The following is a 72089-nucleotide window of genomic DNA, read 5'->3' on the forward strand; positions in this document are numbered from 1 at the left end:
TCTGCACATGCTTTCTTGATCTGAAACAATCCAGTCCAGAATTTTCCCATTTGTATCTACCCTAAAAGCAAACTCCCCACGCTGGAGCCTGGCACAATCATTCTGAGAATAGAAAGGTAAAAGGGTAATTTTTTTCTCGCTGTCCTCCCTACACACAGAGATCCAAATGTACAGCTGGGATTTTGGTGCCCCTCAATGACAAGAAACACCCTAAGATGGGGACCTAATCTTCTCTGAGTTTTATTCTCAGTATGCCACTACACAGATGTCTATGCCACACGATGATTTATTTACTGGTTATACAATTTGTGAAGGCTGTGTATGAATACCATACATTTTTTTTATTTGCATTCCATTTTTTTTTTAAAAGGACAAACGTACACAAAAGCAGGGGGTCTAAAACCCCTTCCACTGTCATTACACTTTTATACAGTGCAGAATGAAACTTAAAATAGGTGTGCCACCGAACTGTACAGTCAGGCAAAAGGGGGTAGGGGGAGGAAATGACAAAAGCGTCCTTCATATTTATATTTATATATATATAATATATAATTATATATAAAACATAGAGAAAATTGCTTTGCCATGCTGCTGCTTTTGACATTTACGATGGTTATTTCACACAGTCCCTACGGCAAATATTGCCAACACATTAACCACTTTAATACTGATTGACCAAGGCTGCTGTTGTGTTTTATTAAAATGTTGAATAAATAAAAGCGTGAGCCTTGTTTATCGTTTCCATTTTTAACCTTTATTTCTCAAAGTGCTTTTTCTTTGTAATTTGGTACTTTACTATTTAAAATAGGGTTGGGTATGGTCAAAAAGAAGTGGGGGGGGGGTTTCTACAGGATCGTGTGATTGAGCACCCAGCCCAACATCCTCAGTTCTACTGTTGCATTTTCTGTGTCTTTGTGTATGTGTGTGATCCTGCTTTTCAAATCCCCATCAACACCTGAAGGTAGAGAAGGCTTTGGAAACTCAACGCACAATTACGATCTAGGAAAGAAGATATGGGAAGAGCACCATCTCAGCACTGACTCAGATGTCTGGAGAGTCTGCCATTGCCCTGAATCAGAGGTCAAATATACAATGAGCCATATGTATATTTCATGCTCAGTCCCTAAAATATAAGAAGAGAGGTTACAACTGGAAGCCAATTCTGGTTGCTGAATGAAGGACCCAGTGATGGACACCACATGAAAATGACTGTCGTTCACCATCGCAGTCTGCATTATTTGTGCTGCTTTCCTTTGTACAGCAGATCCCTGACCCTCAAATTTTAGAATCCATTTCCATTAATGATCATTTAAAAGTGTGGAGAAATTGGGGGTAGGATATGTTTTTAAAAAGCAGAGTTCATTTGAATCCTATTCCTTTTTTTTTTAAGCGGGAGTGGGGAGGAAACCACACAGACTGAAAAGTGGAATTTGGATTTTTTACCAGATCACTGTTCTGAATGTACTGAGACCCAAGATGAAAGGACAATTGAGTACTTAGTGTTTTGGCATTGTGCTTCACCTTCCCCTACAAAAAAAAAGCACACACAACGCATCTTTGCTCCTCTTCAAGGCTTCCTTGAGAACAGCATGTTCCTCTCTGTAGATGTTTTGAATATTCATATACCTCATGAGCAACTATCAGTCTAGCTTCTGGGGAGGTTCTTTGGCTCCTAAAGGGGCTTGTAGAAGGAAGTTCCACAGTTCTATACAGTTTTCACTTGGATCTTTGGGGATTGGCTGCCCCTCCAAGAAAGCTCACTCCCCAGCCCTACTGTCACATCACGCAAGGTTTGATGTCTTGGTATGTAACTTGCTGATGGTAGTAAGAGCCGCTACCTCCTGAATGCATGGAAGATGACGCCATGGCGTTGATGGAGAACACAAATTCTTTCCGGTCACACATGCTTGGAGATTGAGAATGGTACCGGATTCCTGAAAGAAAAGCAGAGAGCAGATTTAAGTGACTGGGAAGAAGACACAACACAGAGAGGAGGGGGGAAATATGTCACCCTGGAGATATGAAACTGAAGAATTAGAACCTAGATTATGCTTTGCTTCAGCATGAATAGAAACTGTGGTCTGTCTCCAGACCTACTCAGAGGAAACCCACTGGAATTCATTAAGAGGATAGGTCCATTCAGGTCAAAGGCTCTACTCTGAGTAGAACTTAGTTGGTGACATCCCGGTGGTCTTGCGTTCCACTACAGGTGTCAATCAACAAAGCTTGAGTGACTATGTTGATAGCAAGTTCATTCCTTTAGGGTTATTCTGCATGCATGTTAAGCTTTAAGGGTTACCCCTGTTGGTCGATTACAGCATTGGTTTTTACAGTAGGAACAGAAGTTACCCAAGCCATTTTACTGCCTGTGGCAAAGGACAAGACCATGGGTAGGCAAACTAAGGCCCAGGGGCCAGATCCGGCCCAATCACCTTCTAAATCTGGCCTGCGGACGGTCTGGGCATCAGCATGTTTTTACATGAGTAGAATGTGTCCTTTTATTTAAAATGCATCTCTGGGTTATTTATGAGTCATAGGAATTCGTTCATCCCCCCCCCCCAAAAAAAAATAGTCCTGCCCCCTCAAGGTCTGAGGGACAGTGGACCGGCCCCCTGCTGAAAAAGTTTGCTGACCCCTGGACAAGACTGTGCATTCGCCATGCTGTGCACAAAATCTGACTAGGCTGGTGGTTGAATCCTACCTCAGCACTGGCGATGGAGCAGAGTCCTCCTCTGCACCCTAGCTCCGTACGTTAGCTTAGAGGCTCCAGGGCAGACCATGTGGCACACATATCCTAGCCACTTTCCGCCCCCCAGAATTTGCTGCTGAGACTTTTTCTCTTTAGTCAAGAAAGCAGAGGCAGCTGCTTACCGGTAATTCTGCCTCATTGAAGGAATACATAAGGAACACAGGAAGCCTTCTTCTACTGAGTCAGACCATTGGTTCATCTTGCTCAGTACTGTCAACACTATCTGGCAGTGGCAGTGGTTTTGGGCAGGAGACTCTCAGCCCTACCTGGAAATGCTGGACACTGAAGCTGGGAGCATCTGTATGTGAGCCCGATGATCCATCACTGAGATGTGTGTGGCCCTTTCCCTGATGTAAGATGCCCAAAGAAGTCCAGCTCTGAGGCAGAGTAGCTGCCTCACATAGATCATGTCTGAGGTTCAGTTTTTTACATTTCCAACACAAAAGGGACATTATGTAAGAAAAATGGGATAGAATTCTCTTTTCTTTCTTTCTTTCTTTCTTTCTTTCTTTCTTTCTTTCTTTCTTTCTTTCTTTCTTTCTTTCTTTGTCTTTCCTCTTTTTCTTTTCTTTTTCTGCTTTCCTCCCTTTTTCCTTTTCCCCTTCTTTCCTCCCTTTTTCCTTTTCAGAACAGATTTTAGAGGCATTTCTTTTACTCCAGTGTACTATAAAAGGATACTTTGTATTGGATATGAACTTTTGTATACCTTTGGGCAAGGATCTATATTAACAGGAGACTGGAGAGCTACTACCAAGTATGATCAAGGATAATAAATGGGTAACAGAAGCTGTGCAACTTGCTATCCTCCACATACTGGGACTTACCGGGTACTTCACAGCCTCTATGTTGTGTTTTAGTTGCAAGCAGGGAGCAAAACCTGAAGATTTACTGAGCTTTCATTAGGCTGAAATTAGCTTGGGGGGGAGAAGCAGAGTGGGGAGAGGATGACGACTTCAGTAGGCCTGAGCTACGTAAGCCAGTGGTCTGACTCAGTAGAAGGGCAGATTCCAATGTGGCTGAGTTCCACTTCTGGCATGCGCGGGTGGAATTTTTGAACACATCTCCCCTTCATCCCTTGAACAGTAGAACCTCAAGCCATATCACAAACTGCTTCTGAAACTCTGTAGTAGTAGTTACAGCAACCTGCAACGGCAACCTGCCATACAGAAGCCAAGGGTGCTTCTCTTGGAGAAACACAATTCCACAGACTTACTGCTTGTCTACAGCTGGTTACACAATTCAAGTCTGGAGCCTCACCTTCTTCCACCTCAGTTTATGGTGACAATAGTCACCAGTCCACAAGATCTCCCCCTGGGAGGGGCTTCATCAACCCCTTGGAATCTGTTAGACCCAGCTAGGTGATGTTATGGACTCTGAACTCTGCTGTTCTTAATCAGAGGAAATTCCCACTTGATTGGAATGGGAATTTTGCCCATTCGCAAATAGCAGGATGGGATGGGACAGTCTGTTTCCTGGCTGGCCAAGGAAGGAGGACTGAGGGTTGGGCTTTTTTTTTCTTTTTGGTGCTTGTGTGTATAGATTTGGCTTTCTTGATAAAGCTGGAGGACTTGCTTTCATTCAAGCCAGAGGAAAAACAAGCCCTGGCTTTTAATTATTTCTAGGGTTAAATTACTACTGTACTCCAATGAAGACTTGCAATGAACATAAACAAAACCTATCAGGTTTTGGACCACAATCAGACATTTTATTAAAAGCAGATATTAACCTTGCTCCTTCTTCTGAAAAGGAATATACCTTTCTTCTACCCACCCATTCCTTTGCATAGCTGGTGATACAGGATCAGGGCAGGCCTTTGCAGTAACTTGTGGGGGGAATTATCTGTGGATCCACATCTGCTGATAGTATTTAAATATACTTATTTCATTGTAAAATCTAATCAGTCTGGAACATTGGTTCCTAATTAACAAATTTCATAGAACACTTCCTCACACAGTAACTGGATTACTCATATTTAGCGGTTAACAACTTGCAATGGATAGAATTAGCATTCCTCTCCCTTTCAGAATTGTAAACCCTTTCCGTTTTTAAAATAACAACCCTATCTCTACCCATCTATAGAGCAGTTACACCATATACAGACTGCACAATGGACTTATTTAAGTGATTTTTTAAAAAACACTTTTGCGCCTATATGACAATAGAATAATTTCTTAATTAATTGGTTGTCCTTTTCATGGTGATTTAACCAAGTAAAGAACTGACAAAAATTATTATAATTAGTAGTAGTAGTAGTAGTCATTTGCCTTTTTTAAATGTTGTTTTTTTGCATGCCTTTTGTGGCCATCCCCTCCCCCTCCCCCATTTAAAAAGTGATTATTTGGTTTCCAAACTCATGTAGCAGAAGTCAGAATGATACCCAGGATTTATAACTCCCTCATTTGTCCAGAATGTATTTTTTAAAAAATAAAATGCTCCTTGTCCCCTTTATGTTGCTAAAAAAAAAACAAGCAGGTTAAAGAAACAGTAGGAGACCTCAGTTTTTATATTTCGAAGGTGAGGTGATTGCTATTTTTTAAAAAAAGTAAACCCCCCACCCTTAGGCTGTAAAAAATAAGCTTGAATTTCCTCCCAACTTTCCATAATTTTTCTCTGTTCATCTCCATTATTTCCCAAGCGCCTTTTTGCTCCCCTCTATTGCTACTAGTTGTCCTTAACTCTACCTGATGCCCCGGACCAAACAGAGGTGAGAAGACCTGTCGGGTCAGTAGACCGCTCCATTTGAAGCAAGGAGGAGCGGCTGGAGTCGGAGTCAGAACCAGGGAGTCAGAAGACGGTGGCTCGCCGTGATAACGCCTCCCTATCTGATTGCCCAGCTGCTAAAACTAGAGGGGAGCTGTTAAAATACAAAGGATCCTACCCCCAACCGTAAAAAAAAATTCTCTCTTCTAACAGAAGCAACACCACAGGACCCCACCCGCAAAAAGGCCACAGGGAGGAGGAATTCTTTAAAAGTCTTTGGACTCTGCGCTTTCGCTAGCCGCGGCCTTTCGGCGCATCGGGCTAATTCTTCTTCCGAGCACAACCCTTCCACGTTTGTTTCGGCTATTTTATTTTTTAGGTCTCTGAATGCTTGCAAGCTTTTCTTTACACCTCCCCCCCACAAAAAAACCCCACCAACTTTTGTCTGCTGAAAATACATTTTCCCTCTTCTTCCTCTACGAACTGGAAAAAGAAAATCAAACTAACGCTTGTCTTCTCGCCTCTTAACACCCCTTATCTTTCCTCTCCAGTGACCAACAGAGACCTTGTCAATTTCCCCTTGCTGGGCTGGTCAGTTTCAAACCATTATTCCCTCCTCTTAGTATGATCCCTCATCATCCCAATGCTATTAAGACTTATTGGGTGAGTGGGGGGGGGTCTCCCCATCCCAATCACCATTTTCATGTTTTTTGCAAAATCGAAACTAATCACGCAGGTCCCTTTTTCTCTTACGGCCTCCGCTGCAAAGATGTCTCGCCCTCCTGGAACGCGAAAGAATCCGGCCAAGGTAAGCAATGTCGAGAATGCAGAGGGGCTGTTCGGAGCGGGGAGGGGGGTAATTTGGAGAGCAGACAGCGGGGTGGGGGAATAAAATAATAATAAACAAAACCGCCCTAACAAAGCTGGTTGAGGCAAAGAAAGATGTTTTGTCTACAAAGGAGAGTTCAAAAGGGCAACTGAAATTAGGCAGTCAGTAAAATACTGGCACAGGATTGACTCCTTTGCAGAGATCAGCTCTGGGAAAGAACGTTTGGGGAGCAATTTTAAGTAGAAGATTGTATAAAGAGAATCAAGAGGTGGAATATATTGGATGGTGATGATGGTTGTTGTTGTTATTATTATCATCATCATCATTTTTGGAAATCTGTGTCGTTTCATTGGGAGAAATTGACAGCGCAGTCCTATGTGCATCTTTCCAGGTAAGTGCGTGTAGGAATGCAGCTTTAAGTTCACACTTTGATCACTGGGATATTTTTAAGGGCTTGGTTTTGGCTTCTGCTAGACTAAAATTACTCCTTGTCACCACTGCTGTCGTTAATTGCTACAGTGGCACTCTGTTCGGTTTTGACTTGATGAGACCGGTCAGTATTAGAAGTGCTAATTAAATAGGATTACTATTAATAATTACTAAAGTCGTTGTTGCCTCAAAAGGAGGTGGTGGTGCTAAACCGGGTTAATCAATTGTTGGGGAGAAAAAACAAAACAAGTAGTAACAAGAGTTCTATAGCGTCTTAAAGGTTAACCAATTTTGTCCTCCATAAGCTTTCTGGGCTGCATCCCACGTCGCCAGATAGCTGCCACAATAAATAGTAATATTTCAGGTGCCACAGGACTCAGTATCGTTCCTGGTGTTTAATAATAATAATAATAACGGGGACGACAAGGAAATTAATTATACCATCATTTTTTAACTTCAGGACAATATTTTCGTATATGCGGTTAAGGCAATTGGCATTAAGATATATTGACACAACTTACTTACTGATGTTAATGCAACTATGAACAGGTTTTCTTTCAGCCACGTTTGAGGTAGGGACTATACTGGGATTAATTCTCTGAGGCCCCAGAAAATAAAACCGAACCTCAACCATATTTCACAAATCACGCTGTTTCTTGTTTTGAAATATGCTCTTTTCTATGAAGTAAAACCGGGTCGTGTTTATTAGGTAACCGCAGCGAGGAAATAAAAGTGACGCAATGACAAATCTGTGACGCCCCGTACAATTCCAGGGTTTGCGCACATATATTAACCGAAGCGTAGGTAGGTATTGCTGCAACTGTATTTAGACTACACTCCTACTAAAATCTATGGGAATTTCCCTATTTATTCCATAACTGGATCCCTAAAACGCGTTACATCTGTATGGCACCATATAAGAGCATTTTTTTTACTCAATCTGCAATGTGTCTTTAATGGATTTCACTGGCATCAAACCATCCATATATAATAGTTTCTAAGCTTCTACATATACAATCATTGATAAGGCCCATGGAATATTATCCGTAATGTTATTCGGAATAGTATCAATAGGGCCGAAGCAGATTTAATTATTCCTAACGCACCTACTTAATGGGTAGCCTTAGATTTCCCTTAGAGAACGGGGGGCGCGCGAAGGTGGAGTGGATAGGAGGGAAACCTCATCAATCCCACAAACTTCAAGTCAACTGACTAAACGGAGACAAAAAATATAAAAAGGCTCCCACAATATTTATGTACATTGCTTCAAAATACATCATCTTCTCGCATTCTTGAGAACACCGGATCTGTATTTATGGGTGCGATTTTCAGAGGGCTAAAAAACTTTTGGAGCTGCCCTCTCCCACAATACCCTCTGATCTCACATAAATCTCACGCGCACCCTTACTTCACTTTGGAACAACCTCTACAGCTCCTAAAGCGTATCTTTCCCCTCACAGCAGAGGGACTGACTTCTGATGTCCCTGATCCGCTTGGGTTCATCCCGTCACCTGGATAACTTATCACCTAACCATACAGTCAGGATTTCCCCACATTTTCAAAGCGTACCAGCATTCGTTTAATAGGAAATGGGGCCGAATTGTTTCCAGGCTTATTCCGGGGGGGGTATTTTTGGTCAGGTGTCACATATTTTAGCCTACATAAAAGTGAACACGGAACTTGTTTGTTACGGATCCTTAAGAAACCTATTGTTCCGTTGCTTGTAACTGGGTGCTCAGAGGTGGGTTCCCAGGCACCCATTATACATTTGAGATTTCCTCTGGGTTTGCAGCGCTGGCCGCCTGCCCTTCTCTCTTTAGCTTTACAGCTCCTGGCTTCGGCTGTTCCCATAACCCCGAACAAAACCTTTAGCCTCTGGTTCTGCGCTAAGCGCTCCCCAAATTCTGGGCATGTTTCCTTCCCTGTTCCAGTTTACGCGCGGCCTGATCGCCGCTCTCTCTCGCGATCTCCAGCCCCCCCCCGCGCCCCCGGCGCTCAGGGACGCCCATCCCCACACCAGCCCGGCCTTACCTTGTAGTTCTGCCGTGTTGTGACTGTTTTGGTGCAAGTAAGGTTGCTCCAGGGAGTGCGTGGACAAGCCCGACGAGAGCGGGTTCCCTGCCGGATTGCAAGGCGACAGAGGCTGCTGTTTGATGTAGGAAGCTCCGCTGTTCAAACCCGGCGCTGCGGAGGGGGCCCAAGCGGACGGCGCCGTGCTGGAATAGACGGAGTGGGGCTCCATCACGCCACCTCCGGGGAGCAGGGGCGAGGCGGGCACCGAGCCGTCGTGGTGACCGTAGTCCCCTCCGGCGGAGCCTCCTCCACCTCCACCTCCACAGCTCCCCATATAGGAATGGTGCGCTCCGTTGGAGGACAAGTGGGGTACGGAGTGGCCGGCCAGTCCCATGCCGTCGACGTTCATCATGCCCAGGGCGCCGCCGTCTAGGGGGAGGCTGTTGGGCGGGCAAGAGGGCCCCTGGAAGCCGTAGCTGTCCGGGAGGTGGTTGAAATTCAAGTTCATCATGCTGTACATGGGCTTGAGGGCCTGGCATTTCCGCCTGAAGCCGCGGGGCCTCCGTCGGAAGGAGCCTTCTTCGAACATGAACTCGCTGGCCGGGTCGATGGTCCAGTAGTGGCCCTTGCCCGGCCGGCCCAGCCCTTTGGGCAGCTTAATGAAGCATTCGTTGAGCGAGAGGTTGTGGCGCACCGAGTTCTTCCAGCCCTGGTACGAGCCGCGGAAGAACGGGAAGCGGCTCTGCAGGAACTGGTAGATCTCGCTCAAAGTCAGGCGCTTGGATGGCGAGCTCTGGATGGCCATGACAATCAAGGCGATGTAGGAGTAAGGCGGCTTCTCCGGCCGTCGGATGCCCGCGTTGGACTTCTTCGCTTTGGTGCCGCCGCTGCCTCCTCCTCCGCTGCCGCCTCCGCCGCTGCTGCTACTGCTGGGGGTCGAGGAGGTGGTGGACGACGCCGATTCCATGACTGTTCCCAGCTGCTGCTGCTGCTGCGCCTTGTCGGAGGCTGTCGACATCGGAAAAGCCTCGGCCTCGGCAGGAGGAGGAGGGGGTCGAGAGGAAGGAGCGCGCAGCAGTCCTGCGGTCATCGACGGCTCCCGTTCGCCGCCCCCTCCCTAAAGGACTGGCTCCTGGGCGGAACAGGGAGGGGGTCTGAGCTCCCCCGTCCCGCTCCCAGGTCTTTCTCTCTCCTGCGCCCTTGCTTTTCCTCCAGAGAGTTGCGTAAAAGCGCTGCGAGCCGGAATGCAGAAGAAACGGAGCCGATCCCAGTCGCCTTCTCTTTCAGTCCAAGCTAAGCTGCGGGCTCCTGTCCCTGACTAACAGGGAGTGGAGGTGGGGAGACAGAGCCAAGGCCGTGGGAGAGGGGAGACGAGGGGACAGCTGTCCGCTGGACCCTCGGACGCGAAGCAAAGCCTCCTCTACCTGGAAAAGGCGCGTCTCCAAACCCGCCGCCACCCGCCCCTCTTCCGCACGATCCAAGCCAGCAGAGAGGCTGTGTCCGAGCCTTCTGCTCCTAATCCGGCGTTCCAAGCGGGAAAAGACTTCCTCCTCCTCCTTCTCTTTTCCCTCCTCCTCTTCGCCCTTCCCCCTTCCCCCGTTTCTCAGGCTTCGCGGGAGGCGCGGGCTTTCTCCCCCCACCCTCCCCACCCCCTGCCTGACCAGCGTTTCCTCCCAGCTCTCCCCCACCCGCCACCCCACCCGGCCTCCCAGGCTTCTGCCAGCGAGGAGTTGCCGCTGCTGCTACTGCTGCTGCTGCTTCTCAGCCCGGTGAGTCGCGGGTTCTGCCCCCAACCGGAGCGGTTGCCTTTAACTTTTATCTCAAGTCAGCGGGCGCCTGGCGGCTCTTGACAGCACGACGTAAGAGGCAGGAGGAGTCCCCGCCTCCCCTTCCCTCCCCGGCCCGCCAGGCAAGTTGCTCCCCCTCCCTCCCTCCTCCTCCCCTCCTTCTTCCTAGTCTCTTTTCCGCGTCTTAGCTCAACATTGGTGGGCGCTGTAAGGGGCTTCGCTCCAACCAAACGGAGGGATTCAATGCTGCCACCATCACCCCTCTGCCGATCCCACCTTGTCCTGATGCAGAAGAAGGATCTCTCCCCCCCCCCCAATTTCTAGGCTCCACCCGAACCCGTATAATTCCTTCACACGCACACACGTGTTCACCACCTCCTCACTGGAGGACAGGGGGTTTTAATTGACCCTATGGGTTCACCCCTTCCTCATCACCCCAAACCCTAAATCTATGGTGTGAATATATTCGGAGTACTCTGTTGTGGGCATGCCGGTGTGGGTATTTAGGAGGGGATCCTAAATCCATTTACTTTACTTCGTTTGTGTGTGTGTGTATTTTAGGCCGGGATCCTTAGGCCGTCCCTCCTTTGGGAACGATCGGCGGGACTTACTCCCGAGGTGTAAACCAGACTCGGGTCCGTCCACCTAAGTAGTCCTGAGCGCACGGAATGAATGGAGCGCGTTGTGTTTAAATCGACGGGTACTACTTGGGTTTGAAGACTATCTGGGCGTTCCGTACATGATTCTGGATTAACTAGCTGCTAAATCGCTTCCCAAACTCTATTTCTCTGACACCCACATATAAACATCCCAACGATCCTCCGCTCTTTTTGGTTTCAACTGCTCTTACTTCTTCGTCCAAAGAAAATCTTTCTCTGTGTCCAGAGACTACTTTCTGCTTGTCCATTTCCAAACGTGTTGAAAGGCCACTTAGATCCTAACCTTCCGCTATTTTCACACACCCTCCCCTGCCTCATTTCTTTGCTACGCAAAACCAGTTGGTAATACTCGCGAGGAAGCGATTTCCCTGTGGCCTTGTTTTGCGGACAAAAAAAAGAGAAAGAAATTAAGAAGTCTGTGCGCGCGCGCAGAGGAATAAACACAAACATCCCTCCCTAACAGCGAGACGTTTGCTAGAAATTGACCAGTTAATTGAACGCATTAAAAAAAGGGACCAGCAGTTTTGTTTATACACAAATGAGACACACCAAAAATTAAAGTGATTCCCGGATCTCCCCTGCCACCAAGGGGATCTCTCTTGAAAGGCGGTAAGTTTGGAACTCACCCACTTTTAAAAATCAAGTTTCTGATTTCTTTGCGAGATAGACGCAGACAAGGGGCAGGATGTTTATATAGTGCAACGTAAACAAGTTCCCGGGCCTTTTTTAATAAAATGAAAACGTCCGGAGTTTCTTCCAGTGGCCCACAGCTTATATTGCTGATTGTTTAGGGCTTTTCTTCCACCCACCCCATACATTCCCATCCCAAATATTTTCTTCTGTAAAAAAAACAAAACAAAAACCGTACTGGACGCGTTGGTTATTACTTGATTCTATAGATTCTCAAAGACACTCGCAGAAAACGTGCTTCCTAAAAGCGTCCCCAAAAAACATTCCCAACCCACATTTAGAGAAGGGTGGGTGTCCACCGTCCCCTCCCTATCATTTTTTTTTTACTATCTTTTTTAAACTCTCCGGAGAATCTTTTCATCCGCTTCCCAGCCTGCCACTCACTCATCAAGGTAAGTCACTTCCAGATTTTGTCACCCTCTTTTCCAGGCGCGCGTGGTAAATTTAGCGCAATTAAGCTGTTAAAGGGGTCTAAGTGTGGGTGAGATTGGAGGTGAGGGGGGGCAGTTTAGCTTTCGCACTTAATCGCTGGAGTGGGGTGATGTGTGGAGAGAGGGGGGGAACAGATCTGCTATTTCTTTATTGAAAAGATGGTGAGGGCCTAGAGAAGCATTTGTTGTTTCAAAGCATTATTTAAAATACACTTATAATGCTCCTTATGGAGAGAGAATTCCTGGCTGGTGGCGGGGCACGCACCCCATTCACTTCCCTCTGTTACCCCGTTTCCTTTTAAAATGCTTTTTTTTAAAAAAATATTGTTGTCCCTTTTTCAAAAGAAAACTTGAGATCCCAATCTAAGATCCTTCTGGGAAGGGCGAATTGCAAGCAGACGTTAGCAGCCTATGGGGCGCCTCACACATCTGTGAGACCCAAGGAGAGCAATTTCACTTCAGAAACAGTTTCTATCCTGTTTTCACTCCCTGATAAAAGAAGACGTAGGGTGGCAAGCTTTGTGTGGTGTGAGAAGGAGAAGCTAAGAAAAAAATCCAGTCTTCGCAATTGCAACAGAAATGACTCCTGCCTGGAACACACAAGCGCGGATATCTCCAGATACAACGTGGGGGGTGGAAGGGAGAGGGAATGGTACATTTATGCCCCACCCAAGTCCCTTTGCAACTAGAAGACAGAACGTGATCACCAAAGTTCACCAGCAAATTTTCCTTTCGTAAACCTTATTGAAATGAATTGAGATGGTGGTGAAGGACAGTCAGTCTCATCAAAAGGGTGTGCTGGTTTAATGCTGCTTTCCTAAAGGCACTGACAACAGCTAGTGCGTCCCATCGAATTCCAGAGGTCTCTCGATAAAATGCTTTGGGGGTTTTAGGGTAGGGTTTAGGATAGGATGTGTTATAAAGAGGTGGATTATCGAGGGAGCCGATTTGCTAGGAAAGGGGTCGAGGAAAAATCGGTGCCCATGCTTGCCTGTCGACCGCATTATCCCAGAAACCAACGCAATGTGCAATACAATAAAATAGATTTTTTTAAAAAGAAAACCACACTGTAGAGATAAACTCAAAGGAGAAACACTGACTTCTTCTTGTCTGCAATGAGATCGCGCTGGCTCGAAGCCCCCCAGCAGCTTCTCCTCAGCTGCTTTGAGGATCCCCATGGCTAGGAGTGCGGTGCGCTTTTGCGCATTTATAGGGGGAAATGTTCGCACAGCGGTGAAAGGGGAAACGTTCGTGATTCAAATCAGGACGTTTATACAAAGCTGTCAAAACAGACATTTCCCCAGTTATCTTAAAAACCCCACAGACTGAACCTTGTTTGTTTGTTTGTTTGTTTGTTTGTTCGTTTGTTTAACCAGAGAAAGCCAAACTGCAGAGCAATCCTATGCAAGTTTACCTGGGAATAAACCCCGTTGAATACCGAGGCGGGGCCTTCAATAATAAGCAGGCACAGGTCTGCGCTGTTGGCACTGTACGCTTCTAGGGGCTGAGGCCTGCCGGCGTCTTTGCCTTATATTACATAAACGGAGGGCATGGAATTCACAGCAAAGCCAAACAGGACAATCATAACAATTAATTACTGTTTTAAAAACAGCATAGAATCCACCATGTGAAAACAGCCGACGTTGAACGTAGGGCCACGTTGAAAATCTATTTGGAAAGTTGGTCGTGACTAAGAAAAGCCCCCCTGATTTCTGTGGGAACTGACCTAAGTCCGGATTCAAATCTACAAACCCTTCCTTTTTGTAGCCTAGAGTTCCTTTCGCTCTTGCCCAGCAGACAAATCTCTGCTTTTATTCGCTTGGGCTATAATTAAAATTTCCTCTTCCATTCTTCCACCGGCTCAGCAACCGGCTGTGTTCCCTGTAATATCGCATTCCTAAATGCAGTCACTCGGTAGGGGGATCGGGACCTTGACTCCACCCGAACAATGAAGGCTTCTCTACCCTTTTACCCTGAAGGCAGTCCCCCCTCCCACGGCTTTTTCCGGGGTCAATGTGTTTAAAGGGCACAAGGAACTGAGCCGAAATAGTGCACGTGTGTGTGTGTGTGTAGTGCATATATATATAGTATATATATAATAGTGCATATAAAGAGAGATCTGTAGATATATATGCTTCCTCGTAACCGCAAGACGTCATTGTAAGAAGGAACTCCGCTTTCAGGTTGTCAGAGTGGAAATAATGGAGGGGACCCCAAATCTAGGCATATTTATTTGGCAGGGGCAACCCCCCCCCCCATAGAAAATCAACGGGGCTTACTCCGAAATTTAAAACAACAATGTTTATGGCCCAGTTTTAGGCCGCCTGCGATGCCATCTTTAATACGCTTCATTTAAAGGAAAAACACCCGCCTCGCCCACAAAAAAACACCTCATCCTTTTTTTTACAAACACGAGTGAGCACGATCCGACCACAGCTGAGCAACGGGAGAGTTCAAATGCGTTTTACAACTCTCTCCTCACTGAAACCATTGTAACGTCGACGTACTCCTCTTGTGCTGGGCCCTGTGTTGTTCTGAATGGAGAGGGAAATCTCTAGTCTTCTGGGACAGCAACCCCACCACCACCCTCCGCCAAACACACACACACACACACACACACACACACACAGTCCTTTATTTAGAAGTGGGTCCTATTGATCTAAGTGGAATATACTTCCAAGGAAGTATCCTTGGAATAATCACTCAAAGCCCCTTAAACTCCATCATCCAAGTTGGAAGTTGGCACCCTTTGTTTCAGTGCAATTTACTTCCAGGGAAGCGTGCTTATAATAACCATCCAGGACTTCAACACTTCAGGAGACACGAAGCCTCTCTCCAGGTGGCTGCAGGCTGCAAAGAGATAGCTCAATCTGTCACCCCAGAGAAGCTGCAACACTTGACTCTAAACTCTTTTTTTGTAGTCCTTGTTTATTTCGATGGTACGAAAACCAGGCCGATTCTTAACCACACCGAGTTGGAACTAAAATGCAGTTGCTTTAAGTGGATCTTGTAAAATCTAACTTGGCCGAGAAGGGCAGGAGAACTTAAGATACCTTTTGGATTGGAAACTCAGCGGGGCAGGCGCCCAACTCTTGTTTTTTTTATATCCTGTTTTTCACACAGTCTAGGCAGCAATCCTAAGCACACTTCCTAAAAAAGCATTCAGACAGACTTGCTTCTGAGTAGACAGCGCGATGAAAAGAGAGAGAGAGAGAGATTGAGAGAGAGAGATTGAGAGAGAGAGAGTATACACCCTCTTCCAAGGTAGAATGGATTAACCCTGTTAGAAAAGTGTTGAGAAAAGGTGCTGGTATTTTATGGACTAGATTTTCCATGCGTTATTTTAAATCCTATTTCAGAACATCACTCTCCTGTCTCCTCAAGAGTTGTCCCCAAATGCGCTCTTAAATTCAAGGGCCTTGCTTTTCCTCACAGTGATACAGAGGATGGTACCGTGTGTACCATTCGCCGCGGGCGCCCGGCGCTGTTTACAGAACGAAACCGGCTGAAACCCAAATACTCCGGCTTCACTCCTAGAGGTTCGAATCCGGAGCGGCGCGCTTTTCCTCCTGAGCTAGACCAACGGCCACCCTCCTCGTTTATTACAGCTTGCTGTCCTAAGGGCGCTCCTTGAAGAGGAAGCCCCATGGAAATCAATGGGACCTGCTTCTTAGCAAGCGGGCCTGTTTCAGACCGTCTCCTGGAGCCTGGGGAGAGATAGGAGGGTCACGAATGTAGGTGAAAACGCATAGATGTACACTTTCCTTTATTTTTCCAGATGTAGGGGAAGTAACCAGCTGGAGCAATTTTATTTTTGTATATTTATCCGTCGGCGCGGGATGTCTGCAAGATCTGCAGTGGCGCTTTTTCAAAAGAGATCTTCTAGCTCGTTGGAATGGATTTGCAAAAAGATCGATCCGAGGAGGGAGGAGAAAGCGGCAAAGATTTCTATATAATTATACACAGAGAGAAATATACGTTTATCTGCAGATAAACGTGTGGCCCAAGTGTTTGCAAGCGCTCTTCCTCGCTCCGCGATATTTTTTTTGTCCTAAAAAGAATCGAAGAATTATTTCCCCACCCCGCCTCCTCCTTTTCCCCCTGCAGGTATTTTCACTAGCTAATTGCTTAAGTGAAGGAGTCTTTGCTAGAAAGAAGACGTTGGGAGCGGGGAGGCGGAGGGTGGGGAGTGTAATCCGAGGCTGGAAATGTATCTGGCTAGTATTGTCAAAAGCAGATTTTGCAGGCAAAGGAAGGACGCGAGGGGGGTTGCTTCTTTGGAAAGGGGCCCGCATGTTTATCAAAGGTCAGACCACCCACGGGGAGGACGGAGTCAGACGCGCGTCCGCACTCGCTCCGGCCTCTCTGCCCTGGTTTTCATTAACACCAGGGAGCTGGTCCCGAACGAAAAAGACGCCTCCTCCCCCCCCCAACCCACCCCCTCAGTCTCCTCCTGGGTCCCTCTACTTACTCGTGCCCCCCCCCAACCCTCGCAAAGCGATCCCATAACCGTTTACACAAGGCCAAGGGAGGTGAGTGGCACGATCCGGCTTGACCAGTTTGCTTCATCTGGAGATTACGCGAGAGACAGATATAAAATCGTATATATGGTAACATGTTCCAACTTCAAGGTGTTGACAAGGAATTGCAGTCGAGCGAGGGGAGGTGGAAGGGAGCTGGATAGATTTTTGGCAGAGCTCTCCAGAAACGCAGCATCAAGCTTTCCAACGTGGGCAGAGGAGGAGGAGGGACCTTCTCACCACCTTCCTCGGTTGTTATGATCATCCACTCTCTGTGGTTTTACCCCGGCTTCATGAACAACTGCCTGGAAGAGTGAGAACTGTCTGCATGTTCTAAATCCATCCTTGCAGGTTCTCCCTCTTGCAATCCACTTTAGGTAATCCGGAGTAACCACCGCTGCTTGTTGCCACACTTTTTATTTATTTTTATTTCATTTAGATATCACCTTTGCCTGCAAGGAGCTCAAGGCGGTGTACGTTGTTTGCCCTTCCCCTTTTTATCCTCATAGCACCCCTGTGTGGTAGGTTAGACTGGCCCAGAGCTTCATGGCTGAGTGAGGATTTCAGCCATGGTCTTCAAGGTCCTATTCCAACACTCTTAACTTTCACACCAGTAGATGAATATTATGTAAGCCTGCTGGACCTGTGCACACGTTGAAACCACTTTCAGACCTACTCAACTATCATTCAGCTGTGAGGAGCATGGAAAGCTACTTCATACCGAGACTATTGGTCTGTCTGAACTCTGTACTGCCTACAGTGACCAGAAGCAGCTCTGCAGGATTTCAAACATGGGTCTCCTTCACCCTGCCTGGGGATTGAACCTGGGACCTTCTGCATGCAAAGCAGTGGCTCTACCACTGAGCCAAGTCCCTCCCCTCCCTCCAAGAGAGGGCAGCTGTTCCAGGATTATTTAGATGCAGCTCTCACTGATTTCAATGGGACCTGCTTCTGGGTAAATGTGCCTAGTTTAATGATAAGGTCTAGAATAGATCCGACTACTCTGAAAGAAACTAAGGCAAAGGATGTCTGCTTTACTGTGCATTCATGATTATTGGTGCCCGTGATGGTATCAGGGCTGTTATACATGATCCCCAGATGCTTTGGGATGGGCACACTGCTTTATTTCCATACATCTCCCATAACTCTCTGCTAAATTCCTGGAACTCTTCATACCACAATTTTTCACAGTGTATTTTTTTCTCCCTCATGCTTATTTTGCACTATTGTGCAGCAGTGCCCCTCTAGGGTGCAATAATGCTGCAACACTGGGGACACATTGCAGCACAACTCACAACGCAGAATGATGTGAGGGTCATCTTGTTCCTGGGGGTCATCTAGTCCGACCCCTTGCAATGCAGGCATCTCAGTGTGTTGCAGAATGCACCCACGGAAAGGACACCAGTCTAGAGGGGCCTTATGTCCCACAGCATTTTGCTAGCAGCGATGCGGAAATCATTCTATCAGTGACTTTAAGCCAGGTTCAGAGGCAGTGTACCTCTGAATACCAGCTGCTGTGGAGCAGTAAGAAAAGTCTATTACAGTGGTACCTCGGGTTAAGAACTTAATTCATTCCGAAGGTCTGTTTCTTAACCTGAAACTGTTCTTAACCTGAAGCACCACTTTAGCTAATGGGGCCTTCTGCTGCAGCCATGCCGCTGCTGTGCAATTTCTTTTCTCATCCTGAAGCAAAGTTCTTAACCCGAGGTACTATTTCTGGGTTAGCAGAGTCTGTAACCTGAAGCGTATGTAACCTGAAGCGTATGTAACCTGAGGTACCACTGTACTTGTGGGCTTTTCTGAGGAATTTACTGTCGGATGTGTTGGGCTGATGTGTCTGCTTGGGAAGGAGTAGATAGAAAAACCTCCAAGTTTCCAAAACTGTCCTTTAACTTGCGCTGATTTTCCCTTAAGTGCTAGACTGATACTCAGAAGAATTGCTGACCTCATTTCCTACTTCTATCTTCATCCTCACCTTGTGGGAGGAGACATCTTTGTACGTCTCTCCTGCTGACACAAGCATGTTTCAAGGCACCTCCACCTGACTTAGACAGAACCAATATATTTCTTACTAAGGATGTATTTCCTGCAATAAACATAGCTTTCTTGTTTTCCTAAACTCAGATCCTCTGTGTGTTTATATACAGGGTAGTGTGTGGTCCCAACCAAGGAAGGATTTCAGTACATACTTCAAGGTTCTGCTGATACAATTCCAAATGACATCAACTAGCTTGGGGTTTCCTAAACTTGGGTCGCCAGCTGTTTTTGGACTACAACTCCTATCATCCCTAGCTTGCAGGACCAGTGGTCAGGGATGATAGGACTTGTAGTTCAAAAACAGCTGGAGACCCAAGTATGGGAAACTCTGAACTAGCTGGCCTCTGCTGGAAGCAGGATGCTGGGCCACTGGTCTCATTCCAAAGAGCTCCACATGAAATGGTAGAGAGGAAAGGGACCTAGTCCAACCCTCTGCTCACTGCAGGACCTACAGTGCAGGATATGATGGCACATCAGTGTGCACTGAAATCCCTCCTCGTAGGAGGACACTTTACCCCAGATGTAATCTCACTGAGATTTAAATATGGAAAAAAGAAGCCTAATTTTGTTATTGGAAGTACATGTCGGACAGGGAAGATCCTACTTCCAGCAAAGTAAAAAATCCATACCTGCATCTTCATTTCTGCAAGAGAGAGATAAAGGGGGGGGAGGTGTCATCTCCCCAAGTGGGATGAAGGAAGAGGAGGAGGAAGAAGTGAGGTCAGCAACCCTGAGAGTTTCAGACTAACACTTGGAGAAAGGTCAGTGCAGGTTAGGTCAGAAGGACAGTCTAGGAAGCTTGGATGCTCCTCTCTCTATAAACTTTCTCCCCTTGCAAACCCACCAGCCTTAATAGAAGCTGAGTTGTATGCATTCCAAAACTTCATCCAACAGATGGCCCTGGCCCACCATGCTTCACAGTAGGCCATAGCTCAGTTGGCAGAGCATCTACTGTACATGCAGGTTCAATCCCTGGTAGGACTGACAGACCAGCCCACCTGAAACCCAGGAGAAGCCACTGTCAGTCCGTGTAGGCAATACTGAGCCAGACTGACCAGTAACTGGGGGGGGGGGAGCAGCTCCCAATATTCCTATTTACGGCTCTCTCTGTTCCCACAACAGTCCCCGTGGTGAAAGTTATTACCCTGTAATTTCCCCAAAGCCATCTTATTTGTTATGGAATCTCCCATATGCATCTCAGACCTTCCTTGAGTCTGTATCTCTTTGTAGACCACAATAGAGAGTGCATTTTGTTGTGGTTTTTTCTCTGATGAATGTGGAAGAAACTTCAATATCAGCACAGATCAATATAGGCAGCAAAATTTGATGATGAAAAATTGTCATTACTTTTGCAGGACCTTTTGCTGTTGTATATTCGTACTCTGCCCATTAATTTCATCTATATCTAATACCTGTATTACATGTTTTATCCCGTTAGCCCCTGCAGAATTAGTGAACTGTTTGTGAGAGCTTAAGCTTTGTCTGGTATAGGTTAATAAAAACCACCCTAGTCTTGTGGCACCCTAAAGATTAATAAATTTATTATGATATGTCTAGTGCCTAGTATTGCCTCTAACCCTAACATAGGTGAGGAAGCAGGGTGGGTAGCATGTTAACAGTGAAATTAAGCCACCATGAAATGCAATAATTGCAATACATTACTATTCGAGTAATGTATTGTACACTACTATTATTTAATTGCTTCTGTACATTATTTAAAACAACATTTCTGAATTACTTTTCATCATATGAGATTCCAGGGTTGTGCGCAGCATAGAAGGACAATTCAACAGGATACAAAACAAGTGAAATAAAGATAACACATCAGAGCTTAAATGTAGGCAAAATAAGCACAACAGCCATGATTGATTTATAAGGGGCAACATCTTAGCACTGGCAGGGCAGGAGACCTCTTGTCTCTATTCATGCCCAAACAGACAAAACCAAATGTGTGTTTCTGCATGCACATCACTGGAAAGGGGAGAGGGGAGCGTCTTCCTTACGAAATCACCCATCCCCCCCCCCCAAAAAAATCACCTCCCTTCTGCCCTCTTACATCCAATTTATTCTCCTTTCTTTCTCATCTCTCTTTACCGCCCCCCCCCCCCGTATTTATATCCCTGATTATGAGGTTATCATAACTGGAATGCTTTGCAGAGTTGCTGGCGGCGTCCCAAATCTCTGTTCCATTCAAAGGCAAAAGACAAGAGACGATGAGAGGGGGAGGGAGGGAGGAATTGCGACAGAAGTGGAGAATTGGAAGGGGCTGGGGAGAAGTTCCTCTGAAACACTTCTCCAAAAAGTGTCCCCCACCCACCCACGCAATCTGCGTGTGTGGCCCACGCTGCTTTATCTCGTTCCAGCTCCCGAGGCTTAGCCTGGAATCTTGCTTTGAGGAGGGGCGAGGGTCGTCCTGCCAGCAGCCCTTTCCAGAGCGTGTAAAACGGATCCACCGCCAACGTGGATCTTGGAAGATCTCTCTCAGTTGGTGATGGAGGGAGGCGGGGGTCAGATTTCTAGGATCTCACTGGACGGGATGAAAACACGCGACCCACCAGCCCTATCAAAGCTGCAATCCTTGTGGGTGGGGAAGGAACCACTCAGTTTCCTGGGAGGAAGCCCCATTGAACTTGTTGAAGGACGCAGGAGCGTATGAAACTGCCTTAGTTAGGCCATCTAACTCCGTATTGTCGACACTGACTGGCAGCGAGTCTTTCCAGGGCTTCAGACAGAAGACATTCCCAGCCCCGCCTGGAGATGCTGGGGATTGAACCCGGAACTTTTCCCGTGCAAAACACGTACTGTTCCACAGACGGAGTTACCGCCCTTACTTACAAATAGACACAGCTAAGATCGCGCTGTAAGCCGTTCAGGTTAAGGTCCGCTAAGAATATGGAAATAAAGTTAGCACATGCTTATTGGGGAGTACGCCTTGAGTTCAATGGAGCTTACTTCTGAGTAAACCTGCATAAAATAGGGGTTTGCCTGTCAATCGGCTTAGCTCCTGCTCCCCTCCCCGCCTCTCCTCGCTCCCCGCGCAAATCCTTGGACAGAGTTGGAAATAAGACCCAACAGATTACTTAAGTGATGGTTCGTGTGTCAGGCGCTGTACAGACAAAAATAAACAAGAGAGGCTGTCGCGGGTCTAACAGTCACTAAACGGCCTCCTGCAGCCAGCACAAATCTCTCTCCGGGAAGTGACAGCCCATGAAAAGTTTTGAGCGGGGTTTGAGCGAGATTTTGTGTTTGCAATGACCGATTAATCCGTCCGTAGCTTAGCAGCGTAGTTTTAGAGGATGAGATCTTACATTAGATGCCACCAGTTTGAGTCTTGCTGAGGGAAGAGATCGGTTTCTTTTCCGACCAGCATAGAAGAACACGAGTTTCACTGCGGGAAAATCAATCTAGGCAAACAGTGGCAGGGTCAGTGGAAATAGAACCGCACACGCATTGCCAAAGACTCAGCTCTTACGGATATCGATTTATTTTAAAAGAATGCAGTGCAGCGAATGGACTCACCTTACCGATTCTATGCTTTATATGCGTGGCAGGCCAACTCTGAGAAGAGAGCTTCGTAGAAAAAGGAATCTGTTTATGTATTGAGCCTCTGGGATTTTCTGAATTGTATTTCACTTGCTGTGACGCCTCTTTGAATGGGGCTCGTGGGCGGAAAAGGGAAGGATATGAATTACTTACTGAAGCTGCAATCCTATAGACCTGGGATCGAGTCTCAGCGACCTCAGCGGGTCACTATGAGTAGACCTGCATAGGATTGCGCTGTTGCAGGAAGAGTGTATAGAACGGCAGCACAATGCTATTCAGAAGGAAACCTGCCTGTTCGATTCTAACCGGCTTGCGCCCACGCAAGTGCGCATAGGATTGCAGCTTCACTTTTCATCCATTAGGCTATTCCTCTCAGGGCGCAGGCTTCCTTTCTTCAGTGTGTTCTGTTTCAGAGCAAGTCATCAGTGGATTCCCTTCTGAGTAGGAATGCACTGGGTCGCATTTTGCAATATTCTTGTATGTATATAGGATCGCAGCAGCCTTATTTATTGGCTTAACGTTCATAAAACAAATCCTATCAAGGCTGTATTCTCCATGGTGTTTGATGATCTATTTATACATTTTCCAGTTCCTATTATGTTTCCTTCTTCACTCTCGGTTCTTCCTAGACTTTCCCCGCATCTTAGAATAAGGCACCCCCCCCCCATTTTTTTTCTATTCTGCACTCGAACCCATAGAATTCCTTCACACAAACAAACACGTGTTCCTTCCACCAATCAATAGAGGACAAGGGATTTCAACTGATGCTCTGGATTCACCCCCTCGTCATCACCACAAACCCTAAATCTATGATGTGACGATATTTGGAGCAATCTGTTGTGCGTCCGTGTCTGTGTGGAGTTTTGTGAAGCGTGGGGGGGGGGGATCCTAAACCAATTTACTTTATTTTATACGTGCGTGGGGTATCAGAGAACACGTTTAAGATTGGAGGAATATTCATTAGTGTGAAACACACGTATTTTGTATGAAATGGGTTGTGGATTGGGCTGGTAGTTTAGCTTAAGCATAAATAAATGAAGAGACGTTAAGAGACAGGATTATCTCTATCTATCTATCATCTATCTATCTAACTATCGTCTATCATCTATCTATTCTGCACACCCCGAAAAAAGCAGCCCGTGTGCGTGAGTACACGTGAATGATTCATTACATCCGTGTGTATGTAGATTTAACTCCGAAATCCCCCAAAGTAAGCATACGGATATTTGCGTGAGGTCAACGGGCGCGTGCCTTGAGGTTTCAGTTTAAGGCAGCGGTGGGCAGTAGGTCTTCTCGCTAGAACCCTGTAAGAGGCGGATAGGAAGGGGAATCAGAAATCTGCTTCACTTTACCTCAGGAGAAAGGGACAGAAACACGTCTCACAAGTGTGGCCTGCAACTTGGAAGCAAACCTTTACGTCCCAACTCTCCTTTGATTGTCTAAGAGGAAACCGTCGGCTTCTTTCTTGTGTGTTGGAAATGATTTCAACAAGGATTTATATTTTTTATTTTATCTTCCGCGGTGTGCGCGTCTGAAGGCTTGGTCTAGGCGAGTTTAAAGAAGGATAGCAAGGCGCCGGCTAAATGGACATCCATTCAGGCAAAATAAGGACCGGCATTTATTTATTTATTTATTTATTTATTTATTTATTTATTTATTTATTTATTTATTTTAAAGTAAAGTTTGCAAATAAAACTGCACCTTCTAGTTCCGGAGTTATTTTGGAGGGATCGGATGGTTTGTTTTCTGCCTAGTGTCAGGTCATATCGGCCTCTTCTAATGAGAGAGTTGAAATGTATTTGCCTCAAGAGGTCGATTTTCAGCTGGTGTTGAAGAGAACAAAGGGAACCATTTCGTGTTCTGTCTGACAGCTAAATAAACTCCATCCTCCTCTCTCACACACCCCAGTCCTTTTCACTTTATAAAGCGTAACCCACCTTCGTTGCTTGGTTTCTGAACCGGGGCGGGAAACCTGATTGCACGCCATGAATCTGACAAAGTGGTCTGATTGCCACTGCTTACAACAAACACCTCGATCCTCGCCTTGCGCGTTTCTTCTCTGCATCTGTAGATTATAAGGGCATCCGGGTGTCCCCGCCCCCGCATCTCTGTTTGATGGGGGGAAAATATCACTAGTATACTTCAAACGCTGATACGATTATTTAAATAATATAGACCTTCAGGAAAAATACGTAAGGTATCTAAGGCATACTTTGTCCAGCAGCAGTTTCCTTTTTGTCGTTCCTGAAAATGGTAGGATTTAAGTGTAGATTGACAGAGGGGTTGTGTAATTCTCCTTCTTCATCAGCACCGTTAGGTATCCAGAGAATAAATTAAGCATAGTTTTACAGCAATGGCAGCATGGTAAGCTGTATGCGTGCGTAAAAAAAATATGCAAAATATACTAACTATATTGAGGATAGTAGAAGAAAATGGTTGGAAGAAGCTTGCAAAATATCCTTATAGAATATGGCTTGTTTGTAGACGCTCTGCTGTTTCACCAAGTCAGTTGTGCCAAATCTGTGAAGGCACCTGCTCTGGAAAAACAACCTGCGCCTTTTGGTGAAGAATACAGTTTTATTTTTATTTATGCTTTGAAAACTACAACAAAAGGGGGGCGTTGGATGAATAAAATAGAGGGGCGAGAAATATTTTTATGTACTTTCTGTTTAAACCATATTTTGGATCTCTGTTTTGGATCTTTGGAGCTTTGAAACCTACGGGTGTAATCTTCTGCATTATTTTAAAAGTCCCTCGCAATCATTGAGAATTATTCCCAGAGAAATTCACCCAAATCCAGGTGTTAAATGCATTTAAGGGGGTGGGGTGAGTTAGACGGTGCATACCCAAATATGGAGATTTATTTCCTTGAAGGAACGAAGTAACACCCTGTAATGTATAAAACGACCTGTGTTCGGGTATAATGATGTTCAGATCTTGCTCCTCCTTAGCTGACACCTAACGGTCTATCGAAACATTCTAAAGAAGTCTAAACATTCTATCTCCCGTGATATTGGTGGGCTGGCTACTAAAAGAAAAAAAGAATCGATTTCCAGATTTTTAAGTAGCAATACCATTTTCCAATGCTCAAAGTAATAATAAATTAATCCTTACAAAGTATCAGTTAATTCGCCAAATCACATATTAAATTGGATTTCTCGGGGCAACTCTTGTGGGTCAAGTGTCCGCCGCTGATAACACATTTTTTACTCGGTCATTAAAAAAATATCTATTTAATCTATTTAATCGGGTTCGTATTTTTCGTTAAAAGCTGCTCAAAAACGTCCTGAGTGCTGGGGCACTCTTAATTGTTAATAGGTTGCTCGTATTAGAGAGCAGCCATTAAACTGAGATTCTTCTCTCAACAAAAGTTAAGTGGAAACAAATTGGTAACAAATCAGCTGGACTTAACCTTCCACGTAAATATCTCTCTGGCTGAGAGGTCGAATCCCTTTCTTGCTGGTTCTTGGGGGGTGGGGGCAGGAGGGTACGGAAATGGTTTAGATTGCAAGCACGACTCCGTTAAGTCTATTTATTTCAATGGGCCTACTCTGAGCAAATCTTACTGGACTGCCGCCCACCCTTCTCGGGAATGAAAGCGAGAGGGCTCGATGGCTTAGCCAACTCTGAGACAAGCAAGTGCAAATTCACGAATCCAAAAATAATAATTATTCGGAGTCCATTAAGGCTCGAGATTCCGCCCCCCACTTCCTCGTCCTCCTTTCCTCCCCCGTTTTTCTTGCCACACGCAACTACAGAAAGGGCAAATCTGAAAATATTCGAGCCATGGGAGGGTGTTAATAAAACGTGTCACTTCGCTCTCCAAGTCTGTGTGTGGTGGTGGAGATTGGGGTGCGTGCGTGTGTTTAAGAAAACAAAGCTCTTTGCTTATCTTGAGAAAAAGAAAGAAGAACTTTGCACACTCTGCTTTCTCTAAAAAACCGATATAATACTGCGTTGCACAGGGAGATATGTGAATCTTCCTGATGTGAACCAAAACATCAGGCAAACTCTTACGGAACGTAGTAGTCAGGCAAAGAAGCGTTGATATATTCATGATGTTGCAGGTTGTGTTCATAACGGAACCGGTTGTGAACCTGCAACACAAAGGATTAATTCCAAGGTTGAGGGAAGTACCATGGACCAAGCCTGAGAGTTTCTAATTCCTGAGCTCACCTTGACCAATTCAACTCCACATCCATATATTGGGTAGAAGAGGGCTACCTGGCCGGCTCGTAACGCGTGCAGGAGACATCCTTTTCGTACTCTCAAGGCATATTGAAATGGGAACTGATCATTAGTGTTAAATGAATCTGAGTTTTCAAACCAGCAGAGGTTAAGCTCTTCCCCTAGTTTTGTGTATTCAGAAAGTTTGCGCATCCAGGCTGCAGTACAACATTTGCTTGGGAATAAATCCCATTGAGTATAGCAGGGCTTACTTCCAAGACCAAGTATCTGCTTTGCATGCAGAAAGTCCCAGATTCAATCCCTGGCATCTCCATGTAGGGATGGAAGAGACCCTTGTCTGAAACCCTGAAGAGTCGCTGCCAGTCAGTGTAGACAATACTGAGCTAGGTGGACCAATGGTCTGGCTCATTTTAAGGCAGCTCCCAAGTTCCTAAGCATGTGCAGTATTGCCCTGTGCTTTTCAGCTTCCTCGGGATCTTGGCAGGATGCAGTTACAACAACATGTTTATTGCAGAGACTAACAAACTAGAGATTTTTAATTCTTATCTCAAAGCGTTTCTCCAGCTGCTCTGATCAAAATGATGCTGTTTCCAAGGTGGCAGTTAAAGAGCTTTGAGGCTGCAGCTCATCGATGCTGGTACTGCCCTCCAGGTTGAGCCCAGGTTAATGTGCCCAGAGTGTACAACCAGAAGCTCTCCCTTTTTGCTAACTTTGCTGGACCTTTTGGCACATCTACAGCAATTACTGTTCCATAATTAGTTACTTTTTTATACACACACAAACGCTGCACGCACACATTTACCTTTGATACTAGCTGATAATAGATAGATAGATAGATAGATAGATATAGATAGATGATAGATAGATAGATAGATGATAGATAGATAGATAGATAGATAGATGATAGATAGATAGATAGATAGATGATAGATAGATGATAGATAGATAGATAGATAGATAGATATAGATAGATAGATAGATAGATAGATATAGATAGATGATAGATAGATGATAGATGATAGATAGATAGATAGAGATAGAGATAGAGATAGAGATAGAGATAGAGATAGAGATAGAGATAGAGATAGAGATAGAGATAGAGATAGAGATAGAGATAGAGATAGATAGATGATAGATAGATAGATATAGATAGATAGATAGATAGATAGATAGATAGATAGATAGATGATAGATAGATAGATGATAGAGATAGATAGAGATGATAGATGATAGATGATAGATAGATAGATAGATAGATAGATAGATAGATGATTGATAGATAGATAGATAGATAGATATAGATAGATGATAGATAGATAGATAGATAGATAGATAGATAGATAGATAGATAGATAGATAGATGATAGAGATAGATGATAGATAGATAGATAGATAGATAGATAGATAGATAGATAGATAGATAGATATAAAGATAGATAGATATACCGTAGATAGATAGATATAGGTAGGTAGGTAGGTAGGTAGGTAGGTAGATATCTGCTTCCTCTTTCTATTATGATATTAGTAACCAGGGAAATACGTTTGTCCTAGGTGAGTCTGATTGTTTACAAATCTTGTCTCTTTCTCTTCAACTTTGGTATCTTCTGTTCTTTAGCGAGTCTTCCCCTCACAAATAATGCGGCCAGCTACATTCCTTTCTTCCTTGAACAAGTAACCAACAAAGGCATTTTTGTTCTATAAAAACCTCGACGTGAAAAAACCTGGACCATTAACCTGATGTCCTCCCCAATTCAAATCATTCCACAGGTCTGGGTACAAACCTGTTCCCAGGTTTGGGGAAAGCCCCCCAATTTATTTCGCCTTGAAGTTATTTAAAACATGACAGCCAGGAGCCATAGCGAAGCCCCTTTGCATCCCATTGTTTTCAATGGGGACTTGAACACCTGCGCCGCTCCCTTCCTATTGAAGCCAATGGGGCTTAAAGCTGCGATCCTATATTCACCTCTTAGGGAGATTCAAGTCCCTTTTAACACACTGATATTTACTTCTGAGGACACATGGTTAGGATCGCGCTGTAAAACATGCGGAACGTGGTCTTGACCGTGCCCTGCGAGTATGTGTGTGAAGTAACGGGACGAAGAAAACCACACCGTTTAGGAGCAAAATATTGACAGATCTCTCATTTTAGAAACTGCAATTATATTAATGACTGGAGAGTTTCGTTCTTTTCAAGGGGAAAGGGAAGTTACTCTCTCGGTTTTCAGTGAAATGACAGGATTCTTCCATGTTTACCTTTATCCTGAAGTGGGGCGAGGTGGGGGCGAGGTAGAGAGACAAGCAAACCATATTAATAACCCGTGATATAAAACTGCTTCCCATAATCTCCCTCTTTCTCCTTGAATATTTTCTCGTTCTTTTTTTTCTTCCAAAAAGCTGAATTTATAATTTTATAGTTTTGGGTTGTTGTTGTTGTTGTTAGCAACCTCAAAGGCAGGTTCTACCAACCTTCTAGTTTCTCTGAGGAGGGCTTAATTTGTGCCAAACCTCTCCAAAGTTGATATCCAGAACGCTCGGGGCAATTCTTCTTCCAGAAACATGGGGTGAAATAATAGCAATCAAGAAAGGGGTCTTTGGCATGATAAAAGTCTGTAGTTTTATCAGGACAAGTTACTTGTTGTTTACTGTTGTAACAATTGCTTTCTCAGAATTTATCTTCTGTACCATGAAAAATAGATAAGTATTTTTTTAAAAAAGAAAGGGGTCTCTGAGTCTTGTGCAGCGTGTCTTCATAGAAAAACAGGAAGTTGCCTTTATCTAACTCAGTAGTATCTACACACTGGCTGGCAGGGGCTCTCTAGAGTCTTTTCCAGCGCTACATGGAGATGCCAAGGATTGTACCCAGGGAGCTTCTGCATGCAAAGCAGATGCGCCGCAACTGAACTTCGGCTTCTTCGCCTCACCAGGTTGACTTTATCTTGTCTCTAAGATGAAGGAGACGGACTTCTCAGAACAAGTGGACACCTCTCTTAGAAATGAGTAGGGTTGCAACTGAACTAAAGGCATTTTTGACAGTGAATCGTATACCTTTTAGTCGATTAATCGATAAAGTGAATGGCTAAGGCAATGTTTCCGAAGCATCCTTCTCTTTTTAGGTGATGCACATATCTGGCGTATCTGTCATATTCTCAAAAGAGGCATTGCCTCTTATGAGAGGAAGGTGGAAATGTCTCCATTTAGATAGTGCTTGCCACCATTAGTTCAGTATTTTTATTTAAACCAATATTTTTCTTTAAACGAACAAAAAAGTAATGCTCCAGTAATTGAGAACACGTTTTTAGTGGATTCTGCTTGGGACAACATTAGAGAACATACTATCTACTGCTGAAATGTTTAATCGATTAAACTAGCTGATCAATCGATTAAACATTGCAGCTATGGACGTTAAGGACTCATGTTATTTGCTGTTGTCTTAAGAAGAAAGAGAAATTGGGAAATACACGTGGGGGAGACAAGGAGAGAGACCGAGAGAGAACCGAGGTACAGGTATATTATCCAGTTCTGAGAATCCTGAATGAAACAGACAAGAAACGTTTTCCAGCTGAAGCTTATTTTTCTTGCATTCTGGATATTCTTATGCAAAGGGGAAAATACCTCTACATGTTAGAGGTGAAATATTATCTGACAGATGGGGGTGCTGAGCCTTCTGAAAACTAATATCTCCGGTCTGGAGAGGCCCTCGCTGGCGAGGAGGAATTTAAACAACTCCCACCCACAACCTAGTTAAGCCCAAACATGTAAATTCACACAACCCTATTGCACTGACGCGTCGTTAAATCTATGAGACTTCACATTCGGGTGCTACACGCATTCTGCTGACAACACGCAGCAGTGGTTTCATTTACTTCAGAACCATCTTTTGCCACAAAATCAGGGCTTTCCCTTGAATTCGTAGTCACTCCACTATCACCCTTGGTTCTGCAGTCACAATCATCACAAAGGCGGCTTAGAGCTCGCGCTTTCTCCGTGAACACCAAGGGAAGCTAAGAGGCAGACAGGCTGTCAAAAGACAACTTCCAAAGGTGGCAGATCCTGGTTAAATTACTTGCGTGTTCGCTTGCTTTAAGCTCAGCGGGACTGTTCTGGAGAAAAGGGAGTAAGGCAAACTGTGAGGACTCTGGTTAGGGGCACTTGCACGTTCCGGACAGAGCCTAGCACACGCTGGAACCAAAATAAATATGGATGAGGAGGAGGGCGGCGGCAGTATGTTGCGTTTAGGATTAAGTAGCGCGGGCAGAGGCGCGCTGGAGACGACAGACTTGGTGAAAAGCCCATTAAGATCTGCACCGATTAAGCGGTGAACGCTTGCAGATCCATTTCTGAATTTCCCCCCAGAAACAGAATCCGAAATGACAGGAAGGGCAAAACTAGCTTTTAAGAAAAGGGGGGGAAATCCATTTCTGTTTCCCATTTCTCCCACCCCACCTCAGTTCCTCCCTCTTCCCCCCTAAAGCAAACGAGAAGAGCTTTGTCAGTGCTTAAAGGAGCCATTCCAAAACCAATTAGAACCCCTTCGTCTCGTTTGTATGTATTGTTAAGGCATCTGGGGAGAGCGCGCGTCAGATCTGCCGCCCAACCATTGAGAACGCTGAAAAGGAGACTCGGACGAGGTTGGAAAACAAATACACGCGGCCAGTTATGAAGCCCAAGCCGGAGAGCCTGGCGGCGGCGGCAGAAATAGTAGAAGTTGGGGCGGGTGGGGGAAGTGTCGGAAGGCGGATTTCAGACAGCGGAACCGCGGGATTCCTGTCCTGAAACCCATCCCGGGGAATAATAGGCAAAATGCTAATTTCATTGATGCTTCTGCTGTGAAGAACGCCAGCAGTTACGCATAGAGCCTCTGCTGGCTTATTTACTTACGCGCAGCGCAGTTCTGTATAGAGCTACTCTGGAGTAAGCCCCCATGGATTACTTGATTCCCAAGTAAGTATGTGTAAGGGTCTTGCCTACTTTCTATCTTAAGAAAATAATGATAATATTCTGGCTTTCGTTACAATATCCGGAAGGTTTAAATGTATAATCCACAAATGTATAATCCCCTTTCGGGAAACGAGTTGAGAACAGAGGAAACGGCCTTCTTTCGAGCTGAATGACGGATCCTCCGTCTAGCACAGAACACTGACTGGCAGCAGAGATTCAAAAGGGTGAGAGAGTTGAACCTAAGAATTTCTGAATAGAAAGCGTGTATTTCACCTCTAAGCTGTCTCTCCCACAGCTCTGTGATAGGAAAACGAGACACAATGGATAGAGAGCGCCCAGTTTCATCGTCTGCAGAATTTGGGAACAGCCACAAACACCGTTGCGCTTCTCAGGGGTCGCACAACAACGCACAGATCTCTCCTGCGTGGAGTTGCTTTCTTTCTGGTTGGTTTGCTGTTGTTTGCGGAGTTCAGCATAGCCCCAAAGCCTGCGCTTATTTCCATCCTCATAGACGCGACACATTTAATGCACCTCCAAAACTCATTTAAAACACATTGCTCCCCCCCCCCCGGTAAATCATGGGAACTATAGTTTGATAAGGATGATCATTGGGACTGTAGCTCTGGGAGGGGAAAACTATAGTTTCCAGGATTATTTTGGGGAAGTAATGTTCTTTAAATCTTCGTTGGGTGTATGGTAAGGATATTCCAAAGAGATAAATTCAAGCTTACGCGTTTACGGCTCTGGAAGAGAGTATACTCAGGATTACTTAGTGCACGTTAGTTACTAAGAAAAAGAAGATTATTCCCGTGCTCATGGTGGTTAAATTGTATATTTCCCTGTCTTTTATTCAGTGGGCACCTATGGGTGAAGCGTGGTGTAGTGGCTAGAGTGTCGGACTAGGACCTGGGAGACCAGGGTTCAAATCCCCACTCAGCCATGAAGTTACTGCGTGATTTTGGGCCATTCCTTCACTCTCAGTCTAACCTACCTCACAGCATAGGAGCCAACTCCTAGGCGCCATGGGGTTAGAGGTCCTCCACAAAGGTGATGGGCATTCCCATTCAAATATTGTGTGTCATGTGATCGATTGATTATGCGGGGCGGGGCTTACCTGGGCCCCCACAATTTTTTATTCAAGTTGGCAGGGTTGTTGGGAGGATAAAATGAGGAGAACTAGCTTCTCTCTCTCTCTCTCTCTCTCTCTCTCTCTCTCTCTCTCTCTCTCTCTCTCTCTCTCTCTCTCTCTCTCTCAGCACTGGCTCGTGTTAGGAAACGAGGGAGTAGCAATTATTCCACAGCGATGACCTCGCGGAATGTAGAGACTTCATTCACAGATGCTCCAGAATCGCCCTGGTTGAAGCCTGCGTGGCTTCTCCAGAGCAAGTGGATTCAAAACCGTCCAGCTTCACATTTAACACTCTTTGACTAAACAGCCCAGCAAAGCCCAAGGGGGGAGAGAGAGGTCGCCTATTCAAGAGCTGTCAGCAAGAGATTAAAAGCCCCAGGATGGCGTTGAACCCGAGGCTTGAGTCAAGTGGTGGAAGGAGGGGCGTGCGGGGAGGGGGAGACTCTCAGCAATTCGGGCGGGGGTGGGAGGAGACTCAAGAGAAAGGGAGACAGAAAGGGGATCTTTACATCGGCCTGTCAGTATCCCTTTAGCCTAACTCCGAAGTGCAGATCCACATCGCACACATCGCACATTTAAAGCGCATCCAATGTACCTCGAAACAACATTACTTCACCCCAGGGAATTATGGGAGCCATAGTTTGTTAAGGGGGGCTGGAAATTGTAGCTCTGTGAGGGGGTAACTAAAGTTCAGGTGCTTTAAAGGTGCGCTGGATGTGTTTTAAAGGTATGGTGTGGAGACCTTCCTGTTCAAACAGGTCTTTGAAAACAAAGGTGCAGACGATGCTGATCCCTGGGCTGCTGTCAGGGCAAACAGTTTTCAAACTTCCGGCTGTCCTGGTGTATTTTAATTATTGTTTTTAATTATTTTGTTTTGATTAGTTTGTCTTGTATACTGTTGCTTTGGAATGTTGTAAGCTGCCTTGAATCCCAGCTTGGGAGAAAGGCAGGCTATAATACATTAAATAAAAATAAATAAATGTTTCTTGATACACACTCCATGGTCACAGCAACACACATTACATATATCATGTATATGCAGATTCATATGTGTCTATACCATCATAGCTCCACCCACCCCCAATAAAATAACACAGAAAGAGAGTTATGTATACATACTGTATACATACACATAATCTAGTTGTGGAACTGTTCTCATGTGCACACACATACCATGAGGACAGACAAAAGACAATGCTTCTGTACACAGTGCACGGTTAGTTTATGGAACTTCCTGCCGCAAGATGTGGCAATGTCCCATTTTTCCGTCGTCTTGAAAGCGGGATTAGACAGTGCAATGCCGAGGTAGGTGGGCCTCTGACCTGAAACAGCCGGTTGTGTTCTTGCACGTCACACGGCCTATTCTAGATGCATACAGGTCTTGTTTTTCCAGCCATCCAGTGATTAATAGATGACCAGAGGCCTTCTTGCCCTCTCTCCTAAAACATGAAGCTGGAAGGGTGGTGATGGCTGCCCAGTGAGACGCTTCTCTACTCATGATCAAAGGACGTCTCGTCTCCATCATGTGAGCAAAACCCGGACATTAAAAGAGATTCCGGGGAGAAGCTCTTTGGGCCAAATGTAGTCTTGCTCAGTTCCATTGACTGAGGACTCTCACCTGTCCTCCCCGCCTCCACTCCATCCTAAATATATGCACTAAGTATCTCACACTTTACATGTGAATTCTTGGGGAGCCCAGATTTTTTAGGGAAAGGGGGAAACTCTGCCAGAAGCCACTACGAGACCTAGAATTGTAGTGCAAACGTTGAGTGGCGATCCACAGTTCGGTTCCCTTCCTCTTTATAATCCCAAGCCTCCTTCCTTCCCAATTTGCCAATTTATATGCTGTTCGATTCCCAACTTCCTCTGTCCATCCATCGCTCCCTCCATCTATCTCTGTACTCCGCGCAATCACGAAGCCAAGCGGCGAAATGGTCTCTTTCTCTCTCTCTTCACTTGACTAGCTTGGTAGGTGGCCCTGTATATTTGGGTTAATGTCGTGTTTATGTTAATGAAAAAGGGGGGGATAAGATTACAAACAGACCACGGCATGCCCTGATTTCTGTCGCTGCTGGGTTCGTCTAAACTGTATATTTCCAGACTAATCAGTTTCGGAGAGCGAAAATGACTGTTGCCTCGAAGACCTCTCTCGCCGCCGCCCCGCACCCCCCCCCCCCCAAAACCGACATTTTCAATTAAAAAAACAACCAAGGGAATATTGATTGTGTTTCCTCTGGAGATAGTGTATATCTAATCTGTTGCTATAAAGAGGAAGAGACGCACAGGGATTTTTGGACTGTTTGATTTGTTGCTTTTTCCTCTTTCAGAAGAGAGAGAAGGCAGAAGCGGCTTGAGGATCGCAGTAAGGATGCCTGGATGAGACCATTGAGCTGAATCACACACCCTTTTGCCCTTTACACTACAATTCGATGCACACTTTTGTAGGAGTAGGTCCGGATTGTGCTATTAAAGACACACTCACGTCACTTGAGAAATTAAGCACGTGTCTGTCTCCCACTATAAACAGTGAGACCTCGATGTGTTTAACTTCGTCTATAGTTGGAAATGGCTCCTGATAGTTCTGTTAGACATTATTATTATTATTATTATTATTATTATTATTATTATTATTATTAACCACCATGATATTACACCCACTAAAATTAATGTACCTAAGTTGGCCATGTCCATTAAACCCAATGGGTCTACTCTGAGTAGAACCAGGATCTGCTACCACTTATTAAGATAATTACTATTATTATTACTATTCCATCTCGAAGACTCCTCTCTATTCAAATTGTATATTGATCACGTTTCCCGCCCGCCCCCATCCTTTCCACGCTGGCCCTTCAAATAAGAGTCGAAGCTGTCGATCATTTCAAGGCTTTCTTTTATCACTTAAAGAAAGTAGTGGCAACGTTTCCCTGAGGGGCAGGCGGGCTGTGGAGGACATTTATTGAAACTTCAGGATCCGGGGAAAGTCTTGGGGCACAAGCAACGGGGGTTTCCCCTGCCTCCCCCCACGCTAAGATGCGACTGGCTTTGGGGTGATCACTGGTGAGAACGCAAACATCTGAAACAATCCCGCGTCCCTATAGGGTACCGCTTCCAAATACAGTTGTATCCGTTTTCCCTAAGCCTCTTTAGATGTGCATCTCTAGGTACCAAAAATAGCACTGCGTTCTGTATTGTACAGCTTGGATTCTTGAACGAGTGAGAGGTGTATCAGTGTCTTTTGAGTGATTAAGGGGGAAAACGGGCAGGACCTCCCCCCCCCCCGCACATTGTAAATCCCCATTTACAAAGCCACGACAACCACAAACGTTATTAAGGCAAAAGATTTATGGCTGTGAATGAGAGAACATATGTAAAATCCAATGCTTTCTGCGCAGAGTAGACCCATAGAAAATAATGGGCAAGCCTAACTTAGGTCCACTCATTTCAACGGCTCTGCTCTGAATAGAAATTTGTTGAATACAACAGTTAGAGCGTTCTAAGGCAACATAGAAATATAATATTGGTTGATTCGTTTTCAGTGGGTTTTTATACACTTTAAAAAAGTATTTCAAAGAGAAAGTCCCTTTTAGGACAGAGAGGGGAATGTATGACTACTTTTAATAAATGATCAGTACTGGCATAGAAACAAAGCAATTAGTATTTTTCAGAAAGCCATCTATACAACCCTGTTCCTTTTTTCTTTCTTTTTTTCTTGTTAAAAAAATATTGACTTTAAAATACATTCCCCTGGAAAAGTCTTACCCATTTCATTTCAAAGTAATTTCTGTAAACAGCAAACAAATTGTTATTGCGTAACAATATATTCATTTTCAATCCATTATGATGTATAAACAACCATTTGGTATGAGTCACAGATCAGGCATGGGAAGAAACTCAGTAATAGGCGCGGGGGGCGGGGCGGGGAGCCACATACATGATCTCAGTCTTCCTTACAACCCCCCTGCAAGGTAGGTCAGTATTATTATGTCCATGTTGAAGAGGGAGCGCTGAAAGCGTGGCAGAGGCTGCAATCCTATGCTCTCTTTTCTAAGAATAATCTCCACTGAATTCAAGCAAGGACTAGGTTATTAATGAGGTCTGAGGTGAGGCTAGATTTGCCCAAGAAGCAGAAAGACGCCCGAAATCCTTCCCAAAGAAGACACGGAGCTCTTATTTGATGTATTCAATGAGGCTCACTTTCTAGAACACCTGCAATCCTATACTTATTTACCTGAGAGTAGATTTCACTTCTGAGCAGACATGTACAGGATTGCAACTATTCACTGTATTTAGGATTACAGCGTTACAGAGTAATCCTGCCAATGCCTAAATCCCATTCAGTTAAATAGGATTTGCTCCCCGGTAAGTGGGTAAAAGGGTTACTGTTTTTCACAGTAAATTGGATTTCAAGAAAAACGGTGGGCTTCTGTATCTTTAAAAAAAAAAACTATTTTAAATAAAAACATTTTATAACCTAGGCGCAGTGTACTGCGATTCTCTCATACCCTTCCGCATTCCAGATGTAGGGATATCAATTTAAATAAATAAGCAATTCTAATCCTGGAGAAGAATGAAAAGTATTTTGTTTCGCTTTAGCATAAGTGAAACGTATTGGTGGGGAGAGATATGGATAATTAAAAAAAAGAATGAGCGGGTTCTACTTTGGGTCGGAGCCAATATTAGTTTACTCGGAGTAGACCCCTTGAGATCAATAGACTAATTTAAGTCCATTCATTGGATTTGGAATTAAGTGCTAAATAGTGGTTTAGAAAGAAGGGCGGAAATACAGTTAGAACGAAAGAACCGGGACACCTCTGAGTCAGCGAAGAGACTTGTGGGATCTTAAAGATTCTACATTTTATTATGGCTTAGGTAGACTTAAGTCAATTTCAATAGAGGAAAGACCACCTCTGAATTTGTGTCCAGAACCAGACTCAAGCCCACAGACCTTTCCCCCCCAAATCCATTCCTCCTTCCCCCTCTCCAGCTTTCTTCGTTTCAGCAGATACATTTGAGGTGTGTGTGTGTGGGGGGGGGGAGTTGCTGTGGTTAAACAACTGGGAGTCCAAAATCCTTGGTGACCTCCTGCAAATAGCACAAGTAGTTCCCTCTGTACCTTCTTCTGCTCCTGCCCTTGTTCCTATTGAAGAAGACTAACGCAATATCCTCCTGCGGGGATTGCGCGGGTTGGGCTGCGCTCTTCAATGGAAATTGCGCAGGAGAACGACCCGCTGGATCGTGCCTTGAACGCTCTTCCTCGAAGCAGCCTATTACACCCTCCGACTGCAGAACCGGGAAGGTATTTCTCTTTAGAGAGGGGCGGCTTTGGAAGTCCCATTGCAGTGAATCGGAAACTGCTGCGCCAGAACGCAGCTCCATAGCGGAAGCTACCGCCGGGATCGTGCCCCTACTAGAGTCTCCCAGATCGCTCTGCATTTGCATCCCTTAATTCTCGATAACAGGAGTTTTATTTAGAGCACAACACCGTTTTTTGGGTGCTTCCAAGGTGTCCCTAGTGCCCAGTGAAATTATTTTAATTTCTAGAAAGGGGCGGCGAGATGTTGAGTCAACATTCGGGGTTTTGAGGCAAACCAGTCAAGTTCTCGCTTTGTCCCATCTAGAATCATCATCATCATCATCATCATCACCACCATCATCACCACCATCATCTTGCCTGCCCTGCACCATGAGGTCCCCTGGCGGGTTACAACGATGTAAAATACAGAATTGAAATCAGTTAAAACAAATTACAGTCGAGAGATTAGGATGGTTCCTAAATAGATATTTCAGATGTTTCCCCAAAGGAAAACAAGCAAACAAACAAATTAGCTAGTGTAGCTAGTGAAAAGAAAAACCCTGGCACTCCTCAATTATGTGCCCCCTGGTTAATTTAGAGCTCTCTATGGAGTGTTGTGTGTGTGGCATCCATCAGTACAGAACATCTTGTAAGAAATATGTTCAGGAAAGATAGGTGCAATTAACACACACCCACCCACACCCAATAAAATTCATTATACGAAATCCCAATCTCTGAACAGTAAAAGATTCCAGTGGTGCCAAGGGTGTTGCCAAGAGGTTTGGTTTCCTGGGAATGAAGGTAGGAGGAGAGTGTGGTGTCTTTAGGGTGTATGGTTTCATTTGCACAGGATGGAGGGACTCACAGCATTAACACCCCAATAGATCTTTCTTCTCCACTAGTCGCATCTTTGGATCCAGCACAGAGCAAATATATGTCTCTCTGAGGTGCAAATGGTGAGTGTGTTTGGGGGGTGTGGGGCTTGGGCATAGCCAGGATTGATGTTGGGGGGGGGGGCAGAACTGAGCTATCTGCAATGCAATTGGTCAGTTAGTTAAATTTATTTATTTACTTACTTGATTTAGGGGGGCAGCTGCCCCCTGCCCCTCCTTGGCTATGCCCATGGGGTGGGGGCTACTTTCTACCTTTAAGAAATGACATGCTCTTGTTACAAAAGAGGATTATACAGAATCGAGGAGGAGAGGTCTTCTAATGCCTAGTCAGCCATGCTAATCAAAGGTGTGTCATTTACTTGAAGGTGCTGGAGGAGGAGGTGGAGCAGTGGGAAAGACCCACTGACAACATGACCTGCAACTAATGGCAAAAGCAGAATTAGTTGGCTCTGCCTGTCATTGTCTCTAGCTCCAGTTTCTGCCGGTCTCCCTGTCTTCTGCCATCTCAGTCCTAAGGAGCACCAGCCACCATTAAGGCCACACACACATGTCTTCACCCCTAAAAACTCAAAGGATGCTCTGGTCTCCAGATATGAAAGCGACATGGCACGACCCATCAGCTGACAACCGTGGCCCACACAGCCTTGCTGAGGCTGATTCATCTCACCATTTGTCTGTCAGCACTTGGCTAATCCTTAAATAGCCTTCAGCAGGTGCTTCATGCTTCCGCCACCTCCTCCTGCCTCCCTCCTCTCCCCCACTTCTTTGCTCCCCTCTGCTTTTATCTGCTCTTTTAGATGGTGGTGACATTTTCTCCAGTTTGTCCAATTCCTGCCTGTTTTCCTTGGGGTGGTGGGTGAGGGTGGACGGGCAGCCAAGATATTGTTTAATCCAGATTGATCTGAGTTCATAAAACCAGAGCCAGAAGGGACCTTCCAAGGTCATCTAATACAACCCGCTGCTTTAGTTTAGTCTTACATGGTCTACATTTCTTGGTTTTGTCTCACTACAGAAGAGAGGCTGCTTCTGGAAATCTCAACGGGCTTGTATTTTCACCTGCCTTCCCCACCCGGTTGCCTGAGATCCTTATAAGGAGGAGAGCTGTATTTGGGGCAATGATTGCTACAGGGGAAAGACTGCCGGAACCATCAAGGGCAGGCTGTAGAATGGCAGAAGAGGTGGGGTGGTGGAGTTTGCAGTCAACACACTGCTTATCTTTGGAGTAGCAATGATTCATGCATAGGAAAGGAACCCCTTCCAAACTACTCAGATTGGGTATTGAACTGTGAGGTTATGTGGGGCTTGAAGGACAGCCAATCTTAACCTCCCCAGGTGAGGGATGGGGAAGGGTTTGAGGAAGGAGACCCAGGTGAAAGCTGGGCTCCCATACAGCAAGTTAATTTGGTGGGCATATGTGGAATGTCCTTTGGGAATAGTGACTCCACCAATTTTGGATGCTACCACTTTATTTCCATTGTGGATATTATTCTCGCAATTACGGTAGAATCATAGAATTGTAGAGCTGGAAGAGACCAAAGGCGTCATCTAGTCCAACCCCTTGCAATGCAAGAATCATTTGAACACATGACCCTGAAATTAGGAGCCTCATGCTCTGTTTAGCTTTATGTTAGCTTATTTATGTTGCTCTTGTATGGATTTATATTCTATATTTATTTGCATTATGATTATTTCTAATTGTTCTTCCTTTTTTAAACTTGCTATATTTATTTGTTGTTGTTTATCTGGTATGTTGTGAGCCACTTAGAGCACTATTGTAGCAGCATACAAATAAATAAATGGATAATGATGAATGTGACTTTTTCAAAGCAAAATGGGAATAATCGCAGCCCCAGGATGTGTGCTGAACCTACAAACGTAAGGGTAAATGCTCAAGGTGCCTGAACAGTTACAACTAATCTGTGTTAGGCAACCTTGAGTTTGCACTCTTGCTTAGCAACATAAGGAAGGAATGTCTTTGGTGGATCAGGCTGAGGTTGGGATAGGTCAGCATCCTTCAGTAGATTCCCAGAAACCAGCAAGCCTACAGGAAGATCAGTGATAGCCCTTCTCTCCACACCTGAATTTGTCTGTCTAGGGCACATGCTAGTGGCGGGCAGGGATGGAAGCAAAAGTGGGAGGAGCAAGAAATGAAAACTTTATCTTTGTGCAACAGGATTGTTTCTACATGCATCCACACATTGCTCCCGGCCTCCATCCAGACAAGCAAGAGCCACAGTCAGAGTTCAAGGACAGATTCCAGCCAGGCAAAAAACACTTGGAGTGCAATGCAGGGTCAGTGAGGGCCTGGGGAGAGTTCTGAGGGCCAGCTAGAGAGGCCTGGAGGGCCACACACACACATCTCTAGCCAGGGAAGGAAGAGGCATTCTTACAGTTCAGTGACACATTCCAGACAGGCAGAAACACTCAAGGAGGGTGCAGAGCAGGGCTGGTGAAGGGTGTGGCCTTGGAAGAAGGGTGTGTGGCCTGATCAGATAGTTGAGGGTCAAACACAGAGGTCTGGGAGTCTATTTAGCCCCTGGTATGTGTCCCTCAGCTGTGTACTAGAGAGCAATGTGAATTTATACTTTAAAATGAGTAAAGACTGATCTTCTCAGATACATTTCAGGAACAGTAAGTAGCCCTTTCTCATCAGAGCCCATAATGTTACCCTTTATGCTTTCCAAGAATATATGATATATAAGCAGAGAGAGAATTGATATTTATTTGCACTTAGACTGCGATGCACACTTTCCTGGACATAAATCCCATTGAACTCAATCACACTTATGAGAAGACATGCATTGGGCTGCAATATTTGTACTGCAATCTTAAAACAATTACACAAACATGAAACCCAAACTCATAAAATGCAAGTTTCCTTTAAGCATATAAATATCACATACCTCTCTTTTACAAACATCAATAAACATGTCACAGTTTTGATCAAAGATATCTCCGCTTTCTCCCTTTCCTCCTTTGTAGTTCATTATTTTTGGACCATTATTGTATATTCCTAAAATGAATTTGGCCATTCATTAATTGGTCATATTTTATTGTCTTTCCAATATCTGGAGCTTTGTTATTTATGCCTAGGAAACCACTTTTATTAATATTTTATTTTTATTTTTATTTGGGGTAGTGTGTGTGTGTGTGTGTGTGTACACCACAAATCAGGCTATGACACATCACAATAATTTAGAAGTTGGCTCACACACATTTAAAATAAATCTAAAATATACTAGAATGTGAGAGAGAAAATTCATTCAGAAATGTGAAAAGTATGATTAAGATTGACCTTCTGGGCAAATGAATCTGAGGATTCTAGTGGTAGATGCTAACATTCTATATATAATTAATTCCCAAATTCTGTGCCAGGGCCGTCCAGTGTGCATGATAAATGAAATTTAGAAATAATAATCGAAGGCTCCTATGTGCCCAAAGCACTTGACCTCAGAGGAAGTCGTCCATTAGGTCTCTGAATGACTCTTTGCTCTTGACTTGATTCCTTATATCTAGAAGAATGACAAATATAGAAACACAAGGTAGGCGTATTTCAGCAGGTGAGGTGAGGAGGGGAAACCAGTGAACCACAGGCCAGATCCTCATCCAGCCTGCAACTTCCCCTTCTGCCCTTTCCTCCAACATATCATTAAGTCTAAACAAAAAAACAAAACCCCACCCCACCTTCTGTTACATATTTCAAAACAAAGTCTCTTCAGGTATATGAGTGATTGCAACCCATATTTTGAGCATTGTACCTTAAAGATGGACTCTCCTCTGAAAGGCATCCACACCACAGTCAAGACCCAACTTTGGAAATCCATGCAACAAAAGCAATAAAGGCTTTCGGCATTGACTGTCTTAGTAAGCCCTGAAACAGAAAAAAAGTTCTCTCTACCTAAACATTGAACCCCAGGAACCACACGATAAACCTTAAGCAGTTTCATCCTGCAATTAAAGCCAGGGTCAAATATTTCTCTGGCTACGCTATCAGCGAGTCCTCCATTACAGTTCTTTATTTAGCCATAAAGTACCAGTTGTATTGAGTGGAAGATTAAAATTATTGTGTTGTGAGGACCGATCTTTCAAGCACTGTTATTTCATGCTGTAACGTTTGGCGCAGTTTTTAACAAAATCGGCCAAGCAAGCGTGTTAACTCTTCAGGCTGAATCATCAACTTCGTTTTCTTCTTGCTGTCACAAAGCCTTAAAACCAAGAGCAGCATAGTGAAATCACTTTATTGGTCTTCCAAAATTCTAAAAGGGAAAAAGAAGAGATTGTCAAAAGTAACCTTCTGAGTCAGAGAAGAGACTCTACTCTGTGAGTCTACCTGGGAAGGGAATTCCAAAGGTATCAAAGTGGGCTTTTACCACCTCTCTATAATAGAGGGACAGGGAGCAGAATCTTTCCAGCAGATCTTAAGACACGCAGACAAATATATGGGAAAAGACAGTCCTTTAGATTGTAAATTCCTTGATGACAGAGACCTATTTCTGTTATGTTACTTTGTGCAGACACATATATAGTATTTTATAGATACTGTACTATATTATATTATCATCACCATCAACAATGGTGGACTAGAACAAAGAGTAAAGCTGGGTTTGCAATTGTTCATTTTTGTGTCAGAATGGTCTCTGGTCAAGCAGATTTTTCAGATTATAAAAAGGCAGCCAAACATTGAAAAACTCTCATAAGAGTAGAATCCAATGGGATCATCCAGTGAAGGTTCAGATTCAGGACAGACAAAAGGAAGTTGTTCAAACACTGCATAGGCAACGTATGGTGTTTACTCCCACAAGAAGCAGGGATGACCACCAACTTGCATGTCTAAGAGGATAAGACAAATTCTTGGAGGATAAAGCCATCAGTGGCTAGTAGTCACAATGGTTATGTTCTCCCTCCACTGTCGGAGGCAGTATGCCTCTGGATAATGCTAGTTACTAGGAATTATGCACATTTTACCCTAGAATATGCATTTTTAAAAGACATGTCTTAGATGGAGAACTGCATTGCAAATTTCAGAGACGAACAAATTTGAAATGATGGGTGTGTTTCAGGAAGTGGAAATTAGGTAGGTTCACTCTTCAATGTGAACTTAAAAATTTCTCCCACATGTTTGTTTTTGGCAATTGCTGGTTATGATTTTAGAGTCAAAGCAAAATAAAATTAATGCATTGTTGCAAGGAAAATTGCAGGAACAAACACCCTCCCATTCTACCGCAACTCAGTTAACTGGACACCCCTATTTAGCAAGAGGAGACTAAATAATGCTCATAAATACATTCTCTACACTGTGGATCACTGTCGTTTAATTGAGCAAATCCTACTCTATTCATTTACATTGCTTTCAGTTTCATGGTTCATTAGCTATTTGAAGACTGACAGCATGCAGGATGTCATGTTGCTCTCAAGTATTGTCTCAACGTCATCACTAGAGGAATTGTCAATATTTATGATTACACATATTGTTAGTTGTAACAATTATGCAAAAAGTTGGTAAGTTTTTCAATGGTGCAACTTTTTTTTAAAGCATAGGTATTTCCCCTCCAAAGTTTAACAACAAAAAACAACAGAATGAAAAGGTGTATCACTTTAAGGAGAACAAATACTTAGTTTTGAAAAGCAAATGTATTGTGTGCAAGCCACCTTAGATGGCCTTGCTAGTGGGCATCTTCACATCTTGTGGCAATGGATCCCTTACAGCAATGATACATTGTGTGCAACTGTGTTGGCTTTTGTATGTCCTGAATTTGCTGCCAAGTGGTTTTGTGGGATGATTACAAGAGGAGCAGAACTGGTTCCCTCATTCCAGCTCCTTTGCACCATGCAGAATGTTAGAAATCCCCTAACATTTTCTCCTGAACATTCTGGTTGCCCTTTTCAGTATTATATATACTACACTGTGTAGCATGAAATGACAGTTTACAGTTTGGATTGTTATAATCACACTATGCACCACATCTTCCTTCCTATTCCAGAATAATGGCAGCTTTAGTACTTTATATGCCACTTGTTTCTAGTTCTCATGTTGCGGATAGACAGGTGACCATTTCTTCTACATTCACAAAATTCAGAGTGGATCTTGATTAGATTTCTAGTGTACAGAGGCCACAAAAAGTTTTCATTTCCCACAGCCTCAGCATCTTCCTAACAGATCTAGATTCCATCCCTAAGTCTGTGTCTGACTGTCCTCCCAAATGATCTATGCACCCCATTATTCTGTTGTTCCTTTCATCCCACTCTCTGGGAAATGCCAAATACTGTAAAGTGAGGGGGGGGGATTCTACCACTATTCACTGTATACAGCAAATAAATGGAAACAAAGCCCACATACATTGCACAATTTATTCTAGTCAAATAACTGCTGTTGTTTGATTACAGAATCTGTTGTGGGACCTTCAGTGCAGAATTCTGCATGCAAGCATGCTTATATTAGCTATGTATTCATTGCCAATTTATAATAACACCTAAGCACTTGTTCTTTTAACAATCCCAAAAGCCCAAATTTTCATAAGCTAGGGCTCACCACCCTGGCACCCATGTGTGCAGTGTCCCTCTTGAGGTCTTCTCTTGGTGCCCATAAAAGCCTCCTGACTACCACCTTTGGCAAGTGGTGAGAGTCATTGCCATCTTTTTTCTTGGAAAGTACATAGAGCCAAAGGAAGAAGTTGGAAGAGTGAGGTTCATTCCCATTTCCACTTCCAGCTTTATGTGTTTTTCAAGGGTCAGATTAATTCTGTTGGATCCAACTTAGAGCACTTGGCAAAGCAATATATGTGTGTTCTCTCTCTCTCTCTCTCTCTCTCTCTCTCTCTCTCTCTCTCTCTCTCAGCAGATCTGGGGGAGAGGAAAAATTGACCAGAGGGGATGGCATTCACATAACTTCCACAAAAATCCAAATATGCCCACTGGCCTAAAAAGGTTGGCACTCTCTATATAAGCCATTGGTCAGTCCCAGATTCTGCCTCTACAGGCCTGACAGTGTTCTCACTTCCCCTGTGTACACTTATCCAGCAGAGGTCAATCTGGTTTGAATTTGGTCTAAGCTGTCCATGTTACCAAGAAAATTCATATAATATAGTCTGTGGCCAGCTTGCTCTTTGATAATTTCTTCTTTCTCCTTTGTTTATCTCAAGTAACCAAGCTTTGTTCTAAGTAGGCCTCAAACCAAAAGGGAAAAGGAGGGGGAGGGGAGAGAGAGAGAGAGAGAGAGAGAGAGAGAGAGAGAGAGAGAGAGAGAGAGAGAGAGAGAGAGAGAGAAAGAAAAAGAAAAAGAAAAAGCTTTCTACTCTGATCTCTTCCTGACTTGTTGCAGATGTAATGAAATAAATCTTCTGGAAGAACAAACCTTCCCTTCCTCTCTCCCTGTTGCAAACCCGGGGAAAGAAAAATAAATTAAAGTCTCAGCTCACCAAGTCCTGGATGATCAATCCCATGTCCTCTTCTACAATCTTCCATTCACATGAAATGGCGTCAATGAGCCCTTTAGTAAGATGAGGCACAAACAGGGCTGGTCCTACCATTAGCATCTTGAGGAAGCTGCCTCAGGTGGCAGATGTTCAGTGTGTGTTTTAAGTGCTGTGTATGTCCCTTGGCCCATCAAGCTTGCATGCTGCCCTCAAGTGTGGTAGAGAATGCTGTTCCACAGCTAAGATCTCACAGCTTAGTCTAACTACCAGTCTGGTTGACTTCAGCAGACACAGAAGGAAGGGTTTCATCTTTTTCTGTGCCTCAGTCCAGGGCTGGCCCTGGGGACAAGCCCACCTGGAACTCCTCTTGCAATATCAACCCCATCTGGTTCCACAACAGCAGGTGTGAGAAACCTTTGGATCTCAAGATGTTGCTGAACTACAATTCCCATCAGCCCCAGCTGATGGACGGAAGTTGTAGTTCAGCAACTTGATGGATGGAAGTTGTAGTTCAGCAACATCTGGAGGACCAAAGGTCCTCCACATCTTCACAAGAGGAGCAGAATAATTGCTCTCCCATACACAGCACCATTTCTCTTTCAATGAGAATCATGCAGAAGTTGTCAGAAGTAGAAGTTGGTGGGATGGGGTGGGGTGGGGTGGGATGCCATGGCTCACCTGACCTCTGGCCAGTCGCACTGCTGCTTACTCAGAAAGGCAGCAGGGAGTGGAAGGCAAGGTAAGCACATTGCAAATGCATCACTGTGGAAACCTCCCTGTTCCAACATTTACCCCTCCCACTTTTACTCCAGGTAAGCAACAATAACAACCAGTGGTGCTGTCCACTGTTGTTTCCCAGTGGTGTAGTGGAGGGGGGGACATAGCAAAGTCTGGAACTTTTTTCAGAGCAAGAGCAATGATGTCATATTCCAGATCACCAGGGTGATTGACACAAGTTCCTTGCTCTGGCAGGTGAGTGAGATGATAATGAAGCTTTCAAGTTGTTTTGTGACAGTCTAGCACAGAAGATGCAAGAGTACCATGATTTAGCATAACCAAAGAAGTCTGTGCCATAGAACTAATGGCACCCCCTCACCCATCTGCTATGCAGGAGAACAATAGCCAGAGTTGTTGTGTTAGTTGAGCTGGAAGCTGGAGACACAGAGAGGTGTTTGCTCTGTGCTGGACTTTGGGGATTCCCTGTAAACCAAAAGGGGAAGCAAGAACGGTTGTGGTGTTATTGCTGTGAGCTGCTCCATCCTATGCTCCTGTTGTATACATACAAATAAATAAAATATCCTAAAGACGGCACACCCTCCTCTGACCTTCATTCAAAGGAAACCAAACCCTGTGTAAAGCACAGGTACTTCTGGAGTCTCTCACCGCTTGGAGATTGGAGTGGCGTGTATCAATATATAGACACACTGTCTGTCATGCCATTAAACCCTGCTTTTAATTCTGAAAGACTGGGGTGGAGGGAACTCCCTTTTTAAATAAGAATGTCTTTCAAAAATCCAAAGACGCTTTATTCAAAGTAGGAGCCTTCAAGGCATCTTATGCCATCTCTTTTTTGAGGGGGGTGAAGTGGGAATCAGATATTTAACAATGCAATCCTACGCATATCTAATAGGAAGTGAAGTTGCTGAGGAATCAGTGAAACGATTCTGCAAAACACACTTGAAACTTTAGGAATAATAATAATAAAAATTGTCCAGTAGCACCTTAGAGACCAACTAAGTTTGTTCTGGGTATAAGCTTTCGTGTGCATGCATGATACCTTTTCATGCATGCACACAAAAGCTTATACCCAGAACAAACTTAGTTGGTCTCTAAGGTGCTACTGGACATTTTAAAAAATTTTTTAATTTATTTCGTCTGTGTCAGACCAACACGGCTACCTACCTGAATCTTGAAACTTTAGGGTGAGTTAGTTTGCAGAACTGAATGAATGAGTCAGTTTCATGATTAAAAAAAGAAAAAATCAAATCATTTTTTCTCACTGTTGGGAGGCTGAGAGTTGCTCTTTACCTAATCCCTACTGTCCTATAATTTACCACAGCAAGGTGGAAGAAATTCTGCAAGTTAAGGAAACCTAGGAAAAGTTGCTTTGTTTGCACAATATATACCGGCCACACATTTCAGCTTTTTCTCAGCGCTGGGGATCACCTTGCATCGCATTGCAGACACCAAATCTGCAGCTTCGCCTGAATGGGAAGGATGTAGGTGGGTAAAAACCACTGTGGCAGGTTTCTTGCTACAGAAACTAAAATGAACAAGAGGTCTTTCTTGAAAGATTATAACCCAGGATCTGTCCATTGGTTGGCTATGGAATCAGCCTGAGGTCCTGCATTTCTTCAGAGCTGTGAAGGGGGAGAGGCGGAATGGCTGGGAAGAAGCTGGTCTGAAGCGCAAGGTCTGAGTTGCATGATCGTTTCAAATATGCCAAAGAAACCACTAAGAAATTGCTGTCTTCCTTCTCGAGTAGCACTAGGGCGGCTTGTTGACTCCCTAGTAAGTGATAGCTTGGCAAACTGAGAAGGGGACCATTGTAATCCCTGCCTCCTTACCACAAAGGAGCCCATTCACATGGGCTAATTTTGAAGGCAGGGCAAGTGTGGATCGGGATCAGGACTTCAACCGCAGTTTAGGAGACTAGCAGGCACTTTCCACAAGGGGAAAGACCTTCTGTGGGCTGGGGAGTATCCCCCCCCCCCACTGCATCTCAAATGAAATTGCCTAGTTGATTCTGAACAGGGGTATCTTTTCTGGAAACAGGACACTTAAGAATGCAGTGGAAATAGACTGGGGAAAGGAAGGCATCTTTTTGGGGGGGAGGCAAAGTCATCATAGCAAATGGCCAAGTCATAGAGAGTCTCCTACCATGTGAAGACCTGAGTTCATCAGCTCTCTTCTATGAACATGGCAAAATTGGCGTACACAACAGGATCTAAACACTGAGTCCATTTAGCCTGGTCCTCAGAGGTCTTTTCTTCCCTCTCAGCCCTGGAATGACACAGAACCTGAGAATTTCTACATGCAAACCTATGCTCTCCCCTTTTAGTTTGGTCTAGTGTGGAAAGGCAAGTAAAGGAGAATGTGGTCAAAGTGTATAACACCATGCATGGACTGGAGTGGAGAAAGTGGATAGAGAGATGGTTTTCTCCCTCTTATAATACTAGAATCTGGAGTCATCCAATGAAGCTGAAGGGGTAGAGGCTAAGGACAAACAAAATAAGAACTTCTTTACACAGTGTATAGTTAAGCTGTGGAATCTGCTGCCTCAAGATGTGAAGATGGTCACCAACTCTGACGGGATTAGACAAATCTATGAAAGATAAGGTTCTCAATACCAAATGCATCTGAATACCAGTTGCTAGGGGGCATGAGCAGGATAGGGTTATTTCACTCATGTTCTGCTTGTGGGCTTCCCGAAAAGTGTCTGGATGGCCGCTGTAGGGACCAGGATACTGAACTAGCTAGTCCTTTGGTCTGACCCAGCAGAGCTCTTCTTACGTTCTGTGTTTTCTTTTATCTATCATAGATCGACAGGAAATGAATTCCTTTGGATGAGCCTGAGCTGTCATATTCTTGTTCCATTGCAAGCAGGACTCGCTGTGGCTGATAGGCATTGACAGTGAGCCCTGCTTGCAGAACAACCAGGAGTTCACTTTATGGCATCAGGTGAAGGGCAGTGGGTTGGGGGGGAAAGCCTCATGGGCCAAATTGGGACTCACACCTGGTCTAGAATGACTTAGCTGCACCACTGGAGGAAGGCATTCCACCCCCTCGATCTCTTAGCTTGCCCCTTTCTCTTCTGATCCTTCCTGAAACTCCCTTTCAAAATGGCACCATCCTGTCTTCTCAAAATCCAGATTCTTTCTTTCTTTCTTTCTTTCTTTCTTTCTTTCTTTCTTTCTTTCTTTCTTTCTTTCTTTCTTTCTTTCTTTTTAATTCTCTGATTCATTCGGTCTTTGTGAAGCACCAGTGGGCACAGGCTGTGTGTGGGAAGAACGACTACATAATTGCTTCCCGCAGAATAGGGTTACGCCATGTAATTAAAATAGAAGACACTGCCAGTTTCAAAAATTTTAAGTGATTTCATCTGCCTTAGGGTCATTATGTCCCTCTAAGATGCCTACTCTTAAACGATGCTTCTATTTTCAGCGTGCAAAACGCTTCCCAGGAAAGGACAAAGCGGCCTTCTCATTGTTTTACGATCACCTGCTCCTCTGCTGGAATGCGAGGCCTGTGTTTCTGCAAAACATAGCCTCGGTCTGGGGATTTCTTATGGGTGTGGGCACTTTGACAGGCACATAGAAATCCAGTGAAGGTGTCCCATTTATATCAGTGCAATCCACACAAACAAATGTGTCAGGGGTCAGAAGCTGCCAGGGCCAGCGCCAGGAAGCATCCTTTGTTTCTGTGTGTAGTTGTCCCATGTGGTGGGCTGTCAGAATTGCAGCTTGGAGCGTCTTATTGAACAGTGAAGTATTCCCAGATTCTGAAATGGTCATACCCATCCAGACTGGCCATGACTGGGCCCTCTTGGTCAGGAAGAGGCTTTAAAGGCTTCTTACTTAGGCTGCAACTTTGCCTCAGCAACCAAGAGTCTTCCTGGCTCACCTCTGCTCCGACCCACTCCTAGCTCAACTTCAACTATTCCCTCAGGCTCAGCTCTGACACCAGGGTGGGAATCCCTCCTTAGGAACCTAAGAAAGCCCCTCTGTTTTCACAGTGGTCAACCTGATGCTTGTGCCACAACAGGAACTGAGTACTTTATTTTGCCCATCCATAATCTTCCAATCTGCAGTTTCATTGGCTGGCCCAAAGTTCTAGTACAGGCATAGGCAAACTCCGGCCCTCTAGATGTTTGGGACTACAATTCCCATCCCTAGCAAACAGGACCAGTGGTCAGGGATGATGGAAACTGTAGTCCCAAACAACTGGAGGGCTGGAGTTTGCCTATGTCTGTTCTAGTATTATCGGAGAGGAAGAAAAATGTCTCCTCATCCACTTTTTTCTGTGCAAAATGGATAAACAGGCATACCTGGTATTATGCAAGTTGACAAAATCACACTAGGTAGTTATTTGGGTTCCAACCTAAGAGCACCATGCTCCCATCAGAGCATATATGGGGCTCACTGTGTTTATCCTGCAAATACCTTCTCAATTAGGGGATGAAGAGCTTGTTGAAAATGCATCGTGTCCAGTTTATTTTTCACAGAGGAGTCTTGGCGTTAGAAAGAAAGGAGAAGGCATGTTTAGCAAATGGGGACAGCAGGGAACTAACTGGCAAAAAAGCCCAATCCTTTCTAAATTAGAGCGACAATTTCAGCATGGTGTTTACACACACCAGTAAAAATAAATGGCCTGAAACTGATTATGCCTTGTCTGTCACTTCTCATTCTGCAGAGGCGTGTGGCTTTGACTATTCAAAATAGGACGTGGAGAAAGTTGGGAGACTTCAGATCATTGCAGCTGTTTCAAAGGACGAAGGAACCCACATAAGAAATATAGAATGAAACTTTAATAAAGAGAGAGAATGAGGAAGAGGGGAAAGGAATTGTTCTGCATTCTGTTATTATTTTCCCCTTCTTCTCATCTTCCCAGGAACCCTGTGAGGTGGGTTAGGCTGAGAGTTGTTGATTGGCCCAGAGCTGAGCAGTCTGTCACCAGCAGTAGCTAACTACAACTCCCATTGGCACCAACCACTATGGTCAGTAGCAAGAGATTCACACCCAATGTCTGTCTAATCTGGTGTCTGGTCTAACGTCCCTGGAAAACTTGTAAGGTAACAGGGGCTTGACCCCAGTACCTGCTGCTGAGAATTATCCTACATCTGAAGAAGAAGGATCTCAAGAAACATGCATTGCTATTTAAAGGCTATTTATTGAAAAATGGATATTCTTTGTCTAATGGACTCTTGAAGCAGCATATAAAATGTTGGGATGGGCAGGTCTGCCAATTTTGATGTTTCTCATTTGCCTGCTTTAAGGTTGGTTTTCCATGCTTCCACATCAGATTTCCATTTAAAAAAAGAGAATGTCTTCATGAAAATTCACCAGCATTTTTGTGTGAATTTCTCCTCATACCCCCCCCCCCATTCAGCTTTGCCTAATGTACACATTTTTTGCAAAGCAGTTTCCCCTTATCTGATGCATTTTAATGCACACTTTAACCCACTGCTTGTATTTTTGTACACATGATTTGGCTGGAGAACTGCATTGCATAATTCAGAGAAGTGTGAACTGTGAAAGATGGCTGTGTTTCTGTTTGTGTATCATTTCAGAAAGTACTATGTAGCTTTGCCTTTAAATGTGAACTGAATCAAATTTCTCCCCCATCCCTAGTTACAAAGTCATCTTATAAGCAGCTGGGATAGAAAAAAATTCCAGGAGAGGAGGCAACAAAAGCTGCTGTCTCTCAACTGTGCCAATGAAGTGGCCCTAGCTCAGTGGTACAGCTTTGCATGCAGAAAGTGTCCCAGGTTCAATCCTGGCACCACCCGGTAGTGGTGGGAGAGACTTCTGCCTGAAATTCTGCAGAGCCACTGCCAGTGAGTGTAGACAGTACAGTACTGAGCTAGGCGAACCAAAGATCTGACTTGGTATGAGACAGTTTCCTATCTCCCTGTTTCGTCCCGTGCTGTGTCCTGAGGACTAGAAGCTTGATCTGTCATTTTGCATGTAAGCTTTAATTCTTAGCATCCTGGATTTTGAAGGCGCCCTGGCTGCCTGCAAATCCTGTGCATGTCTGGCTTTGGAAAATACGTCCGGAGAGTTCGAGTGGCTTCAGCCATGCCCTGTTTTGATCAAAATGGGCAACGTTACATCATGGCAAGTATGAGAGCATCACTGTCAAAACACTAATGAGTTTCAAATGCTATTTTGATGGTTTCCTTTGAAAGGAATACACAAAGCCCAACCAAATTAATTAAAGATCTCTGAGGCTTTGTAATCAGGGTAGCCACAAACGAGGGCAGAAAAACAACTTTCATGTGGGGGACTGCACCCACAGCTGAAGTGGCATTCCCATAAGGGAGGATTTATTTATTTATTACTTTTTTGAGAGAGAGAGCTTACCTCCCCCCACTTGCCAGGAGTTTGAGGCAGACTTCAGAAGGTGTCCCATTCTAGGAAGAAGTAGGTGGTCTGTGCTGGAACATAAATGCTTCCCTTAAAAGAATCACGTCAGTTAATCTCAAAGGTGGACTTCTAAAAATATGGGCAGATCCACACTGCCCATAACTTCCCCAAATGAATCCTGGGAAATGTGGTTTGCCAAGGGTGCTGGCAAATACTATAGTAGCTTTTTGAGGAGAAGCTACAGTCCCCATGATTCTTTAGGGGAAGTCTCGCGCTTCAAATGTGCACCGAATATTATTTAACTATAGAGTGTGGTTCTGTCCTATGCTTCAAAGTTCAGCTGGATTTTCACAAGGAAATATTTCATGAGCTGAGTTTCAGTGTGTCCAAATGTTCCCCAGAAGACAGGCCCCACAGACCTTGCCTTTTGGTCAGTAGTGGTCAGCAGGGAGGGTGTGTGTGCTTACTTGACCTCCTGCCACTGTCTTCTCTGTGGCTTATCAGGCAGGAAAGAGGGAGGGGAGAAGTCATTGTGGTGCAAAAACATTGAAGAAGAAGAAGAGGAGGTAAGAACCACCGACCTGCTAACCACGGCTTCGTTTTGCTCTTTCCCCCATTTTGTCCTGCCTGGAAGCTGATTTTGGCACTTACTTACTTACTTACTTACTTACTTACTTACTTACTTTATATCCCATCTTTCCTTCAAGGAGTTCGAGGTCTGGTTCCTGGGAACTTACAGTGCCTTTGTAATCACCTGTTTCCTTATCAATGTATAGACTGAGTGGGTATTGCAAGGCACAGAGCATGTACCTAGGCAGTACTGATTCCCATGTAGCATCGCGCCATCAGCTTCCAAATCAGCCCACAGTAAACTCCAAATTGGTTAATTTCATCAGATCTCCCAGAACAAGCTATCCACCTAATAGAACTCTCTACCTAATTAAATCAAGCTGACAACATATTTAATGCGCTTTAGGAGCCAACTTAAGACTTAGTTATTTCACCAAGCCTTCTTATGAAAATGATTTACTGTTTTTAGAACCTTATCAGATGACCTATTCTGTACTTCTGCTTCTTTAATGCATTTTGTTTTGACTTCGTTTTATCTTGCTTTGGTTTTGGGCACTGCTTATATTTGTGGTATAGAAATGAATAACAGTAACACACATTCCCAAAGTGCTGTGTGAGAAAGGAGGATTCCAGTTGTCCTTAACTGCCCATTGTCCTAACGTTTGTTGTCTCCTCCCAATAGCGGTTTCCATCAATCCACCAAGTTAGGAAGAGAAGAGAACTGGCATGTCAGTGTACAACCAAAGCATTCCTCAAGCAAACCATAAACTTGCATCCTTTCTGGAAACAAGCACGCTGCAACACTTCAAAGAAAACCAAATGTTCAAGTGTAAAGGGCTGGTGCTGTAGCTTTGTCAGTCAGAGGACAAAATTACTCATTCAACTATTAAAGCATTTAACAAGGCAATTTCAGCAGGCTCTTTCTCATTCAGGAGACTAAGCCCACAAATGTCTGTTTCCCAATGTAAAAACAAAAGTTTGTATGCCCTGGGGAGCTGCCATTAAAGTTGGGTGCTTTAAGCCTGCTCTCTTGTATATTTCTCCATAAAAGTTAGGTCTTGCTTTTAACCTCTGGTAGACAAATTTGTAGCAATAGGCTGTTGCAGGGCAAGAAAGGAACCTTTTTCTCCCCTGCCCCCTCCCCTTTTACCTACATCTGCTCCATATTTGCATTTCAGAAATTAGAGAATTCAGTTATGTGGAATTACATAGCAACTGGGCAGGGGCCGAGGTATGGAACTGATTCGGTCTTCAACCTAAATAAGAAGGTTTTTCAAGCTTTCTCCAGGAAATTGAGTGGAACACCCAAACTGACATTTCGTATTAAATATTATATTTGTATCGTTGCTCCTTCGAGCCCATTGGTCTCAAACATCTGGGATCCCTGTTTGTAAGTGCAGAAACTGAATACCTGCTCAGAATTAAGCTCATCAGAGCAAAGAAATTAAAATATTACTGGGTACACTCTGAGCCAGTCCAATTGTAAGGGAAGAGCTATTAGAATATGATTAGCCGAGCCATATTTGCCCTCCAATATGTCATACAGCATTAAGGCTGAGAAGACTTTGAAGCAAATCCCATTGGCAAACCCCACTGCTTCATCAGCAGCTCTGCACTGAGGAATGTGCTCTTTCGGATAGTGACCCAAGTCCTGGGGTGGAGTGGAGCATCTTTTGAATTCCTGTAGCAACTGGGAAGGGCCAATAGCTCCATAGCAGAGCATCTGCTTTGCATGCAGATGGTCCCCGTTTCAATTCCTGGCATCTCCAGGTAGGAAAGGGAATGCTCCTCTCTAAAAATGTGGAGAGGTGCTGCCAAACAGAGTCGACAGTACTGAGCCAGATGGGCCAATAGTCTGACTCCATAACTGAACCTGGCTGTTCTTGTTTCATCCCAGAATACGAGAGTTAATTCACCTGCAACGGCGGAGATCATTCAGTTTGTAACTTAAGGGTTAATTCTGGGCTGTTAGTAAAATCATTCCAGCTGGATCAGGCCAATGTCCCATCTAGTCCAGTATCCAGTTCTCACAATGGGAAACACACAAGCAGCACCCGAGCACACCAGCAGTCTCCCCTCCTGCAGTTCCCAGCAAATGATATTCAGAAGCATTGACTAGTAGTCACTGATAGCCTGCTCTGCCATGAATTGGTCTAATCCTGTTCTGAAGCCTTCTAAGTCAGTGGCCACCACTGCCTCCTGTGTGAAGAAGTAATTTCTTTTATCTGTTCTGACGCTTCCAACATTCAGCTTCATCTGAGCTGTGTTTTGGAACTCCAAAAGTACAGGGAACTTTGGACATGTTTTTCTGTTTGGGAAACTGGGTTCCCATGACGTGTCCTTGCCGCCTAGACTTGGTGAGCGGATCACATTGTTAAGACTGTATTCTGGGTTGATAGCTACCTATTTAATGTCATGCCCTGGTTCTCGCCCCAAGCCACATGCCATTTTGAAGTGGACATCTAATGCCATGCCCTGGTCCTCGCCACAAGCCACATCATGTTTTCATGGAACATTCCCCAAACCACCTCTGTTGTCTCTTCCCACAGTGATGTTTGTAAGACGTCCACCAGTGCCTCAAAGCTCTGTTCTTTGCCTTCCCTGATGCATCTCAAGAGTCACTTTTTCCTCCTGTCTTGTACTCCTCCCCCCCCCCAATTCCACTATTCTCTTCTCTTTCCTAATTTTATTGCATGCAAACTGATAAGCACAGTTCCAGTGAAACCTTCTTGGAGGGGGGGGGGGAGACTCTGCATCTCAGGTTACATGGGTCTGTAATCCAACTTAGCTTCCCTTGTAAACCTGATTGCTTTTACTGTACCATAAAGGAATATATATATATATATGATATGTTGCATCCGCCTTCCCCAGAAAAGGCTAGGGAGAGGAAGAGTAGAACGGTTCCCTGTGGAAATTCTTCATAAAAGAGATATCAGTGAAAACCCCTTCCAGAATTTCTCTGAAAATCACCCGTGTCGTGTTTCGGAGATCACCCTGCAAACTCCATGGGTGGCCCTTGCCGGATTGCATGTGTATCTGTCAGCATGTGTTCTCTCTCTCTCTCTCTCTCTCTCTCTCTCTCTCTCTCTCTCTCTCTCTCTCTCTCTCCTGCTTTAAATCTGGAATCTGGCTTTCTGGTATATAGTAACACTTCCTATTTTCCCTTCTCCAGCAGTGCCTCCCACCCCCCCACCCCTTGCCCCTGTTTAAATTGCCATATCTGATTTGCTCCCTAATGAGGTAGATTGGACTAATCAGTCTGGGATTGATGAGCGTTAATTACTTCTAAACATTTTTTTGTGATGAAAACTCTGCGAGGGCAAATTACTCCATCAACAAGTGAGTCATGAGTTGAGGTGCCTTTAATGATGAGTTGCTGGATTTGGGCAAACCACAAGCTGGACTGGAACCCTTGTTGTGGTCTTCCCAGTCCTCAGTGTTGCAACTGATGGTTGCTTGGAGGAGGGGGAAGAGAAAGTTACTCACAACTTGTAGAATGGAACAGAAAAACAAGAAAGAGAAGTGTGTGTGTGTGTATAGGCAGAACACATGTTGATGTATGCCACCAAGATTTCTTGCCCCAAGGGGTGACTGTACTCATTTTCAAATCCAGATTTAACCTCAGCTGAAGTATGACAGACGTCCGAAAAATGCACCAGAAGCCACCTCAAACAAGCAAAAAGAAGAGAGTCTGGTTTCATTACCCTCTCTTTCCCACTACTCTATGGGATGGAAAGCTCTGAACGTTTGCAAAGTCAGTTATCTGCAGAGGAGAAAGCACAAGAGACTTATGGTGTATTTGCCATCATAACAGCTGACTTAAAACTACTATTCTCAACGAACATATTTGGTAGGGCCAAAGTATGTCTCCGAAATTCAATTATTAATTATTTTTGGATTATTATTTTTTTAAAGTAAGCTTATTTACTTAAATTGTTCTTATTTGCCCTTGGTCTCAATTGACCTCAGTTGCCATTTAGCAGTATGATCAGGAAAATCTGATTGGCTCTTCATCCGTTTTCTACATGATGTTGAATTTGTTGGGATCATCCAGGAAAGAGGCAAAAGCAACAGATAGGGGAGCAATAATTAAAAATAAAGAGGGAGGGAGGTGTATAGTATTTAAAATATAAGCATTTTTTGGGGATTTGAACTCAGTATTGAAGAATATTTGGCAAAGCCGCATAACAACTAATTTATTTTACAATTACCACATATGACGTGAACATGTGAGGGCTTCACAGTATTGATGAGAGAAACACACTCCACATGCACCCAGAGGCTCTAAATCAGGGGTCAGCAAACATTTTCAGCAGGGGGGCAGCCCACTATCCCTCAGACCTTGTGGAGGGCCGGACTATATTTTTGGGGGAAAATGAACGAATTCCTACTCCCCACAAATAACCCAGAGATGCATTTTAAATAAAAGCACACATTCTACTCATGTAAAAACACCCTGATTCCTGGACCACCCGTGGGCCAGATTTAGAAGGCGATTGGGCTGGATCTGGCCCCTGGGCCTTAGGTTGCTCTAAATAAATAGGTCCATATAGCTCAGTTTTGTCTACACTGACTGGCAGAGGCACTCCAGGGATTCAGGCTGGGCACATTCCCAGTCCTCCCTGGAGATGCTGAGGATTGAACCAGGCACCTTCTCCACACAAAGAAGATGCTCAGATGCCACTGAGCTAAACCCCTTGCCCAAGTTTAGGGGAGCTTCCTATGCATAGGATCATCTCTCCAGAGTTGCTTTTGCAGCCCCCACCAGCAATAAATCTATCTAGCTGGATTTCTCACGAAAGGCAAGGAGATCATAACATCTGCAGCTGCCCCTCCCCGTAGCAATTTATGGCCATTCGCTTCCAGGCCTGAGGTTGGTTTATGGAAAATAACACCTGCTTTCCTGACTCCCAAAGCCAGGGTGGAATTTTTTCTTGCTGTCTGTGGATCCTTAATAGCTTGTTTGAAGCCAGCAGATGATTCATAGCATGATCCTAGTACGTATGCACTATGTTAAAGCAAAGGAGGGGGAGGGGGGCAGCCCAGTTGCTATGCACCGTCGCTCAGCTAGGCCCGAGCCAGCCCTTTTGAACGCTTCGCTTTGTCAAGTGAGCAGACAGCTTGCCAGGTTGGAGTCCTCAGAGTGGGATTTTGTCGCTTCAGGAATCAGAAAGCATAAACACATTTGTCTCCTCCACTCCACCTTTTTAATTTTTAGGTCTGTGCTTTATTGCATACCAACCTCTGCTGTAGGCAGGTTTAGATGTATTTAGGGGGGAAAAACCCTGCTCTCTCTGCAAAGAGCATCCCCAGCTGTGTGGAGGAAGTCATGTCTGACCTGGTGCAGGGTGGTCGCCTCAAACCAACGCATGATTCCAGAGCAAAGGACAGAGGAATGGATTCTGGAGCCCACAGCACTGTGTCTTGTGGGCATGCAGGCACATGTTGGTTTCATCAAATATGAAAGAGCCAGTGTGATGCAGTGGTTAGGGTGTCAGACTAGGACCTGGGAGACCAGGGTTCAAATATGAACTCAGCCACGAAGCTCAAAAGGTGATATTGGCCCAGTCACTGCCTCTCAACCTAACCTACCACACAAGGTTGTTGTGGGGATTAAATAAGGATGGGAAGAACTGTGCATGCCACTGTGAGCTCCTTGGAGAAAAAGGTGGGATACAATTGTGATGATGATGCAGATCATCATCATCAACAACAACAGGGATAGACAAATCTGTCAGTTTTTATTTCTCTCCATTTCTCTTTTTTCCCTAGTCTTAATTTCAGTTCTCTGCAGTTTGCTTTATTTTTAAAAAAAGCACCCTCATGATGCTCTATCATCATTTTAGTGCAAATTCCTCCCTGAACACATATTTGTATACAAGCATGCTGAAAGCCAGGTAGAGGTGGAGCATTGTCACAGAATAATTTTAAATTTGATATTCTCAGAAGTATGGTGGGGGGAGGGGGGAATACATACATTAGATTTCTGAAATTTCTGTTTGAAAGCCATTTATTTATTTATTTATTTATTTATTACCATAAACACTGAGCTTTGTTAATAATATTTAAGGCAATCAGACTTGTTTTCACCAGCTAAGATGAATACTTGTATGCTTTTGGGACCCACCTTATTTTTATGGTTGTAAGTTTTTTTAAATGGTTTTGATGTTGTTTTTAATGCTGTAACCCACCCTGGGACCTTGGGGTGAAGGATGAGTAATAAATAAAGTAATAATAATAATAATAATAACTAGGGTTGTGTCCAACTATGTCCTGCTCAGAGTAGACCCATTGAAATTATCAATCTGACACTAGTCATGTCCGTTAATTTCAATGGGTCTACTCTGGGTAGGACTAACACTGAATACGACTCCTTATTGACTTACTGGTACATATTTATGTATGCATTTCTTTAAATAAGGAAGCCACTAAGTTGATTTACGGTAACTATGAAGACTTCTTTGTTGGGGAGATCTTTATGCTGGATGGGGAGAAGAGAGAGACGAGAGATCCATCTTTTAGCACTTGTCCTCTGTCAAGGCCCTGTCCAGCCTTGAAATAACCCCCCCCCCACCCCACCCCACAACTCTCTCTCCTTACAACCTTCCCAGTGAAGTAAATATGCTTACAAGAGCTCTTTTCCTTTTCCAGATGAAGCGCATTCCTATGTTATTAAAGATTTGGGGCAAAGACCCACGACCCATAATTTGCATATGATAATTAATATTTATATAGATGTAAATTACGGGGGGCTTTTGGAGGGAAAGCCATCCTGTAAGAAATGAGAGGGGGGAAGTATCAGGAAGTCTGGCACTCAAAGGAGCCCACTGGTGGATCAGGCCCCATGGACCCACCCCCTGACAAGAACCCTGGCTTAGATGACATCAAAAATGAAAGGTGGGTGTATGAATCCGTACCTAGCCTCCTGGCCTTTTAAACATCCATTAATTGCTTTGTTTCTGTCATGATAAAAGATTGACTTTCCACAATCAGCCTTTCTTTTGGCTGTTTGTCAAAAGAAAGAAAGAAAAAATGGGGAGGGGAAATGTATCTCCATCAAAATGGAAATAGTTGGCAAGCAAAAGCAGATTAAAAACCTGGATCCTCTTCCAGGCTGATGTTTGAAAAGCGATACAGTCAGCCCTCAAGGACCCCCCACACTGTGGACATGGTTTGCATGAGAGCTGGGCTTGAAGGTTCAGGAGAGGGGTCTCCCGCCCCTCCTTTCAGCACCACGAAGGTCATCGCAAACACACACAAATATCAACCGAGAATATCTGTTGGCTTCTATGTGCTAAAAGGGGAGGGGGGGAGAAGGCGGGAGTGTATGACTAATCTAGTAACCTTTCTTTTTGTGTTTAGTAGAACCCAAGTCTGTTTACAATAAAACGGAGCGAGATTTTTCATTCTTCCAAATGGAGCAGGGGTTATATCAACAGCATAACCTCAGACACAGCAAACACCTGTTGAGCAGAATTGGGATTCGACCAAATTTTAAAAGGGAAAGAATCATGATTTCCTCCCCTTTTCTTTTCCCCTCTCCCCACTCAGGGGTAATTTGAAGTCAAAATGTATAGCATGGATTGTATTGATCAGGGACGCCCTGCATGAAATGTTGGCAAACTTAATGTGAAGAAGCAGAAGGAGAGTTTGGATTTGATATCCCGCTTTATCACTACCCTAAGGAGTCTCAAAGTGGCTAACAATCTCCTTTCCCTTCCTCCCCCACAACAAACACTCTGTGAGATGAGTGGGGCTGAGAAACTTCAGAGAAGTGTGACTAGCCCAAGGTCACCCAGCAGCTGCATGTGGAGGAGCGGGGAATCTAACCCGGTACATCAGATTACGAGTCTACTGCTCTTAACCACTACACCACACTGGCTCTTTTAGTTGAATCAAAATAATTTAGGGGTTGTAGCTCAGTGGCAGAGCATGCAAAGAGTCACTGCTTCAGTCCTCAGCATCTCTAGGTACGGGAAAGTCTGAAAACCTGCCTGAAACCCTGGAAGGGCCATCAACACTAAAATTCCACTAAACTAGGAGTGAACTCCAAACCAGTACTTCAAATGAAGATTTGATGGGAAGAAAGGTTCTTTCTTTCTTTCTTTCTTTCTTTCTTTCTTTCTTTCTTTCTTTCTTTCTTTCTTTCTTCTTGAAGATCAAAATAAACTCCAGATAGATTCATGTTTATATTTATTGGGGTATGTGTCAGCTACAAGGTTCAGCATCTATGGATCTACAGTATGAGGAAGAAACTTAATTTGTTTCAGATCCACTCTGTGTCTTCCTAATTCAGCTGTATCAGATCTGTTAAATATGAAGCTCTATTTCCCCCATTGGCTGTAATGGAGAGTCAAAAAATGATTATAACTCCCCCACCCAAAGTGGATGAAATTTGCAGGCAAAGGACTTCCGCTAATGTGGATTAAGCCTGAAAAATTTCAGACAAATCTACGGGATTTTAATGCAGGGCTTCATTAATCTAAAAAAGGAAAAGGGGGGGTATTCTGCCAGAAAAGGATTCAATCTTCAGGAATGGTTGCCTGTTCTGAGAGAATGAACCCCTACAGCTTTCAGAATAATAGATGCAGGTTTTCTCTCATGAGGGAAGACCATTTTGAGTTGAACAAAATTGAAATTGATTAACCTTCTGTAGTGTTTTGTGGGCAATCAGTCTGAAAACTAGTGTCCTGAGGAAAGTGACCTTGAGCAAATGGGCAGTAATAGGCTGGCAGTGAGCAACACAGCTGAGGGCTGAATAATGCTGGACAGCAGGAATTCATTGTAATGAAATCATAGTTACCCTAAAACTGAAGGAAGTAGAATGAAACTTTGCGTGATGTAAAAGCCGCTTCAATGAACCCTCCACCACATGCTGCCTGGGGTTGATAGAAGTTGTAGTTCAAAATATCTGGAGGGCACCAGGTTGGCAAAGTATGCTTTAGGGCAGTGGTGTCCAAACTTTTTTCAAAGAGGGCCAGATTTGATGAAATGAAGGGCCACGGGGGCCAACCAAAGGGCCAACCGAAGTTGTTGAGGGTTTTTAAAAGGATTTTACCCGGATTAAACCGACCGGTGGGCCAGATTGGGCCTCTGAAACGGACTTTGGACTTGCCTGCTTTAGGGAGTTTTTGATCAAACTTGAAATGCCTTGTTAATGGTGTGATCCAACTTAGGGATGTGAAAAACACTCCCAAATCACTCCTATCCACCTTGAAATTAGTGATAACATGTGGCTGACAAGAAGTGATTAGGTAGCTGATTACGGGCAACTGAGACAGATGGGTGGCATATAAATAATAAAATTGCCTAGTGTTTACAACACACACAAGTGTGAGGAAAGTTATATAAAAAAGTTGCACATTTGAAAAACAAACCCAAGTCTTATTTTCAACATCTCAAAATTCAGCTTTGCACAAGTCATTGTTAATCTTCCAGTTCTTCACTCAAATCTGTGAATGTGGAGCCTCCCTCCATTTTTTTATTTAAAGGAAAGCCCCAAATTTTAGTTAAGAACAGAAAAGTTTAATTAGCAAAACCTTCCAAATTTCAGCCACCTGCTTCAGTTTTAATTTGAACTCAAAAATGCTGAATTCAGAGAATTACCTACATTCCAAATGTGCATTGGTTTTGCATTCTGTCATTGATCATATGGTTGTGAGAATCCAAACCAAATGTCTTTACTGGTCTTAACTACCTAGCCCCACCTAGGACCCTATTTGCTCAGTGGTTACTAAATAAAACACTACATACCATTTTGGCAATACACTGATCTAATCTGGAGCCAAATTGTGCTGTGCAGAAGCACAGAAAGAGACCCAGGTGTGAATAATTAGTGGATTGCTCAGAACTGAAGTCATTGCTCCTTAAAGCCTGAGCTAAAGGTTCCTAGCAAAGGCTGGAACACAATGCCTTATATCCTTTCCAAATGTGTGGGATTATTGTGGTTGTTTTCTTCCAGAGGTACATTCTGACTAAGCAGCTAGCTACACACAAATGTCCTCTTTAGCCACATGTGTCTCTAGTCTATTGGTACCATTAAGGTTAGGACATTTAGACAAAAGTCCAGAGCCCCATTCAGCAGAACTCCCCACCCCCCATACCATAGGGCTGGTATATCTTATTTTGAAACAAGTGAAGTAAGACCTATTTTCATATACAGCAGCGTTGGGAAAACCTTTTCAGCTGAGCATGGTTCCCCATCTCTGTTCAATGCATAGGATTGGACTCTGCACTTGATGGTCCTCCTTTCTTTAGACTGGAGATGAAGAACCTCAGACCTGGAGGCCAAATGCAGCCCTTCAGTCCTCCCTTTCTGGCCTCTGGGACTCTTCCAGGTCACATCCCTCGCCAGTCCTGCCTTGAACCATCCATGGTTGCATTTGCCTGGCTAGAGTGAGTCCTTGAATACTGATAATGCTTCTTGATTGCCTGGATGGAGGACAGAAGTGGAGGAAGGGGTGAGGGCAGAAAGTAGCCTGCTGTACAAAGGTAAAATCCACATTAGTTGCTCCACCCACTTTTGCCTCTTGCTCCAGCCACCACTGGCATGTAACCATGAGGATACTACAAAAAACTTCACTTGTGATCATGGGAGTACAATCCCAGAATAAGCTCCTGCCTTGACATACTCTAAGGTAGGCATGGCCAAACTTGGCCCTCCAACTGTTTTGGGACTACAACTCCCATCATCCCTGACCACTGATCCTGCTAACTAGGGATGATGGGAGTTGTAGTCCCAAAACAGCTGGAGGGCTGAGTTTGGCCATGCCTGCAAGGGCTCGTCCACACATTTGCTTGTCCCATGCCTAGAAAGCATGGGTCCCAGTGCTTTTCAGGCATGGTTCTGAGTGGTTTTGCCTTTGCCTTGCCACTTTCCCTTGGAAAACCTGCTCTTTAGCAATAAATCAGGGGTGGGGGGGAGCAATTCGCTGAAAACCTGATTTCCATTTGCTGCGATTCGGCACTAAATGACGGGTTTTCCTGGGGAGGGGGGAGTGGCAGGGCAAATGGAAGAAGTGTGGATGAGCCTTAGGATTTGTGCTCTGCATCATCACACATGTATTTGCAAAACTCCTACTCTAATTAAAAGCAATAATTGCTGCATTATATGCAACTGCTGTTTACCTTACTAGTTTCCATCATTTTAGCCATCTTACTCACAGGTGAAACAAATTTGACTGCATAAAGCAGATGATTGAAACAATTACATGACATTTATAATTCTCAGAGGGATATCAATCTTAGTGTGTTGCAGCAAAAACAACAGTCTCATGGCACCCTAAAGACTAACAAATTTATTATAGCACGAGCTTTCATACAGAAGTTATTAACTGTTAAAGTGCACGCAAGGGATGTTGTTGTTTTTTAATAAAAAAGGAAGGTTAAACAGAGATGTCTGTTTTTCATAATTGCACTGTGCTCCCAAGACAGCAGTTCAGCCATCTTGAAAATCAATGTTTTCATGACCTTTGAACTCTCTCTTCCTGTTGAGCGTCTCCGCCACAGGTTGCTCCCTAGGATGAAAACAAAGCAAATATATAACAGTAAAGGGCTGGGGTTAATGTCTTTAACAAGATAATGTTACTTAAGGGAACTGTAAACCAAATCATTCCAAAATTCCAGTTGGTCCTTGAAAATCTAAGGGATATTATGAAACCATATGTGCACTGGCCCAGCCTGAGTTCCTGACAAGCAATTTGATGGGGGAGTTTTCCCTAGAATGCTGTTCTTTTGGAACTGCACAATCAGGTTGACAGCTTCATGGGGAAATTGTTGAAGGTCACCACAGAAATCTGTTTGATGTGACTTCTGTTCTGACAGAGGGCAGAGGGCACCTCATCATAATTCAGCAAGGTGGCTTTTAAAAGCAATATGGCTTGTCTGAATAGAAAGTTCTAAAATTTATGCCTCTCAAACAAAATGTTTCCTGCCCCACAAGCCTGCTGGAGGGTCCCTGCTAAGATAATTATTCTGAGACATGGAAAGCAACATAGAACAGGTATGATTGGGACCATCCCAGGGATGGTGGAGAGGAATATGCCTGATCTGTTTTTTTACAGTAAAAGGTAAAGGGACCCCTGACCATTAGGTCCAGTCGTGACCGACTCTGGGGTTGCGGCGCTCATCTCACTTTATTGGCCGAGGGAGCCGGCGTACAGCTTCCAGGTCATGCGGCTAGCATGACTAAGCCGCTTCTGGCGAACCAGAGCAGCGCACGGAAACGCCGTTTACCTTCCCGCCGGAGCAGTACCTATTTATCTACTTGCACTTTTGGCGTGCTTTCGAACTGCTAGGTTGGCAGGAGTTTTTTTTACAGTGGATAGACCTAATTCAACATTTCAGAACTTGCTTGTGGGTCAGAGTGCAACTCTTGGTCAGATTATGCACCAGCACTTCTGCATAATTTTGTGATGAAGCTTTGGTCCCCATAAGCGCACACAAAAATATGTAGCTGATGTGCAAAAGAAAATGGAAATGAAATGTGTATTTCAGAGGGAAATGCACTGTAAAATATTGAAAATGTGTATTTTATGGGAAGAGTGCAAGCCAAATGCATAAAACTTGCATGTGAATTTTTCATATGGGAAAAGCAACAATGGATTAGAACAGATCTATGATTGAGCAACAGCAAAACTGACATGGAACCACATACCTGAGCAGATTTTGAGATTTAAAAGGAGGATCCTGGGAGATAAGGGTGGTACCCTTTGGAAAATAAAGAGGTGGATCCTGAAAATAGTTAGAAGGAGAAGGGGACCCACTTTAGGAAACATTGTATGCTAGAGCAGTGCTTCAATTCAGACAGAGACCTTATATGTGAGTCAGAGACTCCATCCCTTTCTTGTTCTCTGCCGTTGATCTTAGCAGGTGCTTACATGAACTTTCTCCTTCTCCTTTCAAGTAAATTTATATGTGGCTAGTCAGACATTTTGCCTGTAGCTTCAGCACATCATTTCCTCTGCTCCTTGGTTGTGGTGATGTCAAGAGAGGTTAGGGGCCGGAGACTGGCTGAGAACCTGAGCAATCATTTTGGAGCACCCCATTCCTGTGGCTGGAATGTCTGGGTCTGCAGCTTTGTTTTCAGTACAGATGTTTGCTGAGCATCCAGATACTCTATTTTTCCTCCAAGGGAACCCCAGGTTCCAGGTCTGGGTAGGGTTGAACCCAGGGCCTGATGGAGGAATATGCTAGCATTTCTTCATCAAAATTCTCGTGAAAATTCATCAGTATTTTCGTATGCAATTTCCCCTAATATACACATTTCCCCTCATATAATTTGTTTATCCTCTTTTCACTGATATATGCATGTTTATGCACATTTTACCCTAGTACATGCATTGTTGTACACATTGCTTGGCTAGAGAACAGTTTTGCAAAATTTGGAGAAGTGCAAATTTCAAAGGAAGGCTGTATTTGGGGTCACATAAGTTGAGAAAGTTCAGATTTGGTAGGTTCACCTTTAAATGCAATATGAATAAAATTTCTCCTCTACCCAAATTCAACACTGCCGTTGTCATTTTGTTGGTCTTCCATTTTCACTGCTGTTTGGTTATTGTTTCTATGGTGATTATTTAATGCATTAAGGTTCCCACTGGAACTGGGTGGGAATATTTATTGGAATAGAAATATTCAGATAAATAAGTGAACAAAAGTTTGGAACGGCAGTTTATCCACTGATTATCATAGTAACAACCCTGAAATTTATTCATTTATTTGTGTACTATTTATTTTTGATCATTTGTTGACCACCCAATCAACAAAGCCCTTCAGATGTTTCGCGCAGAGTAAAAGAACATTAAACTGTTAACTCAGTAAAAAATAAAAAATGAATCCAATTGAACACAAATTATTCTCTCTTAATTTTTCTAAAATAGCTCATTGTCCATATTATGGTTGTCTAATTTCTATTTTAAAACTGTTTAATTAAATTAAAATTTCATTTTCTCCAGCTAAGATTGCTTTTGCTGTGTTTAAGGTATATGCCTTCAATGTATTAATTGAGGTTTTTTAATGTTGTCAGTCACTTTGAAGACATGCACCAAATAAAATGAATGTGGCTTCTCTGATCCATTGAAAATCTGTGGTATAAGGAGTAAATCTTGGGAGTTAGTTCCATCTGGGTGTTTTAACTGTGTCCCTGTCATAGTCAATATTGCTTTGCAACATCTCATTCTTTTGAACGTTAGGTAATTGGGGCCAGTTTAAGTTTTCTAGTTAAATAAAATGTCTTTCCTTTTAATTTCTGGGAGGCCAGGGTCTACCTCATGTCCAGGCCAACTCAGAGTCCTGTCACAGTGGTTATAAATATATCTGACGTTACAGATGGAATTAATTGTCTCTCTGATACTAACTGTTATAAGCGAGAGCTGGAAAGGGGGAATTTGCCCTTTAACACAAGCAAGTTCAATGTGGGTATTAATTCAAGTGAACAGATAATTGATTTTGAATTTACACCTCTGTCAAAGTTTGTTTGCTTCATCTCCTAATTATTTGGGACAGAGAAAAACGTTGGCACTTGTTTTAGTCCATGGGCATTTTGAAAAGCCTTAGACCATATGAGGTGGGAAATCTTTTTTCCTTGTTGATACCCTTCTGGGGGCTGCATATCAGAGGTGGGTGGGGGAGCTAGAGGAAGAAGTAGGTGTAGCAAGGTGGGTGGGCTTTTTCTGCATACAAACATATACATGTAAGGAGAAATTCACACACAAAAATGCTGATAGGGACTGATAGGGAAATGGTTGTGGAAATGCGGAGAACTGAAGACTCTAAAAAACGAGAAACTGAAAGTAACCAAAACTGACAGATTTGTGCATTCCTACAGTGAAGCCAGAAAATCCTGTTTGCACTCATAGCTCAGAAGAAACACTGACTGCAGGAGCCAGAGCATGCTTTTCCCTTTTTGAAAGTCAGGCTAAATTTGCATCTATACATATAAAGTAGCCTTTGGAAATTTATGCCGGGGGTCTTTTAGGTACTTAGCAACACCCCTGGCAGGACCCCTTAGGAGACCCAGGCATATGAGGCAGAGTTTGTTTGAGATGAGGTAGCCCTTTACCAATCTACAGTGCTGTCCCAATTCTTTTTGTCACCTGACGGGGAAGGACAAGAAGGCATTCCCACTTCACATACAAAAGCTGAGGAGATTAGCAGTTGAATCCTATTTTGACACTGGTAGGGTCGCTTGGTCAGAAGCAGATTTCATGGCCCAGCCCCGAGACCAAGGGGCTGGTCCTGGTGCTTTCATGGGGTCCCCTGATGATGATGCCACAGGGGACGGGCACCAATGATGTCATTAAGCATGAAACATTAAGCATTAACCACAGTCACTGAGAGCTTGTCATTCAAATGACACAAGGTCTGGCAGGAAATTAAGACAGAACCTTAGCAAAAGGGGGTGTCCAGCTAAAGTGAGGGGATCATTTCTTCCTACCTGCTTAGGAAGCCTGGGCAGGGAATACACTTTTGCCTACCTGCAGATTCAAGCTCTCTCCCTGCCACCAACTGGGGGGGGGGCAGGAAAATCTGGAGACTTCAGGTCAGCCCTGGGATTCTAGCAACCTTAGACACTGAGGATTCAGACACTGTCCTCCTGAGAGTAGCAGGCAAGCTGAGATGACACAGGGGGCACCATTCCTTCCCTCCCACCAACTGCTGCTTGAGGCAGCCACCTCACTCTGGCTAATGGTAGGGCTGGCCTTGCCTATCCAGGTCACAAACTATGCCTATCCATTTACAAGCAAGCATTTGTTTCTAATCGGTTGCACACACATAATATCCTCAAGGCCTCCAGGTCTGGCCCAAGACATTTTGGCTCTGATGGAGGAATCTCTCAATAGGACTCTGCTGCCCTCCCCCTCTCCCCCCCCCACCAGTAGCTTTCTGTTTTGGCTCTGCTATTGTGACCTTGGTTTTGCTTACGTGGAAAAAAAAGATTTATGATTTGGTTGAACTAGTGGATTTGTTTTAGATTTCATTTCTGTTGTTTTTGGTCATCAGCCACCTTGAATTTCTTCGGGGGGGGGGGATGGAATGGGAAGGGTGTGATGCTTGGATTAAAAAAATCAATAAAATAAATAGGGTTGTATCCAACATTAGTCATTGAATCCACTGAAATTAATGGGCATGACTAATTTAGGTTCATTAATTTCAATAGGTCTATTATGAGTGGAACTTAGTTGGATACAGTCCAAGTTAACATAGTGCACAATCCAGTTCTCAGACATGCAATTTAAGATGAGAGATTTGATAAGAAAATAATAGCATAATAAGAGCCTGCTGGTTGGGGCCAATAGCCCAATTGTCCAGCATTCTGTTCTCACAGTGACCAACCAGATACCTATAAGAAGCACACAGTTTACCCATGGATGTTCTTTTATACACATTATTTGTTGGAGAACTACTCTGAAAAACTGGGAGAGTTGCAAATTTCCAAGGGTGGCTCTGTTTCAGTTCACACATTGTTTTGGAAAGTGTGGATTGGGTAAGTTTGCCTTTAAACGCAAAATGAATTAAAGGGGAGGACACACCATCCTAAGATCAATGAACCATAGTTAGTTCCTAATTTGACTGGGGCTATTTGGCACACTGGTTTATCCAGGCCATGCAAATCAGGCAGCTAAGTGTCCACATTGGTATACTCCCCCCGCCCACACACATATTCACACAGACAGGAAGTTGCAAGCCACTTTCCTCAACTTCTATCTACCCCCTCTCAACCAGTTGCACAATGGACCTCTTCTCCCACCTCCAATCCAATCTCTCTTTCTCCATTCCATGCCTTATAAGGTATGCCAAGATGGGTCGGTCGTAACTTGCTGGGAAGAGGCTTCCTGCTGAAATGGCAGGAAATTGCTAACCTCACCAATTTCAAGAAGGCTTGTGACATGAGCCACCTGTGGAATGCCACCACATTCCATGCTGCCCCCCCCTACACACACACACACACACACACACTGCCATGAAATTTTACATCTCCTTTAAGTGAGCCATAAAAATGCTCCAGTGCTGATAAACTCAGATTTATCTCTCGTTGGCTAGTAGATGTTTGAGTAGGTTGCAGCACAGAACGAGTTCAATAAAAGAAACCTCAGTGCATGCTAGAGACACAGGCCATACCTTGACTCTCAAAGACTGTCAGCAAACCAGCAAACCAAAGTTTTTCTCTCTCATAACACTAGAATTCGTGGACATTCAGTGAAGCTGAATGTTGGAAGAGTCAGGATAAAATAAAGTATTTCTTTACACAGTGCATAGTTAAACAATGGAACTGACTCTCACAGGAGGCAGCGATGGCTACCAACCTGGATGGCTTTAAAAGAGAACTGGGCAAATTAATGGAGGGTAAGGCTATCAGTTACTCTTAGCCATGATGGTTCGGCTCAGCTTCCATGCTTAGAGACAGTACTGCTTCTGAATACTAATTGCTGGACACTCCAGGATGGGAGAGCACTCTTGTGTTTGGGTCCTGCTTACAGGTTTCCCACAGGCATTTGATTGGCCACTGTGAAAGTAGGATGCTGCACTAGTTGGGCCATGGGCCTGATCCAGCAGGCTCTTCTTAACCAAGAAAAAACAAAAAGTGGGTATCCATGGCCGTGGGTTTCAGTTCAAGCTGCAGCTAGGTTTAAGTGAAGGTCACTTTCCCATTGAAAGTGACTTAGGGTCAATTAACTCTGAAAACTTTTCAGCTGGCTGGAGGCCAATGACAAAGGAGGAAGGAGGCCAGGTAGGGATGTTCCACCATTCCAGAAGGCTGCCATCCTGATCTACCCACATATAGTTATGTCAGTGGCTACTGGCTACAGTGGGTATGTTCTACCTCCATTACTGGAGACAGTACACCTCTAAATACCAGTTGCTAGAAATTTTAGCCAAATTGGCAGCACAGAGAGAGGGAGGCTGATCTGTCTCATAGTAGGTGCTTGGGCTTTAAGCCTTTGACCCCGCTAAGGTCTCTATTGGCCTCTTTCATACTCGCAGTTTTCAGGAGGGAGGCAAACTCTCACTTAAATGAACAGGAGGGCTTTTTTTCAGTGCAAATTGCAGCTCCAGGAGGTACAATCCAAACTGGGACCATAGCAAGGGGTTAAAGTCGCCATACTCACCACACTACATCCCCAATGTTGGTCACTAGCGGTTTGTGTTTTTATAAAAATGAAACCCAACACTTAAAGGCACAGATCCATAGCCAA

General features: G+C 44.2%; 1 protein-coding gene and 2 long non-coding RNA genes across 3 annotated transcripts; 1 reads left to right on the forward strand and 2 right to left on the reverse strand.

Annotated features, from left to right (window-relative positions):
• Positions 1-320: 320 nt before the first annotated feature.
• Positions 321-10339, reverse strand: FOXF1 (forkhead box F1). The gene is made up of 2 exons (XM_081922643.1): positions 8739-10339; positions 321-1934 (listed from the first exon to the last, which is right to left on the reverse strand). Exons 1-2 carry the CDS (start codon positions 9808-9810, stop codon positions 1777-1779), a joined length of 1230 nt encoding a protein of 409 aa, XP_081778769.1. The 5' UTR covers positions 9811-10339; the 3' UTR covers positions 321-1776.
• A 1565-nt stretch (positions 10340-11904) lies between these two features.
• On the forward strand, positions 11905-40601 carry LOC309377164. The gene is made up of 3 exons (XR_014171452.1): positions 11905-12248; positions 34970-35089; positions 39841-40601. It is a non-coding gene; the product is annotated as an uncharacterized lncRNA (long non-coding RNA).
• Positions 40602-65243: 24642 nt separating this feature from the next.
• On the reverse strand, positions 65244-69115 carry LOC309377182. Its single transcript, XR_014171474.1, has 3 exons — positions 69028-69115; positions 66551-66627; positions 65244-65411 (listed from the first exon to the last, which is right to left on the reverse strand). It is a non-coding gene; the product is annotated as an uncharacterized lncRNA (long non-coding RNA).
• Positions 69116-72089: the final 2974 nt, after the last annotated feature.

Source organism: Podarcis melisellensis (genome assembly GCF_964234715.1).
Source record: "Podarcis melisellensis genome assembly, chromosome: 8".
In the NCBI taxonomy this organism is placed as follows: domain Eukaryota; kingdom Metazoa; phylum Chordata; class Lepidosauria; order Squamata; family Lacertidae; genus Podarcis; species Podarcis melisellensis.

What these genes read in the sequence shown, in the direction of transcription:
- FOXF1 (XM_081922643.1), bottom strand. Translation starts at nt 9,810, where the DNA reads ATGACCGCAGGACTGCTGCGCGCTCCTTCCTCTCGACCCCCTCCTCCT. An exon ending in CAACACGGCAGAACTACAAG is followed by an intron (nt 1,935 to 8,738) that starts GTAAGGCCGGGC and finishes CTTTTCTTTCAG; the next exon opens with GAATCCGGTACCATTCTCAA.